Raw genomic sequence first — 72089 nt, forward strand, 5'->3', positions numbered from 1 at the left:
TTATGATCCGTCCGAAAATAAGGTGTTTGTTTCCATGAACGCTACTTTCCTAGAGGAGGATCATATCAGGGAGCACAATCCACGTAGTAAAGTCGTGTTAAGTGAGCTTTCCAAAGAAACTACTGAAACTTTAACAAGAGTTATAGAAGGACCTGCTTCATCAGAGTTGTTGATCATAGTTCATTTTGTAGGTCGGTTCCACCTTAAGAGTTAAGGGAACCTCGATGCAGTGGGAGGGTTACGAACTCGCATGATCGCTATCTGGGTTTCACGGAAATCCTTGCTATGGTGGCAGATGGCGACGTTGAGGATCTGGTGCTTATAAAAAAGCAATGGAAGATGTTAACTGGGATGAAATGGTCAAAGCCATGAATCTCGAGATGTAGTTGATGTACTTCAACTCGATATGGGATATTGTAGATCAGCCTGATGGGGTAAGACCTATGGGTGGTAAATGGATCTATAAGCGCAAACGGGGTGTTGATAGGAAGGTGCAAACCTTTAAGGCTCGACTTATGGCAAATGGTTATTTATACCCAGGTGGAGAGAGTCGACTATGAGAAGACTTTCTCACCGGTTGCCATGTTAAAGTCGTCCATATCCTTCTGTCCATCATAGCTTATTATAATTATGAGATTTGATAAATGGATGTTAAAACGGCTTTTCTGAATGGAAAACTTGAGGAGACAATTTACATGGTGTAACCCAAAGGATTCATTGCCCAAGGTTAAGAGCAAAAATTTTGCAAACTGAATCGGTCCATTTATGGGCTGAAGCAGGCATCTCGATCTTGGAAAATTTGGTTTGATGCTACGATCAAATCGTATGGCTTTGACTAAAACGTTGATGAACCTTGTGTTTACAAGAAGATAGTCAATAGTTCAGTAACTTTCTTAGTATTGCATGTAGATGATCTACTACTCATTGGAAATGATGTAGGTTTACTAACTGCAGTTAAGAACTGGCTTGCGATCCAATTCCAAATGAAAGGTTTGGAAGAGGCTCAGTTTGTTCTGGGTATATAGATCTTTCTGGATCGTAAAAACAAAATGCTAGCGCTGTCTCAAGCATCGTATATCGACAAAATCTTGCTCAAGTACACGATGCAGAACTTCAAAAGAGGCCTACTACCATTCAGCTATGGAGTCACTTTGTTTAAGGACATGTGTTCTAAGATGCCTCAAGAAGTTGCGAACATGAGACGGGTCCCATATGCATCTAACGTTGGCAGTTTAATGTATGTTATGCTCTCCACTAGGCCAGACATTTCCTATGCTGTGGGAATAGTCAGTTAGGATCAATCTAACCCAGGCCAGGGTCACTGGACCGTAGTTAAGAACATCCTCAAGTATCTTTGGAGAATGAGGGACTACATGCTCGGGTATGGGTCTAGGGATTTGATCCTTACTGGATACATGGATTCTGACTTTCAGACTGATAAGGTCGAAAGTCCACTTCAGGGTCAGTATTTACTCTTAACGAAGGAGCTGTAGTGTGGCAGAGCACTAAGCACGGGTGCATCACCGACTCCATGATGAAGGTCGAGTACGTAGCGACTTGTGAAGCTGCTAAAGAGGCCGTCTGGCTCAGAAAGTTCTTGATAGAGTTGAAAGTTTTTCCAGGTGTGTCTAGGCCCATCACTCTTTATTGTGACAATAGTGGTGTTGTGGAGAACTCCAAGGATCCCAAGAGTTAGAGGTGCGACAAACACATAGAGCGAAAGTATCATCTGATCCGTGAGATAGTGCATCGAGGAGACGTGATCGTCACGAAGATCGCCTCGAAGAAAAATGTTGTTGATCCATTTATGAAGGCTCTCACGGCTACAGTGATTGAGGGTCACCTTTAGAGCATGGGTCTACAGGACTGCCTGCGGCTGGACTAGGGCAAGTGGGAGATTTTGTTGCACTGGATTTTTATGCCCTAGTTTATTTTTTTGCACCTGTTTGTTTGTATTCCCCACTTCGCTTTAGGATAAGTGGGAGATTGTTGGGGTTTGTGCCTTAAAGACTCGTGTCCTGTAATTTTTAAACAACTTTGTAAGAACACTTGTGATGTATAATATATGATATTTACTTCACTTCTTAACTTTGCACATTTAGTTTTTTTTTTTTTTATTTTATTTTACCACAAACCAATAAACTTAATATCCCTGGTTGTCTTTATGTAACTTAAGCATATATGTAGTGACATACAAGTTGATCATGTCTTAAGTAACAACCAAAAAAGTCTATAGTATATGGATATAGTAGGGAAACCTTATCCTAGTAACATTATGGACGCGGCTCACTTTGTTGAATTGTTACAAATGTTGTGACTAGTCATAGATGGTCTGATCCTGATCATTCGTGTAGCGGACATGCGAGCGGGGACGTCCTATACAAAGAGTTTGTATAAGACCTGACCTCGAAGTGTTAATGTCTTGTCATATAACTCTGTTCATGACTGACACTTCAATTCACTAAGATGACCATAGGTAACATAACCTCAATCCTGAGTGAGTTGGGAACTCCTTCCATTGAGGGTTGTCCTTTGATTTTCATGGATGCGAGTGGCCAGAACGCTGACTCAAACCTACCACTTTGAGGATTCGTCTGATTTGGGAGCTAAGAGCTCAGCTTCATAAGATGGAGTTCACTCCTTCCCAAAATAGGGGTAAGTAGATAGATTGTTCTCTTAACGGTTGATCTCAGGGCTTGAACGATATGGCACCATGCACCTTCTCATGGCCTAAAAGGTGTTCACACATAGTAGGACTATGTTGTATTGTTCATTAGAGGGATCAGTGGTACTTAAGGAGGAAGATGTAATTAGAGGGGCAAAACGGTAAATTGATCTACTGTAATTACGATCATCTGTGAAGGGTCATCATACTGATGATTGATTATATCCAATGGACGTAGAAATATATCTATGGCAAGAAGAGTTCAACTATCGGTCTTTAGTGGAATGCCCGACAGTTAACGGATGGTGGATATCGTGACTAAAGAGTTTAGTCAGCTATTCACGTGTCGTTGGAGCTTCGAGCCTTAGGTCCATAAGGTCCTCTTGGTAGCTTGGATACAAGTTGAGAGCCAGTTTTTGGGTCGTTTGAAATGTTCAAATTGACAAGAAGGAGTTTAATTATATATGATATAATTGAACTAGTTAATTATATATGATATAATTAACTTTATGTATGAGATACATTAATTTAGAGGAAATTGGATATAAATATGATTTATATCTATTGGAGGAAAATACTATAATAAATATATAATATTAATTTATATGTTATGAATATGATGAGATCACATTCATTGGACGGTTAAAAAGAAAATGGGATGGCGTCTCTTATGTTTTAATAATGGATGAGTGAGTTGAAAGATCACTTTGAGATGCATAAATAGCTCACGGTATGTTAAGCATGAGATGCATGGACATTGTGTTAAAGAATGTGTCATCGCTTAGAAAATCAGTGCCTATACGATAGTGCCTGCACGATCGCTTACCTATACGATATTGCTAAGTGATCGTTTATCAATTACACCCTCGCGCGCTATTTACTGAACGATCATTTACCTTTTCTTAAGCGATCGTTTAGCTGTCGATATTTACTAAACGATCGTATAGACGATCACTTAGTTTTTCCTACATCACTTAGTTTTTCCTACACAATCGATTAGACGATCACTTACCCTTTTTCCTACATGATCGTTTAGACGATCGCCTTTTTCCTATACAATTGTATACTTCACCTGAACGATCAAGCATCTTGTCTATACGATAGACGAGCTCATCTCCCACTTGCTTAATTGTTGTATACGATCTCTCTTCCTTCTCCCCTCTACCAAATCCAAACAAAGCCGATACTTTGGATTCTCACTCCAAGAATACTGAGGGCTCTGAGTGGTGGTGTCATTTCCGTTTCCTTCTGTTTGTGTGGTGATTGTTTGAGGTAGACGATTGGGTTTTAGATTCGCTGTGAAGAAAAAGTCTTCAACTGGTATGATCTCTCGATCTCTTTAGCATTATGAATCCATATTTGTTTGAATGTATATGTGGTAATTATGTCATAATGAATTGGAAAGATCCACTTTCGCTCGTAGGTACTCTTGAATAAGAGTTCCTTCAATTGGCATTAGAGCACTTGGTTTCTGATATTCCAATTCATTGCTGCAAAAGAATTACATTTTCATTCATGGTGGGTGCAGCATGTCTACTATCTATTTTAATTGTTAATTTGTTTGTGGATGTGTGAATTAATGGTATTTTCTAGGATGTAACCTCAGTCTGTTGAATTCTTAAGTTATTTGTAAAGGCCCTTGCGTTTCTAGGCATAATTAATTGCTATCGAGTCTGTAAATTCAAAGTTAGTTTAAATCTTGAGTCGTTCATGATGAAGTTTGAAGTAAGGGATTGTTGTTCTTTGTGGCTGAAGATGGTCAAGTGTTGACCATGTCGTGTAGATGATGAGTTCGAAGATCGCTGATTATCGGATGCTCGGTTGTCGTTTAACGCGCGCACGCACTAGACGATCGTATAGCTCAGCAAGCCTCATCGTTTAGTTACTGACTATACGTTCATAGTGTAATTGCATGGTAAATCGTTTACCTTTCGCGTGCTAAGTGATCACCTAGGCGATCAGGCTTCGCGGCCTCATTGTTGTCTATGTGATCGTTTAGCTTTTATGCTATCTTCTAGTGTGCGTTACACGATCGTTTAACTAGAGGCGTTTACTAAACGACGAGATCTTCGCCCGATGGTTCAAGACCCAGTTCGCTTGTGAACCAATTTGCTCAGCATAATTATGTAAATAGATTGTTTTCTCATTTCGGTTTTGTTTTGGTTCATCCCAGACCATTAATTTCAAAGATAAAAGTTGTTTTTGTTTCATTCTCAATGAGCAAGATATCATCCACATAAATAACTAAAAATGCTACAGTTTTGTTGACTATCTTCCTATATACACAAGGTTCGTCAACATTCTGTTCAAAGCCATAAGATTTGATCGCAATATCAAATCTTAGATTCCAGGACCTTGAAGCTTGTTTTAACTCATAAATGGATCGTTTAAGCTTACAGACTTTCTATTCCTGTCCTTGTTCGATGAACCCTTACAGACATAAAAATACTTTCATCAAGATGGCCATTTAGAAAATTTGTCTTGACATCAATTTCCTATATTTCATAGTCATAATATGTGGAAATGGATAGAAGTATTGTAATGGATTTTATCATGGCAACAGGAGAAAAGGTTTCTTCATAATCAACCCTTTCTCTTTGGGTAAAATCTTTTACCACAAGTCTGGCTTTGTAGGTTTGCACCTTACCAGTTTGGTCTTGTTTTCTCTTGTAGAACCATTTGCAACCTATTGGTTTAACTCCACATGGTTGATCTACAAGTTCCCAAACAGAGTTCAAGTACATAGACTGATCTAAAAGTTCCCAAACAGAGTTTAAGTACATAGACTCCATTTCAACGTCCATGACTTTTATCCACTTTCCTTGTCAACATCTTCCATTGCCTTTTTAAAGTTTAATGGATCCTCTAATCCATCATCGTGTATGATGTTTTGAGTTTCTGTTAAACCCATATAACGTTCAGGTTATTGAATAACCCTCCCATTACGTCGAGGCATACTCAAATGTTGAGATGGACGTGACAGGACAACAACAGTTGTTGATGGATCAGCTTGATCAATAACTCTTGTTGATGTTTCTATAGCATCTTTGGTCATTTCTTGAAATATTAGTTTACTACGAGGTAGATGATTCTTTATATGATCTTCTTCCAAGAATGTAGCATTTTTCGATACAAATACTTTGTCTTCTTGGGGACCATAGGACAATCCTCCTTTCATTTCTTAGGATTTTGTACCAACACATGTGTTGGAAAACCCCAGATATAGAAATGATGTAAACTAATTTTTCATCCTTTCCATAATTCATACGGTGTTTCTAAAATATTTTTTGAAGGAACAACGTTTAGAATAAGTACCGCAGCCTATACTGCATACCCCCAAAAGGATTAAGGTAACTGAGCATAACTCATCATTGATCGGACCATGTCTAACAAGGTTTGATTTCTCCTTTCTACAACAACATTTTGTTGTGGTGTTCTAAGTGATGTGAGCTGGGATTGAATTCCATGATCTACTAGATAGTTCATGAATTGTAAATCCATATATTTACCACCTCGATCAGATCGAAGTGTTTTTATTCTTTTACTTAAAAAATTTTCCGTCTCAATCTTAAATTCTTTGAACTTTTCAAGAGTTTCAAACTTATGACTGATTAAGTAAATGTAGCCATATCTTGAGTAATCATCAATAAAACTGACGAAATACTGATAGCTTCCTCGTGCTTTTACACTTATTGAACCACATAGGTTGGAATATATGTAAGAGTGTATCAACATGCAACGGAAGAAACAAGGATCAATAAGCATTTAAATTCACTAATTTTGGCAGAAACTAAAGCATGCTCATCTAATAAAAGAGGGTTTGTAGTCATACATTTGTATAACACTCCAAGATCTTGATCAACAACAGTTGTCTTCTCCAAAACACACCGTGAACCACCTTAAGATCTTCCCCCACTATTCTCTTGGAGCTTTAGAACGAGTTGTGAGACTCAAGAACAGCTTGAAGCGATGGAAAAACAAGGAGAAACTCAAATGCACCACACTGTTTGAAGAACCTTTCTTCAACCCGAAATTTTCTCTAAAATTTCTTTATAATGCATGCCTCAAATTCACTCCAATCTTCTTTATTTATCGCAGGTAAACATGCAAAGAAGAACAATGCATGAGTTGCAGCTCATGCTTGGAGTAAATATGAGGAAGGGAAGTGGTGTTTATGTGAGCTAGTAGAAGATGGTAATGGAAAAAACGTTTTTTTTTTCCATTTTGAGCATGTTTGTAACTCTTCAATTTAAGCATGTAGAATATGGTAATGATATGCAAAAACTGAAAATTTTATTAATTTTATAAAATTAATTTCATAAGTTAATTTTTAAATAATTCTAATTAATTTAATATCAAATATTAAATTAATTTTTACACAAATCCATCTTCATATATTTAAATCATATTTAAATATAAATTATCCAATTCCATTTAATTCTAATTTGAACATTCAAAATTAACTTATCAAGCTACTCTAAAGCTTATCCATTTACGAGTTAGTAGGGGGACCTCATGGACTACAGATCATGGGCTTTAACGATCTGAGATTAATCGGCTAAACTCATTAGACCGAATTAACCCTCATTCGTTAACTAATGGGTCACTCCACTATAGCCCATAGTTGAACTCCCCTCACTTTAGATATATTATGTCCACTTTAAATAACCATAATCAGTAAGTCAATCCTTCACAGATTGTTCGTAATCATAGCTGGGTCATGATAACTGTTTTACCCCTGCGAATACATCTTGTTCTTTAAGTTCCCACTGATCTTCTAATGAACAATTTTGATTCATAATCCCTATGAATCAAGTCCTTTCTCTACCATGATAAGACGGGGCTCGATTGTTCAAGACTGGAATCAGTACTTAAGAGAACAACCTATTTGCTAACCCTAAATTGGGAAGGAGTGAATTTCATCTTGCAGGGCTATGTCCCCAGCTATTCATCCGGTATTATCCCTAAAATGGGAGGTTTATTGAGCAGTGTTGTTGGACTACCCTCACCGTTTGCAGATTAAAGGATAATCCTGAACAAACAGGAGTTCATAGCTAGCTCAGGATTAAGATTGAGTTAACCTAGTTACTTAATAGATGAAATAGTCAGTTTTAACAATAAACAGTCATTATAAAGAAAAGTGTCTATTTTCGTGGACCAGTCTATATGTAAACTCATTGCATAGGATGTCCCCTTACAGGACACACCGACTCTAATTTTCAAACTAATAAGGATTCTAGGAATTCCACGCCAGGATTAGTATTTACCCTAAACAAATGAGTTGTACTTTGACATAGCATCAAGCAATGATGTATTATAGATTCTACTATGGAAGCTGAGCATGTAGCTGTTTATGAAGTAGCAAAGGAAGCAGTTTGGCTAAAGAAGTTCCTAAGAGATTTGGAAGTGGTTCCAAATATGGACTTGTCCGTCACATTATTCTATGACAATAGTGAGGCAGTAGCCATTGCTGATCTATTTACGAAGGCTCTCTCTTGGCTAAAGTGTTTAAGGGTCATCTAGAAAGGCTAGGTCTACGAGACAAGTACATTGTATAATCTAGGGCAAGTAGAAGATGTGTAATGGGATATGAATGCCTTAGTTTATTGTATTTATTTACAATAATCCCGTCTTTTGGATTCTGATATCATGTACAACCCATTGACTAGAGTTTTAGTTCAAATGAGAGTTTATTGGGTTTTATGTCCTAAAATTCGTAGCTAGTAAACATTATTAATTGATCATCATCAATAAAGAGTTATAGATGTTAATTCAATAAATGTCAATTTTTGTGTTTTTGTCTATTTTTGTCTTAATAACTATAAACACCAATAAACTAACATCCAACGCTGCCTTATGAGTCTTGAACTGTATGTAGAGACATACAGGGATCAATGTTCAAGATAAAGCCTAAAGGGTCTATAGTAAAGGGATAAAGTTGGGTACCTTATCCTAGTAACACCATGGATACTACTCACTTTGTATTTGATACAAACGCAATTATACAACCCATTCGTGTAATTGAAGCGATTTGGGGTATCCTATGCAATGAGTTTGCATAAGACCAGACCGTGAAATAGTAACCACTAGATGTCACACTGTTAACTAGTTAGGTTCTTATTTTAATAGGATGACCTAGGTCACTTAGTCTTAATCATGAGTATATTATGAACTCTTGTTCATGAAGGACTGTCCCTTTGATTTGTATGGTGAGGGTGGTTAGTTCCCCGACCCAATATACCTACCATTTTGGGAAGAAGACCAAGTGGGAGCTAGGAACATAGTAATACAAGATGGAACTCACTCTTTCCTGCCTTAAGGGTAAGTAGATGAGTGTTCCCTTAAGTGGTATCTCCAGGACTTGAACAAAGAGCCTTACCCTCTCACTGGCCCGAGAGAGGTTTCTGTTTATTGGTTGGACCATAAATAGGTTATTCATTAGAGGAGCACTAGTACTTAAGAAGTCAGAGATAACTCAAGGGTAAAACGGTATTTTGACCCAATTGGAGTTACGAACACTCGTGAAGGACTAACTTGTTGTTATTGGTCTATATTCGTGGACATAGAAATATATCTATAGTGAGAAGAGTGCAATTGTGGGTCTTTAGTGGAGTGTACCCACAATTAATGAATATTGATTAACTTGATTAATTAGTTTAGCCAATTAATCTCATATTGTTGAAGCTTCTAATCTACAGGTCCATCAGATCCCCTTGTTAGCTCACTAGAGGATATTATTGGTTAATCCAATAGACATAGAAACATATCTGTAGTGCAAAGAGTGCAGTTGTCGATCTTTAGTGGAGTGTCTGACAGTTAACGGATGATGAATAATTTAATTAAATATTTTACTTAATTATTCACGTACCGGTTGAGCTTCAAGCTACAGGTCCAAGAGGTCCCCTCTGTAGTTCAACGGGGTATTTATGAGAATCAATTTTGGATAATTTGAATTGTTCAAATTAATTGAGGGAATTAATTATATGTGATATAATTAGTTTAATTTAATTATATATATGATATAATTACTATAATATATTTGATACATTATAATATAAAGTTTATTTGAGAGAAATTAAATATTTGAATATGAATCAAATATTAATTATGTGAATTGGATTCATATAATTAAATTTAATATAAATGGGATTTATATTAAATATCGTTGTTGAGATAATTAAACTATAGGTTATATTGTATTGGATACAATATTAAATATAGGTTGTATGTTATATTTGATATAACATATAGTTTAATATATATTATATGATAAAGTGGTTATCATATAAATATATATTAAATTTTTGTTCAAATTAATTTGATTTATTTTGAAAAATATCTTAAGGGAGGGAGTTGTAACTCCCTCTCCCCTTTCTCTCTACTACGTTAGTGGAAGCCAAAGATGTGGGGTTGAATGAGTTCATCTTCTTCATTCAAAAGTGGGAGTTACAGAAAAGTTCTGTGATATTTTCTCAAGCTTCCCCAATATCTCTTCCTCTCTCAATTATTTTTCTTCGTCACCAAATAAGTCAGAGCCCACACATTCTTGGATTCTCATCCCAACGAATACAGGAGAAACCATTTTGGTGGTGGCCATTTGGAAATTTATTTTTTTTTAAGTTCGTGATTTTGGAGAAGAGGAAACATAAAGAAATCAATCTTCAAGGGTAAGTCTCCTCTTCCCTCTTCTCTTCTTTTTTTTTTTTAGAATGTTATATTTTTTTATCTTAAATGTATAAATTTTTTGTTTGTTCTTTGTAATTTGAATGTTCTCTATAATTGGGTATTGGGTCCGATCCCGTTTCCAAGGACCTTCAATGGTTCCCTCAATTGGTATCAAAGTAGGATTTTTTTGCCAAAAAATTTCCAAAATCTTGGAATTATTTTTATAGATTTCTGGTAGGATTTTACATTATGTCGATCTATTCATGTGATGATTGTTTTTTATGGATGTTTAAAATTGTTGGATAATTTCGAGATTGACACTTTGTTTAATTGCTTTGAATTTACAATTTAGTTTGTAGAGGCCCATGTTTTGGGGCATTTAATTGCTATTGAGTCGATTTTTTAAAATCTTTAATTCGTTTGTGGGTTTTTCGGTCCCGATCTAGAGAATACGAAACCAAATTCGACCGAGAAACGATGGAGAACGCGGTTGTACAAAGGAAAATATATTGCAACGTTACGATGGAGAATAGCGTTGTGTTTTTTCCATAGCGCTGCAACGCTAGGCACAACATTGCAACACTCTCAGAAAGAAAGGACAAACTGGCTCTTGTCCGGTTTGGTTTGTGGCTCATTTGGTTCGCTTGCGGTTCGAGTCTGATTTGAAGGCTTGTTGGTTCAGTTCGAGCAGTTCAAGGCCTGATCCGCTTGTTTTGAACCGGTTGATTATTTATTTATGTAATAGATAGTTTTTTTTTATTAACTAAATTAATATAATACTATTATATTAATTTAATTAATTTTTTAAGTGTCCAATCCAAGTTCAATAATTTTTTATTTATGTATTTGATATATGAATTTTATTTAAATATATCTGTCATATTGTATGTCCTATAGTATAAAATCTCACCATAAGTTATGCATTTAATTTCATACATCATTTATATTATAATTGTTATAATATATGTTTAATTGCATGATTTAGTTTTATAGCATGTTCATACATCATATAATATGATGTTATAATATATGTATGCATGCATTAATAACATATACATGCATCATTTATATTATAAGAGTTACAATATATGGTATGAATGTATGTTTGAAGTATGTTATTAATAATTTCATTACTTTAGTATATAATTGTTGTGTTTGTTAATAATGAAATGAAATTGCATGAAGCCTGACATTACCTTAGGTAATTTATAATGGTTATAATTTACAAAAGTATGTCAATGGATATAATGTATGGTTTTAATGTAGTTCATTTACTTATAATTGTTATAACAAAATGAAATTAGACATTAAAATCAATTAATCAGAATTGCATGCAAACCTTAGATAATTCATGTTTTAAAATAGTTTTAAAATTTGAATCACATAGACCTAAGATCACATTTCTAATGAGGTTAAAATTTAGTTAAATCCTTTAATCGATTTAATAGGATTAAATTAGTTTTAATTAAAAAGATTAATATTGTAACAAATATATCTATAAGGGATCTTTTGTCTAAGGTTAGTTTTGTCTAGGCTGAAGTATTTAAGTTGACGAAAACGTAACACCCCTATTGGGAACTTACCTAGAAAGGTGAATTAGATAGATTTGTTACAAACATGCAATTATTGGTTAACGATTGTTAAAGTGTTTAATGAACCTTAATCAAAATTGTTTAACTATCCAAAGAAATTTTTTTTTCTTGGCAAATTAAATAATCACTTAATTAAAATTAGTAGTCGGATTTTCCTAAGTTAATTAACCCTAGGTAAGACGCTTAGTGGAAGGAAAATGGAGTATATGATACTTCATTTTATCCTTTGCACGTTTCTCCCTAAAAGTTCACACCGTGAGATTTATACTCAGCCTCGAGGCATTTTGAGTGTCCCCTTACGGATGGTGTTTGTATAGATCAATATCAAAGTGAATAGAGAAAGTGTTTATAGTAAGTGAGAGCAGAACATGTAACAACACATCCCTCGGTCTCTCTCATTAGTTTGAAGTAAAGTCTCGTACACGACCTCATGGCACCTTAAGTGTCCCCCTACAGATGGCATTTTTGCATGACACTTTATTCAAACTCCATAAATGGATATGAGTTACTTTAACTTTTTCCCCAATCAGTTTTTCCTACGGTTGGCTCATTGGAACGAAACTCTATAATCTAAAATGGGGTTACACATACAAGAAATATTAAGCAAGTTTAACAATTTCTGGACCGAACAATGGTGACTGATAGTTACAATAACAAGGAGTTGTTCTGTCTATTGGTTAAGATAGTTTCATTTCAGTGAAGGGGCACCTGATCACCCTATGGTGGCTTTTGTCCTGTCTCACCGAAGCATCATTGTAAAATAGATGTCACTTAGAGTACATCAGATTTGCTAAAATTGATTGGTTTTTCTAAATGGTTTAATGCAAATAGACTAATATAAATAATTTTTATGGTTTTAGCAAATTATTCATTTTGACTTTTGTGACTCTTAATTTACTCGTCCTCGAAAAACTAACGGGCGATAATTACACAACTTGGAAAAACACAATCATCATTGTTCTGATCATTGATGATGTTCGGTTGTCCTAATGAAGAATTATCCTCCCATTCCAATTCCATGCTGCTCGAAATGTTCGAGAATCATATGAGCGATGGATATAGGAAAATGAAAAGGTCCAAGCGTATATCTTGGCAAGCATTTCTAAAGTCTTGGCCAAGAAGCAGAAGCCCATGCTCACAACCCATGAGATCATGGAGTCCCTGAGGGGAATGTTCAGACAACCGTCTGCATAGCTCAGGTATGACGCTCTCAAATACATCTTCAATGGTTGTATGCAAGAAGGGGCATCTGTTAGAGAACATGTTCTCAACATAATGGTCCACTTCAACGTGGCGGAGATCAATGGGTCCGTCATCGATGAAGCCAGTCAGGTTAGCTTCATTCTGGAAACTTTACCTGAAAGTTTCCTGCAGTTTCATAGCAATGTTGTTATGAACAGGATTGACTACAACCTGACCACCTTGCTCAACAAGCTATCTTTCAATCCTTGATAAAAACCAAGGAACAGAAGGGTGAGGCAAATGTTGTTTCATCCTCTAAGAAGTTCTTCAGAGATTTGACCTCTGGGACAAAGTCTGTGTCTTCTTCTTCCGGCACCAAAAAGTGGAAGAAGAAAAAATGTGGAAAGAGGAAAGTTAACCCACCAGCTGCTGTCCAAAAGGGCAAGAAAGTCAAGGTTACAAAGGTGATATGTTTCTATTGCAACCAGGAGGGACATTGGAAGAGGAACTGTCTCAAATACTTGGCAGAAAAGAAGAAGGCCAAGCAAGATAAATATGATGTGCTTGTTTTAGAAACCTTTTTAATGGGGAATGATGATTTGGCGGGGATAACTAAATTCGGCACCACTAACCATGTTTGTTCTTCATTTTAGGGAATTAGTTTCTGGTGGCAACTGGAAGCTGCAGCAGTGGGAGGACTTCGAATTTGTTTACAGAAATCATATGTTATACTAGATAATGTATTTTTTGTTTCAAGTTTGAAAAGGAACCTTATTTCTGTAAAATGTTTGTTAAAATAAAACTATTCTATCTCTTTTAATGTAAATAAAGTATTTATTTATAAAAATGGAGTATATATTTGTTTTCCAAATCTCAAAGATAATCTTTATGTGCTAAGACCGTTAGCAACTAAATACCTCCTTAACAATGAAATGTTTAAAACTGCAGTAACTCAAAATAAAAGACTTAGAACTTTTCCTAAAGAAAATGCCCAACTTTGGCACCTAAGATTAAGACACATCAATCTCAATAGGATTGAGATTGGTAAAAAATGGACTTCTAAGTGAGTTAGAAGAAAATTCTTTATCTGTGTGTGAATCATGCCTTGAAGGCAAAATGACTAAAAGTTTTACTGGAAAAGGTCGCAGGGCCAAAGAACCGTTAGAGCTAGTACATTCAAACCTCTATAGTCCGATAAATGTAAAAGCAAGAGGAGGGTTTGAATATTTCATCACCTTTACTGATGATTATTCAAGGTATGGATATGTTTATTTAATGCAACATAAATCTGAATCCTTTGGAAAGTTCAAAGAGTTTAAGGTCGTAGTTGAAAATGCATTAAATAGAAGAATTAAGACATTTCGATCTGACCGAGGTAGAGAGTTTTTGGATCTTACATTCCAGAACTATTTTATAGAGCATGGAATAATATCCCAACTCTCAACACCTGGTACAACTCAGCAGAATGGTGAATCAGAAAGGAGAAATAAAACCCTGTTGGACATGGTTTGGTTTATGATGAGTTACGCTTTCTTATTTGATTCGTTTTGGGGTTTTGCAGTACAGACTACAGTGTATATTTTGAACTGTGTTCCATCCAAGAGTATTATGAGAACACCTTTGGAGTTATGGAATGGTCGTAAAGCTAGTTTACGTAATTTCAAAATTTGGGGTTGCTCAACACATGTGCTTGAGGTAAATCCTAAGAAACTAGAACCTCGTTCAAAATAGTGTCTATTTGTAGGTTACCCTAAAGGAACGAAAGGTGGTTACTTCTTCGACCCTAAGCAAAATAAAGTGTTTGTATCGACAAACGCTACTTTTCTAGAGGAATACCATATAAGAGAGCCCAAGTCCCACGGTAAAATAGTGTTGAATGAACTTTCCAAAGAAACTATTGAACCTTTAACAAGAGTTGTTGAAGAACCCAACACCTCAACAAAAGTTGTTGAAGTTAGATCATCTAGTAGGTCAAATCCACCTTAAGTGTTAAGGGAGCCTCGACGTAGTGGAAAGATTGTGAACCTGCCTGTCCGTTATATGGGTTAAACAGAAATCCTAGTTATGATAGCTGACGAAGATGTTAGGGATCCATTGGCTTACAAGAAGGCAATGAAAGATGTTGACAAAGATAAGTGGATCGAAGTTATGAATCTCGAAATGGAGTCTATATGCTTCAATTCAGAAAGTAATAAGTCACATATACTAGCTACAAATGTTTCATCAAAAAATGATATCCCAACACAACAAGTTGTCATTAATGAGTTTGGAACACACCAGAAGCATGGTAGGCCAGTGTTATCCAAAGTTAAAAGTCCTCAAAAACGAAAAATAATTAATAGTAAAAAAGAATTGGTTGAGGATGTAAACACCCATGAAGAAATCCTTGACATGACTAGTGAGGAAGATGAAATACCTAAAGATAATAATGAGATTTCAATAAACTATGTCATGAAAGGAAAAGGATGGAATCGAACTAGTTATTGACAACATTTTTGCATATAATGTTGCTCTTGATATTATATCTAAAAATGAGGATCCTAAACCAAAATCTGTTGAAGAATGTCGGCATGGAAAAAATTGGTTTCAGTGAAAAGATGCAATCGAGGTAGAATTAAACTCACATTCAAAACAGTAGGTTTTTGGACCAGTAGTCCGAACACCAGAAAGTGTCAAACTTGTGGGATATAGATGGGTATTTGTGAGAAAAAGAAATGAAAATAATGAGGTCACAAGATATAAAGCAAGACTAGTTGCACAAAGTTTTTCACAAAAACCTGGTATTGATTATGAGGAGATATATTATCCAGTGGTGGATGCAATTACACTAAGATATTTAATTATTCTGACTGTGTATGAAAGTCTGGATATGCATTTATGGATGTAGTCACAATATATTTATATGAGTCTCTTGATAATGATATTTATATGAGAATCTCAAAAGGATTTAAGGTACCTGAAACATATACATCAAATTCCTGGGAATTGTATTCAATAAAGTTATAGAGATCACTATATGGATTGAAACAATTAGGAAAAATGTGGTACAATCGCCTGGGTGGATATTTATTAAAGAAAGATATCAAAATAATCTAATATGTCTGTGTGTTTTTATAAAGAAATCACAATTAGGATTTGTTATTATAACTGTATATGTTGATGATTTGAATATGATTGGAACTCCTGAAGAACTTTCAAAGGCAATAGAATATCTTGAGAAAGATTTAAGATGAAAGATCTCGGAAAAAGAAAATTTTTCCTTGGTTTGCAAAATGAGCATTTAGCAGATGAAATTTTTTAAAAAGATTTTATATGGACAAAGCACATCCATTAAATATTCCAATGGAAGTCCGTTCATTGGATATATAGAAAGATATATTTCGACCTCGAGAAGATAATGAAGAACTTCTTGGTCTTGAAGTATCATATCTTAGTGCAATTGGTGCACTTATGTATTTTGCTAATGATACAAGACCAGATATTGTATTTTCAAAATTTATTAGCTAGATATAGGTCTTCTCCTATAAAAAGATATTAGAATGGAATTAAGCCATATACTCCGTTATCTCCGAGGAACTATCGATATGTGTTTATTTTATTCAAATAAATCAAATTTTGACCTGGTTAATTATGCAAATCCTGGATATTTATCTTATCCCCACAAAGCTAGATCTCAAACAGATTATCTGTTCACACGTGGATGGACTGCTATATCATGGCGATCGGTGAAACAGATAATAATGGTCACTTCCTTAAATCATGCTGAAATTCTTGCAATTCACAAGGCTAGTCGAAAATGTGTATGGCTAAGATCAATGACTCAACATATTCATGAAACATGTGGCTTGTCTTCTAATAAAAATCCTCCAACAATATTATACGAAGACAACATAGCTTGCATAGCCCAAATCAAAGGAGGATATATTAAAGGAGATATAACAAAACATATTTCACCGAAGCTTTTTTACACTCATGATCTTGAAGAAAATGGCGCTATCACTGCAAATTTGTTGAAGGATAACCTAGCAGACTTATTTACAAAGACATTACCAACCACAATTTTGAAAAATTGGTGCACAACATTGGAATGCGGTGACTCATAGATCTTAAGTGATGTTTTCATAAGGGGGAGTAAATATATTGTATTCTTTTAGGACTATAAATTATATGAAATATGTACTCATTTTTCTTCATTAGGGTTTTTTTCCCATTAGGTCTTTCCTAATAAGGTTTTAACAAGACATATTTCATATATATATATATATATATATGAGCATCTACGGGGGAGTATTATAAATATTACAAAAATAAATAGATTTTATTGCTTAGAAAAGTCACGTGTCAATCTTCATTTGTTCATGTGTTTTGTAGTTATTCATGCTTGGTGTCCACGTAAGAACATATTCTACTTACCACTTTACCTATAAATAGTGATATTTGATGAATCTTAAAATCATGCACATTTGTGAGAAATCTACTTCAAATTTCCACTAAATTTTCATAATTTTAGTTATTTTATTTTATTATTATATTATATTTTCTCTATATCAATTGTGCTTCGTTGTGCTCCTCGATTTCATAACAAATAATTCTTTTTTAATTCATTTTTCTTTTCATAATAATTGCAACTAAACAAATATATTCTTTTTTTATATATATCTTATACTTCTATGTTTTTTTAGCATAATTAGTTCTTAGAAACTAAATAGTCTTTTACCTTATGTATTTAAAAAAAAAATTGTTTATTATTTTGTAAGTATTTTATTTTCCTGTAAATATAAACAATCATATTATTTAATATGTATTCAATTTTTTTAAGAAAAAATAAACTTAATCAAATGAATTTGAAATAACACGTGCATTGCATTTGTTTAAAGACTAGTAAAATAAAAAAAAAATAAAAGAAAGGAATGAAAGTGCATGGAAGAAACACAAAACAAATGTAATTAAAAGACCCTTTCTTTAAAGCTACAAAAGTGTGGCTTAAATCTTTTTCCAAGAGAGAAAAAAGGAAATAAGAGTACGAGCATGTCTAGAATGACTTTTTAATTGTTTAAACGAGTGTTTTTAAAAGGAAAAAAATTGAAAACATTTAGAAAGTCATTTGAACAAGCTAACATCAATAATAATTAGGAACAGTTGCAAATATAAACATTAGATCCAAAGTATCAACAGATATAACATAATATAAAAAAATTACAAATATGACCAAATTTAAATTGTCTATCAGTGATAGATCATATTATTAGTAGGAGTCTATCAGAGTCTATCAACGATAGAAGTCTATCGCTATAGACTTGGGAGTCTATCGTTGATGGACTTGTCTATATTTGTAATTTTTTTTTAAAATGATATTATACATTTGATTATTATTCTTAAAAATGTTACCAATTGTAATTACCCTAACAATTAATTATCAATGAAGGGAATGAACTTGTTATTAATGAGAGTAGACACAATCAATTATACAGAACTATAAATAATTATACAATCAAATACAATGTTGGGCTCGGCAGAAATAACAGAAGACATTTACCAAGTTAAAAATGCAACCTTTTAGGAGCCCTAAAACCAATTGAATGATATCATTCATTACATACTATTTAGTCCATATAGTAAACAATATTTACAATAGAATGGCGTTTGTTTAGAGGTGAGATGATCAATTTGGCATGGCATATATTTTGGTCCATTCTCTTGCAATCTTACTGTAATTAAGCCAATTATCGAGGTACATTGTAGAAGCTTCGTTAATGGAGCCTTGAGGAATTGGGTTTGAAAGGATTGAGCATATTGAAAGTAGAAGTTTCTCAATAGTCAATGCTGAAGACCAATTTTCATTCAATATGTCCATAAAAATGGTTCCATCTGACCCTACATTTGGATGGAATATCTGTTGCAATCAAAGAAACATACATGGAAGTTCTTCTTAGTAGAGATAATGAGGAAGGAGAAAGGCAAATCTATTCTTTATACAAAGTACATAAGTGTCAAAATTAAGGTCGCGTTTGATAATCATTAGACACTATTTCCACCTTGTTACCTAATTTTCAATAAACCAAGCTAAATTTTGAAAATTAAAAAAAAATAACTTTTTAAAAATTTGTTTTTGTTTTTGAAATTTGACTAAAAATTCTATATATTCTCCTAAAATCTGGTAGGTTTAGCAAATTAAAATTTTAAACATCAAACTCTAAAATAAAATATGACAATACTCTAATTATAGTCATCAATGGTTTATAAGGTTTAAAGAAATATATACTATAGGTATACATTTAAATTTTAAATTTCTCAAGAAGTTCTTTGGAAAAATATATTTATAATATGTTAAAAGTGCATTGTTCTTTTTTTCTTTTTCTTTTTATTTGTTTTAAGTAACATAATCTACTAACATAGTACAAATAAGATAAAATCCTCAACTTACCTACCATGAAAAGATATACTTTTAATCCTAAAAAAAAATAAATAAATAAATAAATAAAACTGTGAACCCATACTTTGTTTAAAAAATAATCTTCAACTTTCAAAATTTTAGTAACCCTTCAACTTTATTAAAAAAAAGTTTTTAAAAAATATTCTTATCATTAATTTTTTTATGGAATTTTCATTAGTATGTTATTTCAAATTTTTAATAATATTTCTAAACTTTCAAAAATTTCATTAAAACTCTTAAACATTTTTAAAAAATACTTTTATCGTTAATATATGAATGGAAATCATTAGTATCTTATTTCAAAAATATTCTTGAATTTTTAAATATTACATTAAATCCCTCATCCTTTAAATAAAAAAATTATGAACAAAAGTACAAAAAAACAAATGTTAAAATCTCTCTTTTATGTTTGATCTATGGCCCCACACTTCCTATTTTCCCTCTTTTTTTTTCTCTTTCTTCTTCTTCCTATTTTCCATTCTCAAGTACGTAAAACTACCTCCTTCAATCAAGGTGTATTGGTTATAACGTAAAGAAAAGACATTAATGGTACGAGAACCACTAATAAATTTCAAGACTTAAACATTTTAAAAAATTGTACGTTGGTAGTTGAGTGTGAGAATACGTCATTTGGGTTTAATACACTAGAAGACAGACACGTTGAAAATTTATATCATAACTTTGAAGATAATTAGTAGAATGAAAAGAAAGAAAACATGAGCATTACCAAATTTTTTTTTTTGCATTGAAGATTTTGTTGATCCATTTTGTAGTTCAAATTAGTCTATTTGTTGTGATCAATTAAGAGCATTCCCTATGATCGAAAATGATATTCCTTTTTCGACTCTTTTTTGTATCTAGTGATTCATCGCTTTGCTTAGCTTTGATTAGAGTTAATTATATTAGGACTTTATAAAATTGTGTGAGATTTTATAATTTTAAGTTTTTGGTCTTATTTGGCTGATGAGATTGGTGTAAGAATTGGCCATGTGAAAAAAATATATATAACTTTATAACTTAAAAAAAAAAAAGACTATTTTGGTGTTGAAAATTTTCATACATAAGTTAGATAGTTTCTTTGATTTATTTAAAATGTTAATATGTAAAAATAGAGGGAAAAAATTAGGAGGAATGGAGAAAGTTTTGGTATTGAATAAGCGAGGTGCATGAGAAATGAAACATGTTAGATATCATAAATTGAAATAGAGCCAGAAGAGAAATGAAAGAAAGAGGTGATAAAGTATAAATCAATGGTTTCCATCCAAATATTACCATATAAGAGAACTTTTTATTTATTTCTTTAAAAAAAATATTAAGAATATTAATGCAACTTCTTCAAGAGTATTTTGGAGAGGTGAGAAAATGTAGATTAACGGTTCAAGATAGTATTTTTTAAACAATGTACTAGTAGCTTTCATTAAGAGTGCAACAAAAAACCAAAAGTTTAATAAATTAAATCAATCCAAGCCTTCACTAATTTGATTTGATTTTTTAGTATAATATTGGACATATTGGTTTGTAATTAGAGGAAACAAAAAATTATTGATTTGGCTTAGTTTTCGTTGAAAACCAATCAAAATCAAATTTAACCAATGATATATATAATATAAACCTTAAAATAGACAATGTATTATTTGAAATTTTTAGTATATTACTTTAAAGAGACTGGCCAACTTTTGAGTTGAAGAAAACATCATGTTAAAATCTTGATGGGATCTAAAATCGAAAATCAAATCAATATAAAACATGAATGATAAAAAAAAAAAAAATCGAACCATTTTTGTCATTATTGGACATCAATTTGATTTCCTATTTTTTAAACCAAGATCAACCATTTGGTACTCGATTGACTTCAAAATCCAGGAAATTTAACCCACTATCATCTCTAGTTTCATTCATATACTAATGGCAAAAACATTCTGATTAAAATATTATTTTGGTCCCTATATTTTGAAGTTTATACAGTTTTAATCCTACGCTTTCAAATGTCTAGTTTTAGTTCTTATATTTCGAGTAAATGTAAAATTTTTCGAGTAATAGTTTATAGTACATTTTTCATTACATTTTTATTTTGAAAAAAAAAATTAGAGGTTAAATTTAATAATTACAAAAAGTAACTAAAATTAGGAGTAAACAAACTAAAGTTAAATAAATTTTAAGGTATAGAGACAAAAATGATATTTTAACCTAAATTTTTCTAAAAGTAATAAGATATTAATAAAAATTTGAAAGTTTTTTGGCAATTTTAAAACCAAACATTTAACAATAGGTTAGTTTTTCCAAAATGCGATTCCGAAACAGGCCAAAAAAAAAAAGGATTTAATATAAAATGACGAAAATGGACATAACTAACCTTGGTTAGAAACTTGATGTAGGGAGGTCTTAAGGGGTAGTTGGAGGGAAATTGAATTGAAAGTTGAAAAATACCCCCTTCATAGCAAGAACAAGCAGGCCCAATCACAACCCCTTCCCACCGGAAAATATCGTCGCCCACCGGTCCGAAACTGCAGTGCGTCGCCGCCTCCTCGTTCATCGCTCTCAACTCATTCTCAATCCGATACATCGCACTAGATTTTTCTTCATTTCCGCTTCCACCGTCGCCGATCGAAATCGGCCAGATCGGCGACGGCGAAGGATTTGGCTGGGGAGAGAGTGTGTCGGAGATCGGTTGAGGAGGGGAGTAGAGGCGGCGGTAGGCGGAGGAAGAGGAGGGATTTGAAGAGAAGCAACGGCGGAGACGGGAAGGAAACATGGCGCGGCGGAAAGAAGAAAATTGGATGGAGATTGTGAAGAGAGGAGTTTAGAAAAATGGTAAGAAAAAAAAGTGTTATATAAGCGTTTACTTGACTTGACTTTTGAATTGGAAATTTTTGGCAAAATGGACCTACCATTTGTACGTGGTTGCTTCCTTCGTAGTCACCAAGTTTGAGATTTCTCTCCTTTTTCTTTTGGTACTTAACTTCGAATAAACTAAACAAGTCCCTCCAACTTAATAGAAGAACGTTTGGCCCATTACGTAGAGTTAATAAGTTTGTGATTAATATGTTAGAGTTAATAAATTTGTGTTTGTAGTATAGAGTTGCAAAATTGAGCTTCTTGATAACAATGAAAAGTTGATTAAAAAAGTAAGATGAAGTTACTTGGTAAATGTAAAAAATAGAGATAGAGGGGAAGATGGAGTTCTTTGGTAAATGTAAAGTTTTTTTTTTTAAAAAAAAAAAAAAAGAAAAAAAAAAAGAGGAAATGGGGTTACTCAATAAAAATGTAAGTTCAATGGCGATTAAAGTTGGGTCATTTACATATGGCCCCTAATTGGTAACAACGTACTCCCTAAATTATGGAGAATAAAAAAGTCATCCAATTTTGTCAACTCAAGCTATGACATGTCAAAGTTTTAACTTTGGAGGTTTTTGGGAATGGAGAATCGAACTCCTTTGAAATTTTGTTCAATTTATAAGCATGGTTGGAAAGAACTTAAAAAAACGGATAAATAAGTTATCATTTACCTAAAACAAGTTTGTATTGAAGGAGATATGTTATGTTGTTCGTGATTGTAAAGTATCAAGCGAAGAAAGAAAGAAATTTGCATGGATTCCACGTATTTGTTTTGTGACACTATGTTCATATAATATCCATGTATTATATTTGTATCCATATTTTATAGAGGAGAACTAACGGTCGTACTAAAAAAAGCAAAAGATTAAGAGTCATTTGATAATCATTAAAAAACAATAATTATTTAAAAACTAATCCTATTTTTTGTTTTCTACTTTCAAAGGCATTTTTTAAATTACAAAAGTTAATAAAGAAAAAAAATTATTATAAATATGTTAAATTAGGTATAATGCAGCATTATTAGTGTCCATTGATCATATGTCACTTACCCATTACTTCATATATTGCTCATGTGTCTCAAGATTACACACTGTTAGTGTCCATATAATTCATTTCTTACTTGCCAAATTGCCTATAAATAACAGCATTTTGTGGATTTTGAAAGACACATATTGGTGATCAATTCAAAAAGATTGGAGAAAATGGAGAATTTAGAGAAATTTCTTATTTTATATTTTGTTAATTTGTTTATTTATACATTATATTTAATTTATGTTAATATTATATTTTATTGGTATTTGTGTTCCAATTGTGCCCCTTAAGTTCACAATACGTTATCAGCACGTGCTTCTACTGTTTTTCCTGCTAAAGGTAGATTCTAAAGGTATGTCGATTTTTTCCTCTTCGTTATAATTAATAAATTTAATGTTATTTTGCTTATTTAATATCTATTCGATTTCTAATATAAATACAATATTTTATGATAGTGTTGTCATGACAAATCTCACAAAATTAGAATTTGTGATATTAACGACAGTAGTTATTTGTCATGGGTACTTGATGCTGAAATTCACCTAGATGCTATGAATCTTGGATAGACTATTAAATAAGGAAATATAACATCCAATTAAGACAAAGCAAAAACTATGATTTTCCTTCGTCATCATCTCCACGAGGGATTGAAAATGGAGTATCTTACAATAAAAGATCCACATATCATGTGGAAAAAATTGAAAGAAAGGTATGATTATAAAAATTAAAGAAAAAAAAGTTATTCTTTCTGAAGCTCGTTATGAGTGGATGCACTTGAGACTACAAGACAGTAAGTGATTACAACTTCGCATTATTTAAAATCAGTTCGATGTTGTTATTCAGAGAGAAAATTACTGATGTTGATATGTTAGATAAGACATTTTCTACATTTCACGTCTCGATATGCTCCTGCATCAACAATATTAAGATAAAGGTTTTAAATAATATTCTAAACTAATTTCATGTCTTCTCGTGGTCGAACAAAATAATGAGTTATTAATGAAAAATCATGAATCTCGACCAACCGGAACGACATCATTCCCTGAAGTGAATGTTGTGAATTTTAATAATAATCATCGTCGAGGTCATGGTCGTGGTCGAGGTCGTGACTGTGGTAGATGAAGAAATAATTATTATTTTCTTGATGATCGTTCTAATCATTCAAATTTCAGAAGAACCACACAAAATGATAATCGCAATGGAAAAAGCTCCACAAGATAAGAGTTCAAAAGGTGTTGAAAATAAGTACTTTCAATGCGGAATGACTGGGCATTGGTCACGTACCTGTCATACGTCAAAACACTTAGTTGATCTCTATCAAGCATCCCTGAAGGAAAAAGAGAAAAATGTGGAAGCAAATTTTGCATGCCAGGATAATGACATATTTGACCCATCTCATATGACAAATTTGGATGTGGCAGACTTCTTTGAATCTCCTGAAGAGAAACTCGACAGAATTGATGATGTTTCCTTTGACTTTGAAATTATCTAGACTTAATGTTGTTTTTTTTCCATCTGTATGTTTTTCCCCTCTTAGTAGATGTTAACCTTTGTATATTCCAAATGTTATTTTTTTTATTGCAATTATTTTCTTTTAATAAAGAAACTTGAATCATTTTTATATGTTGGGTGACTAAAAAATGAGTAAAAAAGATCTATGTCTGACAAACAGTACAACTACACATACAATACTTACAGGTAAAATTTCTAAACTAACATTGTTGGAAACAAAAGTCAATATAATATTAGGTTCTGTAAACCTAATTGAAGGATTTGGAAAAACAAATATTCTTTTACCTAGAGGAACAAAATTTACAATTGACAATGCATTGTTCTCTAGTCAATCAAAGAGAAATCTACTTAGTTTCAAAGATATACGTTGCAATGGTTATCATATTGAGACTGATAGAAAGAATAATATGGAGTATCTTTATATCATATCTAAGAATAATATGGAGTATCTTTATATCATATCTACTGTCTCATATGAAAAACATATATTGGAAAAGTTGTCTGCTTTATCTTCTGGATTATATTATACTCATAGACGAGTAATTGAAACATATGCAACAATGAACCTGAAGTTCATAAATCTAGACATATTTACAATTTGGCATGACAATTAAGTCATCCAAGGTCTATAATGATGAGAAGAATTATTGAGAATTCAAATGGACATACATTGAAGGACTAGAAGATTCTTTAATCTAATGAATTATCATGTGATGCTTGCTCTCAAGACAAATTTATCATTAGACCATCACCAGTGAAAGTGGAGATTAAATCACCTGCATTTTTAGAATGAACTCATGGTGATATATGTGGACCTATTAACCCACCAAGTGGACCATTTAGATATTTTATAGTATTAATAGACGCATCTAGCAGATGGTCACACGTGTGCTTATTATCAAGTCAAAATCTTGCATTTGAAAAATTACTTGCTCAAATAATTAAGTTAAGAGCACAATTCATGATTATACAATTAAGACCATTCGTCTTAATACTGTTGGTGAATTTGCATCCCAAGCTTTTGATAATTATTGTATGGCAATTGGGATAAGTATTGAACATCTTGTAGCTCATGTTCATACACAAAATGGTTTAGCAGAATCATTCATAAAACGTTTTTAGTTAATTGCTAGACCATTGCTTATGAGAGCTAAGCTTCCTACATATGTATGGGGACATACTATTTTGCATGCAGCATCACTTGTACGCATTAGGTGTATGCCCTAGCTTTATGTTAGTTGAATCAATGGTCGATTAATTTTATATTACTTGTGAAATAATCCATTAACCTAAGATCCAAGGCTATCTGATGTAACTTAAACATGTATGTGGAGACATACAAGTCGACCATGTTTAAGTGATAAAGTAAATAGTTTGTAGTATATGGATAAGGTTAGGTGTCTTATCCTATTAACATTGTTGATACGACTCGCTTTGTAGTTGTTGCAATTGTTGTAAAGTACTACAAATGATCTGATCATGATCATTCTTGTAGTGACATGTGAGCAGGGGTATCTTAAAAGAGTTTGTATAAAGACCAAACCATGAAATGTTAAGTCTCTTTTTATAACGTCATTGCTAGAAGAGACTTACATTTCACCAAGATGACCATAGGTGACTTGACCTTAATCCTAAGTGAGTTTTGAACTCCTGCCTATGAGGGCGATCTTTTGATTTGTATGGGTGAGAGTGGTCAGATTCATCAACTCAATAAGCCTACCATTTTGAGGATTCGTCTAATTGGGGAGTTAGGAACACAACTACACAAAGAAGGAATTCACTTCTTCCCTATAGTTAGAGTAAGAAGATAAATTGCTCCCTTAAGGGCTGATTCTAGGGCTTAAACAATGAGGCATCTCATCCTTTCCTGACCCGAGAGGGGTTCAGTTATTGTTGGACTATGACTAATTGTTCATTAAAGGGATCAGTGGTACTTAAAGAGTTAGATGTAACTATAGGGGTAAAATGGTAATTTGACCTAGTTGTACATACGAGCAATTTGTGAATGGTCAATGCACTGTTGATTGGCTATATCTAATGGACACAGAAATATATCTATAGTGCGAAGAATTCAGCTATCAGTCTTTAGCGAAGTGGCCGACAGTTAATGAATGTTGATTAATTTGATTAAAATGGTCTAATTAATTAATCTCCTATCATTGGAGCTTCAATCCTATGAAGCACAGATACAGATATGGCTACACAATACGGATACGATCGGATACAGCGATTCATCAATTTCTAAAAAACTAAGATACGGATACGTCTAAGGATGCGTCATTTTTTATATATTTTTTAATATATATATTTCTAAAAAGCGAGGATTGTGATACGTTGAAAATACATTTTCTTTTTCTTTAAAAAAATCTAGGATATAGATAAATTTAGCATACAAGTTAATAATAATAGCACAAAATAGAATACAAACACTGCAATGCAATACAAAAAAATCAACATCTAAGATGTTGAAGTACAATAGTTAATAAAATGCAATAGAAAAGTGATCATATTGCAAAGAAGAAGATTAGAGGGAGACGTATGAAGATAAAATGAATAACTTCTTCATTGAATTGTTGAAGATATCCAAATAGTTTATATTTTTGTGGATTTTGTGAGGACTCAAATGTGAAGATGGAGATTAGATGATTCTAGCCTAAGGTTTGGTCAGTTATTTATTTAATTTTTTTCCTTTTAGTCTTGGACTCGAGTAGTGAGCTTTTTAAATAGGTTGCCTAGTTTTTTATTGGGAAATATTAGATGAGTTGCTTGTCTTTTTTCTTTAAAAAAAATATATGTAGAAATAGATACATCAAATTGCGTGTCAGATACGTATCTGGAAAGATCTGGAAGTATCGGTATCTGATACATGTCTGATACTGATTCTTTGCCTCACATGAAGTATCTGTGGTTCATAGCTTCAATCTATAGATCCATAAGATCCTCTCGTTAGCTCAATGAGGACTGATGGGAATCAAATTAACTTTGGTTTAATTTGAATTGGTCAAATTAATTAAAGAAAATTAATTGTATAAGATACAATTAAATAATGTATATAGATACACTATAAAATATAATATATGTTGATACATTATATAATTTTATGAGAGAAATAAATATTTGAATGATTCAAATATTAATTATATGAATATGATTTATATGTTAAAATTTAATGTGAATATGATGCATATTAAATTTATATAGTCTTATGAGAGAAATAAATATTTGAATATGATTCAAATATTAATTGTGTAAATATAATTCATATAGAACTATATGTTAAAATTAATATGAATATGATTTATATTAAATTTATATAGTTTGATGAGAGAGGTTATTATTTGGATGTGATTCAAATATTAAATTATATGAATGTGATTTATATAAAAACTATAGTTATATTATATGTGATAAAGTATATACTATAGGTTATATGTTATATGTGATATAACATATAGTTTAATATTTATATATATATTAAGGTAGTTAATATATATATATATATATTAAAATTCAAATTTTTTAATTTGAATTTTGAATTTTTAAAAAAATGGAATTATAACTCCCTCAACCCTCAATCTCATGTTTTTTACGTAAAAAAATTGAAGAAAGAAGATGAACTGCTTCTTCTTCCTGCCTCTTCTTGTCTCTGGGTTCTACAGAAATTTTTCTTAGAAAAATTCTCTCCTCCTTCCCTCGTGCCAAATTTAAGTGCAAGCTCACACCTCTGCATGGTTTTAGTCCCCGAGAATAACGGGGAAGACTCCTTAGTGGTGTCTATTCTTATTCGTTGAGTACGTGGATGCCGAGTTTGTGAGATCGGGAGAAGAAGACTCGAATTGGAGAGGAGCACAAAGAATTGGTCTTCAAATGTGAGTTATTTTTTAATCCCTTCCTCTCTAATTGCACAATAAAAGTATGCTTAATAGGTTTTGTTTACCCTATGTTTCTGTCCTCTAATTATTGTTCTGTAAAACAAAATTGGGACACGATGTTTTCCATTGTGAGTATTCACCTATTCTTTCAGCTTCACCTCAATGTACTAAGATGGGTCCTCAAAGGAGGTTAGGAATATATGTTGGATATGATTCCTCATCAATTATTAAATATCTTGAACCCCTGATGGGTGATGTATTTACTACACGATTTGCTAATTGTCATTTAATGAGACAAATTTTCCAACATTAGGGGAAAGAATTAAGAAGTTGGAAAAAGAAATTACATGGAATGCATCATTATTATCTCATTTAAATCCCCATACAAATCAATGTGAACTTGAAGTTTAGAAGATAATTCATTTACAAAATATAGCAAATCAGTTACAAATGTTTTTATAGATGCAAAGAAAGTAACTAAATCACATATACCAGTTGCAAATGTTCCATTGAAAATTGATATCCCAACATATCAAGTTGTCGATAATGAGTCTGGAACACACCAGAAGTGTGGTAGACTAGTGGGTTCCAAAGATAAAAGTCCTAAAAACAAAAAAAAAATAATTAATAGTCAATAAGACTTGGTTGATGATGTATATACCCATGAAAAAATCATTGACATGACTAGTGAGGAAGGTGAAATACCTAAAGATAATAATGAGATTTCAATAAACAATGTCATAATGGAAAAAAGATGGAATCGAACAAATATAGTTGTTGACAACATTTTTGCATATAATGTTGGTCTTGATAATATCTGAAAATGAGGATCCTTAACCAAAATCTGTTGAAGAATGTCGACATAGAAAAGATTAGCTTCAATGGAAAGAAGCAATCGAGGCAGAATTAAACTCACTTTCAAGACGTCAAGTTTTGGGATCATTAGTTCGAACACCAGAAGATATGAAACCTCTAGGATACGAATGGGTATTTGTGAGGAAAAGAAATGAAAACAATGAGGTCACAAGAAATAAAGCAAGACTAGGTGCACAAAGTTTTTCACAACCTGGTATTGATTGTGAGGAAACATATTCTCTTGTGATAGATACAATTATACTAAGATATTTAATTGGTCTGACTTTGTATGAAAATCTGAATATGCATCTTATGGATATAGTCACAGCATATTTATATGGATCTCTTGATAATGATATTTAAATAAGAATCTCATAAGGATTTAAGGTTCTTGAAACATATAAATCAAATTCTCGGGAATTTTATTCAATAAAGTTACAGAGATCATTATATGGATTGAAACAATCAGGATGAATGTGGTACAATCACCTGAGTGGATATTTGTTGAAAGAATGATATCAAAACAATCAAATATATCCATGTTTTTTTATAAAGAAATCGCAGTCAGGATTTGCTATTATAACTATATATGTTGATGACCTAAATATATTTGGGACTCTTAAAGAGTTTTCAAAGATAATAGAATATCTTAAGAAAGAATTCGAGATGAAAAATCTCAGAAAAACGAAATTTTGTCTTTGAATACAAATTGAACATTTAGCAGATAGGATATTTATTCATCAGTCAACTTATACAGGAAAAGTCTTGAAAAGATTTTATATGGACGAATATCTTAGTGCAACTAGTTCACTTATGTATCTTGCTAATAGTACACACTATTACAAAATCTACATTACTTGACACTTCTAGTTTTTAATTACTTGACGTTTCTTTAGAAAAACCGTCAAGTAATGACCTGAGAAAAGAAAATTTCAAGTAAAAGGGTTAAAAAAGAAGAGATTGACGGAATGTTTTGGATATTTTTACGTGAACCATTACTTGACAAGTTTTTCATGTCAAGTAATATAAGGTCTTGTTTGACACGTTCCTCATGTCAAGTATAAGAAGCTCATACTACAAGTATAAAAAGCTCTTACTTGACATATTTTTCATTTTAAGTAAAATATAAAAAATAATACTTTTTTTTCCAATAAAATAACACATCTCTATATCTCTTTTCAAACCGTATACTAACAAAAATCTCTTTTCAAACCCTAGCCTTCGACATGCCTCTAGTTCTCTCATTCTTCTTCTTCGCTCCACCGCCTCGTCTCCACAAATCCTTCCTTCACTCCATCACGCTTCTGAACTTCCGCCACTAAACCCCCTCCACCTCCCATGTTATAGCCCTACCACCATTGGCGATAGTTACATTGTCTCTGCATTTTCCAGGGGATACATCTCGACCTGTGAGGATTTCAAAATTTTTGGGTTTGGGTTTTGCCCCAAGGTCGTCGATTTTGATTTTTTGTTTTGTTGTGCTTTCTGAAATCTATCCACTAAACTCGTTTTTCTTGCCGTGAGTGTCTAAATTCATCCTGCTTTCCTGGTGTGTGGGTACTGATGAATAATGAATGTATGCTTTTGATCTCAACATCTGTAATCTCAACATCTGTATACACTGGAGTTGATTTCTACAAAAAAAACTATGTGGGGTATCCATTGTTCGAAGGTAAGTTTGACATGACTATATATCATACTTGATCTCTGAATAATGGCAACTAGAATTTATCTGAAATGAACTTGCTGATTGCATCTATTGTGATAAAATTTGGATCTAACTTTGAGGAATAATGAGATATATTAACTAAGACTTAAGAATTGATGAGAAGGTTCTCATTGATGACAGTTATCCACAATCTAATAATGTAGTGGCGAAAGTATGGAAAATGCATTGCGTGCATGTTGTAAAGGGATAAAAATGGATAGGACATGGGATTGCGTTCCAAATATCAGCCCCAAGTACACCTCAGCAGAATGGTGTATCAGAAAGAAGAAACAGAACCTTGTTCGACATGGTTCGGTCTATGAAGAGTTATGCTCATCTTCCAGACTCGTTTTGGGTGCAGTGGAGACTGCATTCTATATCCTAAACAACGTTCCCTCGAAAAGTATTTCTGAAACACCTTTTGAGCTGTGGAGAGACCATAAAGCTAGTTTATGTCACTTCAGAATTTAGGGCTATCCGGCACATGTGCTAGTGACTAACCTAAAAAAGTTGGAACTGCGTTCGAAGGTTTGCCTCTTTGTAGGCTACCCCAAGGAAACGAGAGGTTGATACTCCTATGATCCGAGTGATAACAAAGTGTTTGTTTCCACAAATGCTATCTTCTTGGAAGAAGACCACATCCGGGATCATAAGCCACGAAGTCAGCTCGTTTTGCGTGAGATTTCTAGTGAGACTGAGACTACTGAAGGTTCAATAAGAGTTGTTGAACAAGCCGATAAATCAACAAGAGTTGTTGAGGTCGGTACATCTAGTCAACAACTTAAGGGTTGAGACTGTCCCGACATATTGGGAGGGTTAAGAACCCACCGGATCGCTACATAGGTTTAACTGAAGCCCAGAATGTCATTTCTAATGATGGGGTCGATGATCCGTTGTCTTTTAAGAAAGTAATGGAGGATGTTGACAAAGATGAATGGATTAAAGGCATGAACCAAGAAATGGAGTCTATGTACTTCAATAACGTTTGAAAGCTTATTGATCCACCTAATGGGGTAAGACCTATTGGGCGTAAGTGGATCTATAAGTGAAATAGAGGTGTAGATGGAAAGGTGCAAACCTTTAAGGTTAGACTCGTAGTAAAAGGTTATACCTAAGTCGAAGAAGTTGACTATGAGGAAACTTTCTCACCTGTTGTCATCAAGTCTATCAGGATACTCCTGTCCATAGCCACATTTTATGATTATGAGATATGAAAAATGGACGTCAAGACTGCCTTTCTTAACGGTAATCTTAAAGATACCATCTATATGACTCAACCAGAGGGGTTCATAGTTTCAGATCAGGAGCAAAAAGTTTGCAAGCTTAATAGGTCCATTTATGGGCTGAAACAAGCGTCTCGATCATGGAACATTATATTTGACACTACGGTCAAGTCATTTGGCTTTGATCAGAACGTTAAGAAGCCTTGTGTTTACAAGAAAATCATCAACAACTCAGTAGCTTTCCTAGTACTGTATATAGATGATATCCTGCTCATTGGGAATGATGTAGGGTATCTAACTGGCATTAAGAAATGGCTAGCTGGCCTGTTTCAAATGAAAGATTTTGGGTGAGGCACAGTATGTTCCAGGGATCCAGATCATTCGGGATCGTAAGAACAAGAGGTTAGCCCTATCTCATGCATCGTACATCGATCAAATGTTGATCAGGTGCACGATGCAGGATTCCAAAAGGGGTTTATTACCCTTAAGGCATGGAATCGTTTTGTCTAAGGATCATTGTCCTAAGACACCTCAAGAAGTTGAGGAAATGAGACAGATTCCCTATGCTTCAGCTGTAGGAAACTTAATGTATGCAATGTTGTGTACCAGACCCGACATTTTCTATGCAGTAGAGATTGTCAATCAGTATCAGTCCAATCTAGGATTTGATCACTGGACGACGGTCAAGACAATCCTTAAGTATCTTTGGAGAACGAAGGACTACATGCTCGTGTATGGAGATAAGGATCTGATCCTTATAGGATACACGGACTCTGACTTTCAGATCGATAGAGATTCTCACAAATTGACATCGGGGTCAGTGTTCACTCTAAATGGAGAGGTTGTAATGTGGCGAAGCATCAAGCAAGGATGTATCACGGACTTCACTATGGAAGCCGAATACGTAGCCGCTTGTGAAGCAGTTAAGGAGACTGTTTGACTGAGGAAATTCTTTTTCAGATTTGGAAGTTGTTCCAAATATGGATTTGTTTATCAACTGTATTGTGATAACAGCGGGGCTATGGCAAATCCGAAGGAGCCTCGGAGTCATTGTCGAGGTAAGCATATAGAGTAGAAATACCATTTGATCAGGGAGATTATGCATCCCGGTGATGTGATAATCATGAAGATTCCATCGGAGCACAACGTTGTTGATCCCTTTACAAAGGCTCTCACGGCTAAAGTGTTCGAGGGTCACCTAGAGAGTCTAAGTCTGTGGGATATGCGGCATCTTGTTAGGGAAAGTGGGAGATGATACTGATGTATGCCCTAGTTTATTGTATATTTTACATGTTTTCTCTTGTATAGTACATTAGTCTCTTGAGGCATTAGGACAACTGGGAGATTGTTGGGATTGGTGTCCTAATTCTCCCGGAGTCTCGTTGTTTGTAATTATACACATTGTTTTATGAATAAAATAATTGTTATTTTATTCTGGCATTTACTCATATCCAATAAACAAAACTCCATGATTATCTTATGTAAACTTAAGCATGTATATGAGATATACAAGTGGATCATGCCTAAAGTGATAACCTAAATAGGTCTGTAGTATAAGGATTAAGGTGGGATACCTGATCCTGGTGACACTACGGATACGGCCCGCTTTGTAGAGGTTTACAAGTGTTGTAAACTACTACAGATGGTAGATTCTGACTATTCATGTGGAGACATGCGAGCAAGGGTGTCTTATACAAAAAGTTTATATAAGACCAGACCACGAGATGATTCGTCTCTGTATATAACACCATTAATACTAGAGACTTACATCTCACCTAACCGACCATAGGTAACACGACCTCAATCTTTAGTATTTTGGGAACTCCTGCCTTTAAGGGCGGTTCTTTGATTATATGGGTGAGAGTGGCCAAATTGCCAACTCAACATGCCTACCTTTTTGGGGACTTGTTTGATTTAGGAGCTGGGAACTCAATACACAAGATGGAATTCACTCGTTCCTCAAAGCAGGGGTAAGTAGATAGATTGTTCCCTTAAGGACTGATTCTGGGGCTTGAACATAGTGGCTACAGCTTCTCTTTGGAAGAGAGACTCGGTCATAGTAGGACTATGACTTATGTTCATTAGAGGGATCAGTGATACTTAAGGAGTTAGATGTAACTACAGAGGCATAACGGTTAATGGTCGAGTTGTACTTACGAGCGATCTATGAAGGGTTATCGCATTGTTGATTGGTTAAAATAGGCACATAATATCTGTGGTGTATGAGATACATCTAGTGGAGGGTTAATGTAAATAAGATTTACATAAGTGCCATGGAATAGAAAAAGAGTTATGGTTTGTATGTTTCATGAGATGAAATATTAAAACAATAGGTTATAAATATATTATGGTAAGTTAGTTATCATTTATATTTATAATAATATTAATTATTGGATAATTATATCTTTTTCTCTAATAACCAATTGAGTGGGAGGTTATTGGTAGTTTCATGGTAACCGTAAGATAAAAGAAGAAATGTTTTCCTAATTTTAGTAAGATTTGTAATGTGAATTTGAGATTTCCAATCTCGGAAAGTACTCACGGAATAATTGTCAAGTAAATCAGATTTACTAAACGACGGCTTGGAGTTAGCTAAACAATTGTGGAGTGTTCTTACACGATAGACACTCAGCTAAACGATGAGCTAAACGATCGCATAGCTTTTGCTAGACGATCACATAGCTTTTACTAGACGATCACATAGCTTTTACTAAACGATTGGGCATCGACCTATACGATAGGTTGTTTCAACTCCCACTTGCTCAACCGTTTACACGATTGTCTTCCTCTGATTTTTGCCTCTAACCAAGTCCACACATAGCCCACCCTCTGGATTCTCACACCGAGAATACCAAGGTAACCTTCTTGGTAATGTCATATTCAACTCAACACAGTCGAGGTTTTGTGGAGGCCGTTCGTGGTGTTTGGGGTGTTCGTGACCTTGGCGATCGTTTAGTTCGAGTTCGTTGTGATCGTGCAATGTAGCGGTCGTATTGGACAAACGTTCGTGTGTTGTTGTGTTGCTGTGTTCGAACGTTCGTGATCAAGGAACTTGAAGATGAGTCTTCAAAGGTTTGTTGATTCTTCCCTTGATCATGTATTGAAGCATGTTGTAAGTTCTGTTTTATGCATAACCGTAAGTTTTCCGTTTCTGATTGTAATTGTAATGTTCATATACGATTGAAATTTGGAAAGATCCTTCCGCTGCTCATGAGAACCCTCGTGTCTGACTTCCTTCAGTTACGTTCCTGCACTTCAACTCGACACAAATTTCACACGTTTGGTCTTTTTGAAGATGTGGTATGGGTGGTGAGATTCTGAAGATACAGGTTGAACATATAGGTATTACTTTGTCATTTTGGGACAAGGTGTAGTTAGGAATCATTCAGATGAGATTGATAGTTATAATTTTAGAATTATTCATATAAGTTTGATTGTAATTTTGAAATTGTGTTCATATAGGGTTTGGTTCTTGTAATTTTGGAATTGTTCATATGAGGGTTGCATATTCTTTTTGGAATTAGTTCCAATTAGGGCTAATCATTCTTTATGACATTGTTCACGAGGTTATAAGTATTGACAATGTTGTCATGGTGTTTTTCAAGGCAAAGTGGAGACCAAGACAAGCAAGAAATCTATATGAGCTTTTGGGAGGATTTTATAAGTCTATCCTCTCTTTAATCATTTTGTAATTCATTTATTTTGAAATTTTATTCTTGTGTGCAACTTAGCATGTATACTTTACTTGTTCAACTTAGCAAGAAATCCATGTAAATGTTTTGTTCATAGCCATTATAGGTTATATACTTCAAAGAAACATCTAGTGGGGGATATAGTTTTAGTCTTGTGAATTTTTTTTTTTTTTTTTTTTTTGGGGGGGGGGAATAGAAATATATACTATTGTGGATTGTGGCTTAAATTTTCGAATCGTTCAAATATACATGAAAGGTAATAGAGAATGGAATTGTTAAGTTACATTGGATATATTGGGGCTGATATATAGACTGAAATATGTGCAACTGTTTATTTTAGTTGATGAAATTGTCTCGGTTGGGCCAAAACAAACCCTTTTCTCCAACCACAAAAGGACGGAGAAGTGCTTCTACTATTCTATCCAATCAAGCACTGGCTTTAATTACCGAATTCCACCTAACATACGTAATAGACTGGTTGAGGCTCTTGTTTGAGATTGTATCAAGAAATATTTGTCTTGACGTTTTTTTCAAAATCAGTAATCACATTATACTTGACAGTCTAATACTTGACGTTTTATAAGCGTCAAGTATACCGATATAGTTCTTCTCCGACAAAAAACATTGGAACGGAATTAAACATATACTCTGTTATCTTCGAGGAATGATCGATATGGGTTTGTTTTATTCAAATAAATCAAATTTTGATCTAGTTGATTATGCAGATTCTTGATATTTATCTGATCCACTAGATTCAAATAGGTTATCTGGTCTTGATATTTATCTGACCCATAGATCTCAAATAGGTTATATGTCTTGATTTATCCGATCTACTAGATCTCAAATAGGTTATCTGTCTTGATATTTATTGATCCACTAGATCTCAATAGATTATGTTCGCACATTCGGGCCAAATTGCTTGGACAAAGTTGATGAAAATTGGAGATGGACTAATTTAGAGAACGTTCTTATTTTATATTTTGTTAATTTATTTTATTTTGTTTATTTATATATTATGTTTAATTTATTTTATTATTATAATATATTATATTTATTTTAATTATATTTTATTGGTATCTATATTTCTATTGTGCTCCTCAAAAATTCACAACAAAAATCAGTTTTTCAAAAACATATTTTTGTTATTCAAATATTGCGTTTTTAAGCTCGGTTATGCAAAATCTCCTCAACCTTTTTCTTTAAAAAAAGTTCTCTAAATTTTCTCTTAATCGTCTTTATTACTCTACATATCTTTAATTCTTTAACTTTACTCACTCTCTAAAATCTATTTTCATAAAACTTCTCTCTCCAAAATTTATCAAAGCTTCCATTTCCATTTTCTCAACAAAGTTGATACAGAGAGAGAGAGAGCTTTGCAACAATAACTTACAGACAGATTAAACTAAAAGGCTGGCATAGTAGTGAAAACTGATGGCCACCTTAACTTGTAAACAAATCAGGGAATGAATTCAGTTGAAATGTTCAACAAAAGGCAACAAAATTTCTTCCCAAAACAGAACTGATGGAAAGATCCAAAACTTTTCCCTGATAAGAATCTCAACAGCTGTCAGAAAACTTTACAAGTATTAGCTAAAGTAATGGAAGGTTAGAAGGAATGGAAGCTAGAGACAAAGGAGAAAAAGGAAAAAAAATTGAAGAAAAGGCACTGCAAAAACTGAGCGGTATAGTATCTTAATCTTCTCTAATGGATGTTGTTGGTTCTGGTTCTGTCTTTGCCTCCACCTCCATCATTACTGAATCCCCAGCATAAACTTCTTTATCGTCACGGACCATGCTACTCTCTTTTCTAACAGCATCCTCTTCGGCTGTTTTCGTCTCGCACTGTTCCTCCTCAGCCAAAATGTTAACGTCCACATTACCAATTCCTTGTGGAGATGCATCTTCTTCTGAGTCTTCCGAGTCTTCCTCTTCTTCTTCCTCCTCCTCCTCCTTCTCTTCCGTTTTATACTCTCCAGAGTCGCCTTCCACATAGCTTGTATCATTATCTGGTGTTTGAGACTCGCCGCCCTCGGTTTCTTCGTTTTTGTCAGCATAGACCATATTGAGGTCTGGTTCGGGAAGTCGCTGCTGCAAGGGCACTGCATCACTGATGATTTGGCCTGTTCTCAGCTTCTCTCTGTAATCCTCCATCTCGACTCTGTATCTTTCTTTATCTTTCATAGCTTTCTCCTGATAAACCTGCAAGTAAAGAAAAATTATCGGCACCGGCTACTACCGACGATGCGACCAAAATTCTCAAGGCATAAAAGATGAGAAGGAATGCAATCCTTACTGTTCTTTCAGATTCTTTTAGTTTATTCCAAAGATCACCGATCATTCTGCTTATCTCCCTGTCCTTTCCTGGGTATAACGGTTTGAGTCGGGCATGCTGCTCAGCAAAGAAGAAGTTGTAGCCACTTCTGTTTGGCTTTGGATGAGCGGGATCCCTCCGCTTTATCTCAGACTTCTTCCGACGACGACGGCGATGAGCATTTGGTGTGGTGGAGGTAGCAACATCTTTGGCAAAAGCACCGACAGACTGTAAAACTTGTTGCTCAGAAGGTTGCTCAGAAGGAGCCTGATAAAGCACACCTTTTAGCTTCTCCGTTCCTACGGTAACAGTAACAAGATATCCACTATCAAATTTTCCGTCAATGACTCCGATCACTGGAAACCCTCCCGCTGGTGATGTCGAACTTGGAGCAACTGTAGGGTGAAGAGAATTATCTAATTAGCACTGAACGAGAGAAAATGAGTGTCATCGACTATAAAATACAAAGCAAGCACAGAAAGAAATTGCAGTTTTTATGTGGCATATGACATGAACTTGTAAAGAAGGCATTGAAGCAATCAAATATATTGTCCCCTAACTTATATTCCGAGTATATTTCTGAAGGACCATAGAATACACCTGCTGGAAGTTCAGTCGCAGTACTCCTTGGTTGCTGGGATGCTGCCTGATTTTCTGATGGCGGCAACATAGAGGTCATTGCTTGCGTAGGAATTGTCGCTGCACTTGGGCAAGTAGAGGAATCTGAAAGATTGTTATGTCAGAAAATCAATAGCAGAATATGGCATTCTCTTCAGGAAAAAATAAAGATACTATTAACACTTGCCAGAAATTTGTGGTGTCCATCCCACAGCTTTAAAGAAGTAAATCTGTTCAAAATGGTGAAGCAATGAAAGATAGTACTTCCTCAGCACAAAAGATGCATTGGTGGCCGTCGAAGGAAAATTGAAAACTGAAGTTACTTCTTTCCATCTTCTCTCTCTTATAACCTGTAAAATCAAGATTGTTGCATGACCATGCTGTGGGTTAATATGAATTTGTAACAATTAATATGTTTTAAAATGTTAATCAGAATGATTCAGCTTTTAAGTTTTATCCATGTGAAGTTAGGAACATTATAGAAGCAAAAACCATAGCAAACAAATTTAATAGCATGCCACAACACCATTGTAAATGAGTCCAAAATCATAACAAAAGGGGCTATATGTGACATTTAGAGCCCGTTTGAATTGACTTTCCAAGTGTTTAAACATTTTTCATTTGCACTTATAAACACTTATTTAAAAATTTGGAAAGTCAAACCAAACATAATCAATCCTGTTTGGGGGAAAAAGGGTACAATATATTCTTCCGGCATTACAGATGTAGACTAAATCCTTGATAGGCAGCAAGGAAACCGCAATCGCTGCCGTGACAGCTTTTGGCAAGGCCCTGATTTGCACTTCACCAATCCTCTAAAAGCATATTCAACCAAAAAGCCTATAACTCGTCGGGTGAGAATATTTATCATGCTTTTAGATACCAGACGCTTTGTTCAATAAAGAAATCAATTTCAATACAAACTGATAAACACACTCAGATCGACATCATTCAGTAAGGATTATAGCATCAAAATGTATACTGAAGGAATAGAAAAACCTCAGCCTTCTAATCATCTGCAAGTACAGCAATGTTAAAAAATCATGAAAGTAAATGAAAAGGTTGGAAATAAGCTCAAATAACCGCCTTATATTTGCCATCTAGAGATATAAAGAACAAGTCCCAACTCCAATTGCAGTCATCAAGTTTCAGATATGAAAACATTGATCACAAGATTCATAGCAAGTCAATTTTACCTTCTCGATGCCACCACGAGAAGTAACCTCCACAAAAAGCCGATGCAGGTCTAGTTCTTTCCCACCAATAATGGGGATCCTGCGTTTTTTGGGAGGTAAAAGTGAAAAAGAAAATATATATCTAATTGCAAAACCAAGAAAATGGAGAACAGATAGTTGCTCCTAAGAGAAAACATAATGAGTACATAAAAAAATTTCAAAAATGCAAAATCAATTTTTACTTCCATGTCAAGATCAGGAATACAAGGTAGCATCAGGCTTTACTACTATTTATTTACAAAGACTTGTTATCTCTATTTAAACAAAATTTGAGCAACTTCCATTAAATGAATGACAATGTCCACTCCACAGGTAAAGGAGGAGATGTTTAAGAAATATACATGAACTTGGTTCCCATGACAGAGTGGAGCTTTTCCAAGGATGTCATAAAGATCTTCGGATTGGCTACGATATCATCATATGTTGTTTGCGGTGGTGGGTATGGAACACAGTTAGAAGACACTTCAATTGCTGGCAGTTGCTTCCCGCCAGCAAAAGAAGTCGATGCCATGGTCAACTCCTTCCTAATACCCCAGCTTGCCTCTGTTCTTTCCTCTTCTATCATCAACCAATGAACTGTTCAGCACATCCGTCGCTGTTATATAAAATTTGAAGAAAACAAAAACAGAAATAAGAAGTTGAACCAGCTGCATTGCGAACAAAGAGTAGTCATAAATGGGCAAAAACAACAGAAGTTCACAGCGACGAATGCCCCCACACCTTTCAGAATCATTATCCAAATAGAAAACTCAGCAGGATTAAGAGACACCACAAATACCAGAGCAGAAAGCCAGGGAAAAGGGAAGTCCCATGCTGTATTAAGAGGTAAGAAAGCCCATGGGAGAAAAGGGCTATGCAATAAAAAAAATTGAGGAAACTACTAACAAAGACCAGTTGAATCAAATAGGCAGGTAAGAAAGGCAGTAGAACAATTCTGCAAATTTAATGAAGAAAATTCTCTAAGCAAGGTTTAGCCAAATGAAGGTTGGTATACGTTGTGGCAGAGGTTAGAAACACATAATGGTTCTATAGGACATACATTTAAAGAAAGAACAAAAATAAAATGAGAGCTTTCTAAATCATAATGATGTCGGGTGAAGGAGGTTGAAATGGAGTGTTAACTCAATACTCTTGTTTCTTTCAATGGGTAAGATAGCAGTGATTGAGTTTCTTGCTTTCTAAGAGGACTCAAGCCATGTGACAGTGATGAAATGAATGAGGCTTTAGTACCTACCTACACCGAGGATGAGGTTCCATTGACCTGTAACTGGATGCATATCCCCAAATCCCCCCAGCCCTGATGGGTTGCAGGATTTGTTTTTCAAGAGTGATGGGATTTTGGGGGGAAATCTGTGAATAATTGCTGTCTAAAGTTTATCAACAAGAGATCCCCAAAAGCTTTATACCAGACAGTAATTGTGCTCATTCTTAGGGGCAGAAACCCCAAGTGTACCAAAGAATATTGCCCCTATCTATCTTAAAATGGAATGTCTGAGGCTAACAACACGTACAGATGCAAAAATCACATATCCCAGATGGATGGAGAATTACCAATGTATACACTTCGAATACAAATACTTCTATTCAGTTTAGCCCTAAAAAGATTAGAGTAGGAGCATTTATCAAGAATGTCTCAGGGAATGTCATTATACCTTTGCTAAAGTGGTACCTTACATCCAAGAAGTTGATGTAGCCAAGGTTATCAGCAATCCAAAAGGGTCCACGAGCGACAATTAAAGCTGGAATCTAGTCTCAAGCCGTTGAGTTCGATTCATCTAGAAAACTTGCTCCATTAAATGTTGAAGGAGTATGCAATGTGAATCAGGCATCCAGTGAATCAAAAGAGGATTTAACTTGATGGTGCATTTGTTGAGAGATGGAAGCTACAAAATGGTGATATTTGATGTTTTGGCTTGGAGAATGCCCTGAGAAAATGGCTGATATATACTTAAAAGATTATTCTTCAACCATTAAACAATACAATACCAAGTTTCTTTAGAATTAGAACGTGGTGAGTTTGTTGAAATTTACCACTATTAAGCTGGGGCTTATGGAAAAAACAAAATGAAGCTCAGAGAGAACACGTAATAGGGAGAAACAATAATAGATAAAGGCAGAGAGAGACCTTTATACATAGATTTGTCTTGGAAAACCAGAAAGCCCTCTCCCTTGATTCGTCTCCTCCAGTCAGCAAGAAAATCTTTCCACAATTCCTTTTATGTAGCATACAAGCATTGTAACTATGTTATATAAAATCTCAAAAGAAACAAAACAGCAATAGAAGACTGGATCAAATGCACTGCATGCAAGGTTCATAAATGGCACAAAACAACAGAAACTTCATAGAGATAAATACCCCACCCCCTTCAAAAACAACATGCAATTTGGAAGTTCAGAACTGAGATAACAAGAAACACCACAACTACCTGAACAGATGAAATAACTCCCAGTAATAAGGTAGAGATTCAAAGACCCAAAAAAGAAAATGGTACAGCAAAGCTGTCACAGCCATGAATTCCTCTAAGAGAACCAAGGGGCTGAACCCAAAGAACTACCCAGAAGCCAGACCCTTTTTCCTACAGAGGCTAGCAAAAGAGGTGATGAGATGAGCCTCCCATTTTAGGCCATTGCAATAAATCTCTCTCGCTGGGAAAGTTTTCAGGCCTAGTACAAAGCTATGGACCTTTCCCTGACATTCCAAAGATATCTAATGGGTATTAAACAATTGTCTCCTCTAAATTGACAAAGCCAAAAAGTTCATTTCCTTCTTCTTCTCCCTATCTATTTCCCCATTATCTGACACAAAATCAGATTTCAAAAGTTGCAAATTTTTCAAAGAACCCCATTAAACAAAAATATTCAAAATCCCAAAATCAAGAAATGGGAAATCCAAAAGAGATGGCTATTATGAATGAGTAAATGGACTTTTGGGTTCGAAGGTGGGGTTATGCCCCAATGCACCCTCCATTCATTAAAATAAAGAAACCCCACATTGAAAATCACAAATCAAGAAGAAAGAAAGTAGAAATTAATGGAATTACCAGACAGAATAGTGATGAGAATACTAGTGTCCATTATTTTTCATTACTAAATCCGTCTTCCAAAATGTGTATTATTGATTTAAGAATATGGAAATGCAAAATGCAAACAACCCAGGTGATGAAATGACAGAATAAACAGTTTTAAAGGGGGGAAAATTATAAAAAAGTATGAATGAAGTACATACATTAAAGATAGAGTGAAAGATGAATGAAGAAAGCAATAAGAGTGGGGGGGAAATTCATAAATAAAAAAAAAAACCCAAAAAAAGAAAATTAGACAAGAGAAAGGTTTAGAAGGAACTAACCCCAATTAAGAGGACATTGATGCGAGAGAAAACCAAGAAGTAAGCGAGAATATTGGATGAAGGAGAAGGGTAAATTAGGAATCGCAAAATACGAAAGTTATGGAGGAAAATGAGGAATACGTTATGGCGGGGGGTTCGTTCTTCATTCTCAAACTGTTATTAATTGTTCATAAGCATAAATTTTCGGATATTTCTTTTTTACTTATATTATTTTGGTATTTACTTTATTTATTAATGTACATACTAGAATTAATTTTATTCATTCAAATTTTTATGATCTTATGGGATCTTTTTTTTTTTTTCCCTTTTACATAATTTTTCTGAACCGTTTTCTTCTTTTGTAAATTAATGTTCAATCTAGTTTTTTAATGAATTTCTATGGTGATAATAAATATAAAATCAAGAGGACCACATTTTATTGAGTTTTTTTTTTTTCTTTTGAGAATATTATTGCATTACATGTGTGAATAATATTTGAGCCAAGAAAAGAAATATAAATATTTTGGTATTTTTTTATATTGAATAGATTTGATGGTAGCAATACGAGCATAGCTTAGTAGTTATTTTTTAAGATAAAAGGTTTATATTCATTTTTACCATTAATTTTGTGTGTATATACATATATATACACACACAACACATTATTCTTTTTTAAGTTTAATCAATGATATAGTGATAGTTTGAAAAATAATATATTGTACTTATTGAGTTGTGTTTATTTGGACAATATTCGAATATTAATTTAACTATATTTTATGTTTGGATGGCAAAATAGCTATACATAGTTTATATACTCGTGATTTTGGTTTTTTTTTTTTTTTTGTTTCCTTTTTGTGCAAAGGCCTACAAAATAATTATAAAATGACTAGGTTTAAGTCTCCCTCTTCTTTTTCTCTTCTTTTTTTTCCCCTCTTTTCTTGTGGTGAAATTGAGTATGATGGCTAGTTTCTTAAAAGAATTTGTAAATACATATGTTTCAAGGTAAGTTATTTCAAATATATTAGAGGATTGGGTTTGAGTGTTGTTTTGAATATTTTTTAAAAAAAAAAAAAAAACACTTTTGATCCCATGAATTTTCATAAGGTAACAATTTAGCCCATCAACTTTGATTTGTAATGATTTAGTATCTATATTTTTAATTTTGTAAAAATTCCGTTTCCTGAATTTTACTATGTAACCATTTAACCTTTGTACTTTTAAATTCATAACAATTTAGTCTCCTATGCTAACAAATTTATAAAAATTAGATGTCAATTTTTATTATTTTATGATGTAGATTTTGTATTTTATAAAAAATATTGAGTTTCTAATTGGTTTATTAGTTTATTTATACAATAAATCTTATTAAATCTGTAACTCTAATTTCTACCATGGAGACTAAATTGTTACAAATTTGAAAGTACAGTAACTAAATTCTACATAGTAAAGTTCATAGACAAAATTGTACCAAATTGAAAGTTTAAGGACTAATTCTTTATAAACCAAAGTTCAGAAACTAAATTGTTACTTTTATAAAAATTAGGGACAAAAATGATTTTTAACTTTCTTTTTTCTTTTTTCCCTAATTGTATTTGTGGAATTAGATAGATTCACTCATGTTTGAACACTCCAACGATCATTCAAACTTCACGCCTTTCTTGGTCAGGTTCGTCAATGGAAAGGCTATCTTAGAGAAACCCTCCATAAACCTCCGATAATAACCTGCCAAACCCAGAAAACTGTGTATTTCTGAAATAGTCGTGGGTTGTTCCCAATTAACTATTGTTTCCGTCTTCTGGGTATCTACACTAATGCCCTCTGCTGAAACAACATGACCAAGAAATACTACCCGATCTAACCAAAAATCGCATTTACTAAATTTAGCATACAACTGTCTATCTCGCAACGTCTGCAATACTATCCTCAGGTGGGTAATATGATCCTCCCTACTACCAGAATACACCAATATATCATCAATGAATACTATCACAGACTGGTCCAAGTAGGGATGAAATATCCTCTTCATGAGATCCATGAATACCGCAGGAGCATTTGTCAATCCAAATGGCATTACCAGGAATTCATAATGTCCATGTCTCGTTCTAAATGCGGTTTTAGGAATATCGGCTTCTCTCACTTTCAGTTGATGATAATCCGATCTCAGGTCTATCTTTGAAAACACTATGGCTCCTCTTAGTTGATCAAACAAATCATCAATGCGTGGTAACGGGTATTTATTCTTAATTGTTACTTTATTCAGCTGCCTATAGTTGGTACACAGTCTAAATGTACCATCTTTCTTCCTCACAAACAATACCGGAGCTCCCCAAGGCGATACACTAAGTCGAATGTATCCCTTGTTAATTAACTCTTGCAATTGAACCTTTAATTCTTTCAACTCAGTCGGTGCCATTCTATACAGTGCCTGCAATATAGGAGTTGTTCCTAGAATTAAGTCAATAGTAAACTTCACCTCCCTATCGGGTGGTAATCCCGATAGTTCTTCAGAAAATACATCCCGAAATTCATTTACTACTGGGACATCTTCTGGGTTCAGCTTTTTCCCTTGAGTAACTATCACATGAGCTAGGTAGGCTTTACATCCCTTGCTCAACAGCTTCCGAGCTTTCACTACCGATATCAAATTCTCTTCGACTAATCGCTTGCTTCTTGTCAGCATTGCATCCTGGTTATTTGATCTTCTGAGCACTACCTCCTTCTTGTAACAGTCTATTGAAGCATGATACTTGCTTAGAAAATTCATCCCCAGAATGGCATCAAACTCCAACAATTCTAAGGGAAGTAAATCAACAAAGAAGTTATGACCATTGATCAGTACCTCACAACGATTATAGCATCTATCTACTACTATCACATCTCCCAAAGGGGTAGAGATAAATAACTCTTCAGGCATAGGTTCCACCAAACTATTTATACTAAGTGCATACATGTTAGATACAAATGAATGTGTGGCACCAGGATCAAATAATGTAAGCAGGCTGTCCACATAACATAATATTATCGATCACAACATCTGGAGACTCCGCTGCCTTCTGGTGTGTCACGACATACACTCGCCCCTGCTGCTGGGGTCGACCTACGACATTCTTCTGCTTGGCACCACTCGACCCTTCGCCCCGATTTCTAGCACTCTTTGGTTGGTTAACTGTCTGGGAGGTCGGTTGTTGTGCTGTTGGGACGTCCCTATTCACTTGGGGACAGTCCCTCTAGAAATGTCCTGTTTGTCCGCATTGGAAACATGCACCTCTGCCACTATAGCATACCTCAAAATGTCTCTTGCCACAATTAGGGCATGTCGGTCTCTTATCTGTGCTGGCTACCGACTTACCAGCTCATGGCATCTCTGATCAGCTAACTGCACTGGCCGAGGGTCTCGTTTTCCTTTTCTTGGATCCCTGCCAACTGGTTCCCTTGAAATGGCTTCCACTAGTCTAGGTGGCTACTGGGGATCAGAATCCCCTGTCTCTAGGCCCTACTACGGCTTCACTACCTTTTGGCAACTGCTCAACATCTGTCAAACTCCGCTCGACTCGTATTGCTATTTCTACTAACTGGTTAAAATCTAACCAATTAGTCATAGACATCACTGGAGTTCTAAGTTCCTTCCTCAAACCTTGTTCAAATTTCCTGCATCTATCTCTTTCCTCAGCAATAATTGGTAGGGCATACTGTAATAACTCTGTAAACTCCTACTCATATTCTGCCACCGACATCATTCCCTGTGTTAATCTGAGGAACTCATCTCTTTTTGCATCCCGGAACGAGCTGGGGTAATGTTTTTCTTCAAAGGTCTTTCTGAACTCAGGCCATAACATCACATTTGTACTGGCTCATCTGGCGAACATCACTTCCACTATTTCTCTGCTTCTTTCTGTAGCAGAAAGGTGGCTAATCCCACTTTCCTATCATCTGGACAATTCATAACATTGAAACATTTTTCAATTACATCCAGCCACAACTCAGCTTCGGTTGGATCTGTTGTACCTTCAAATGTCACAACCCCTAGGGCTTTAAACCTCTCAATACCATATTTCTTTTCTAGGTCAGCTCGTGCAAAGCCCACACTGGTTGCTAATCTCTGCACTATCCTGTCAAAAACTACATTTTCTAGCTGAGAATCTGCCCTTGCTTGGGGAGTACTAGACTCTCCCTCACATACCTCTAAGCCCCTATTGGTAGGGTTAGTATTCCTACCATTTGTCTGCTTTCTTAGTCTGCCACGTTGCCTCGGCATTTCACCTAATACAATGTACACATGTTAGGAACTCACACTTAGAGACTTAGACTTATGCCTGAACTTCCCCTCTCATTCCCAAAATCTTATGCTCTAATATCAACTTGTCACACCCCCTCCCAGATTACCTTTTTATTCTGAAAAATAATATGACCGTGGTAGCTACTAGCCCCTACTGCCAACAACCACCACCAAGCCTTTTGATCTAAATACCAACCTATTATAAACACTAGTAAATACACGCATGCAGCAAACCTCCCTTAGGGTTCTACAAAAATTACATAAACATATGCATACACCCAAGACATTACTTTTGCTGAAAACAAAAAAAAATATTCCCAGATGGCCCAAGCATTCTTAAAGAAGCCCTAGTCCCCCTCTAAAACATGTGTACATAAACAGGTTATCAACCTAAATCCTCTTAATAAACCGAGTCTTTTGGTGGCAAGCAGCAGCAGGATCAACCTTGAGGATACTAACCGCTACCTGAGAAAAGAGAATACAAAAACTTGGTGAGCTAACAGCCCAGTGAGTGACTATAGAATCGTAAAGCAACAAGCATAGCAATACTATAAACATGTAAATATACAAACGAGTGAATTCAACAATTGTCTCTAAATGTAGCTTTAAGCCATTCTCAGACATCATTAAACATTATTATTCCCTACTTGAGAACGAGTCTAAACGCTCTAGCTCCCAAATGTTTACAACCGGCCAAGAGACCCATACTTCGGTCCCCCATTCATAATTGCCTACGTGCACATGGCCATACTAAATATCATCATATTTTAGGTACTTCTGCTCAGATACCTTCTCAAATTTGTCCTTAAGTATCAAGCTTCTATGATACCTTCTCATATGTGCTTCGGTATCAAATTGACCGGATACCTTCTCAAATGTCCTTCGGTATCAAATTGGCCAGGTACCTTCTCAAATGTCCTTCGGTATCAAATTGGCCAGGTACCTTCTCAAATGTCCTTCGGTACCTAATTGGTTAGATACCTTCTCAACGTCCTTCGATATCAAATGTGTATTTTGTAACAACAAATTAAGTTCCATAGCCTAGTATTACACAAAAGCTATTCCATTGCCACTCATTTATACAAGAACTCATTCTCCCATAACCTTTCTTTAGGAAGCATATATCAAAGTCAGAACATAGCTTTTGTAGTGGTTACACGACATACCTTGGCCTGTGCTATACACATACAAGCCGGAAACATGCATTAAGTTATTCTTCAACCATTTGTTGCTTGAGGAAGTATAAATACATCATTAATGTCACTATGCTTTACTTGATCATATATGCGTGAGTATTAGAAACTCTAAGTTTATTTAGTCACTTATAGTTCGTCAGGCTCCTATTGGTTTATACGCTTCTCCTAGTTCTTCTTGGCCTGAAAAGATATAATTCCTGATTAAACTACTTAGAATTCCTAGCAAAATACCTCAAATAATTCATTTATTAAAGAAACTTCCATCAATACAGACAGCTTTACTGGCGAGATCTCCTTGAGCGAGGCCAGCGAGATCCCCCCGAGCAATGCCTGCGAGATCCCCTATAGCGATGCTAGCAAGATCCTCTAGAGCGATACCAAGCTTTTTCTATGAAATTTTTAGTGATACTCACCTCAATTCCTAGCGAGATTTCCCCTGAGAGCAAGATCCTCCTTACAAAATCTCACTATAATTCTCCACGATGAACTGCTTGCTTGTTCTTCACAAGCAGCTGTCTGCTTATGCACCAATTCCCTGGTATAACTTCAAAAAATTTATAACTCAAAATCCAGAGCTCTTTTCAAGAAGTTTCCTTCTACAAACTTATTTAGATTTGAGTTAACTTCCTTACCTTAAAATTTCAGCCCATAATTCCCTATAGCTTGAAACTTCCAAACTTCACCTCAAGCCCGGATTAATCCGTGGTTCTGCCTCTTCTGCAAATTCTCCTCTTTTGTTCCTCTCCTCTTGTAATCATTCTTCAATAGGACAACCTTGAAAACTAGATTCTCCTAGCTTTCAAATGGCATCGAATTTGCTAGATTTCCTCTTGTCAATTGCCGAAACCATACTTTTGAAGTTTCACGTCCCTTTCAATCTTTCTGCCGCTTCCTGAATTCAAGGAGTAGATTGCCACGTAACCCCTTTCTTAGTGCCTCCAGCCAGACAATGATTGAGTTTCTTCGTTAAATATATTTTTCTTCCATTCCTTCATATTCCCTATAAACAACAACATATATTCCTACTTAATAAATATGTAATATAACATCCCTTTGGCTAAACATGCTTATCTAAGGAACCTAAGTTCGAGGTTTACAGTTCTCCTTTCCTACTCTTCCACTTTCCGTGTGTGTTCTGATCGGTAATGGTGCATTTCCTATTGGGTTGATTTAAACCACAAACTTTTTGGTAACATACATATAAGTTGAACTAGGCTTACTTCGACAAAAAATTCAAAATCTTAATAGATATAAAATTCAAATTTATGTCTAATAAATTTGTTAAGTCGGGGGAAATGTCGAATATGCATAGAATTTATTTGGCACAAAATCAAAATTTCATAGATTAATTTTATAATGAAGATTTACAATTTATTAGATACTTTTAATAGTTATGAATCGCCACAAATAACCTCATGTAATTTTATAATTAGAAAGATACGTATAATGCATGTCAAACTCACAAATTTTAATAAAAACTAAGTTGGGTACAAAATGAAATTCAAAGTTCAAGTTAATATTACAACACATTTACAAATTTAAGGTAAAACTACAACTTTTATCTAAGTTAAAAATGCTTTAAATTTCAACTATTATCTAAGTTAAGGTGTAGTTGGATGGAAATGAAATTTTTGAGGGTATAAATGATATTTTCTCCAATATGTTGTTCTAGTAAAACACGATAATATCTTTTCATAGTAAATGGAGCATTTATGGGAAAAAAATAAAAAGGAAGTGTACTCATTTAAGTATATAAATCCCCCAGTTACAAATATAATAATCATATCTAAAATATTGACAGATATAGTATAATGTCAAATAATTTGTAATATAATAAAATTTATCAGCCGAAATCTATCAGACTATATCACTGAATTTAATGATATAGTCTATTACGCATAGATTTTATTATATTTGCAATTTTTTTAAAATGTTATTATACACTTAATTATTATCCTTAAGAGTGATACTCATAGCAATTATCCTAATAAAATAATATAATAATCAATATTAGCCTTTAGGAAATCAATATTTTTAGGGCCGACAAGAGAAATAGCAAATTTTAAAGTTTCATTTAGAAAAATAGCAAAAAAAATTCAAAATTATAAAAATAGCAAAACAAATTTATGTAATAGAAACTTATGGATGTCTACCCAATGGTGGGGTCATTAGAAACTTATGGATGTCTACAACGATGGACCTCCCCCAAGGTAGTGAAGTTGTTGTTGACAAGTGAGTATTTAAAAGAATTGCAAGTTCAAGATGACGTGACTATTGAAAATATAATTGCATTTCACCAAACCAGTTGTAGAGAGTTTCACCGTATTTATTCCACGTGACAAATTTGCTCATAGGATCTTGAAAGTTAACTTTAAACACTACCAATCCCGGAACATCATTGTTGCGAGCGAAAAAGATCAACGACTTGGCAAGAGTAGTTGTCAAAAGCAATCCAAGATGATGGAATTCAAGAAAAGGTTGTTGAACCAACAACCACAGACATGAGATTAAGAAGGAGAAAAAGAGATTTTGGGCAGCTAAGTGAAGAAAATGGAGAATATGAGATTTATGATTTTTTTTATTATTTTATTTTAATAATCACAATAATAATAATAATAAACTGAACAATATATAAATATATAGCACATGTTTCAAACATTTAAAGTTTAATTCCTATTTATATATTTCTTTTTAAGTACAACCAGCCATTTTTAGGTGTTTCTATGTGAAAAATTGGAAACATCGAAAATATGAAAAACAAAAATCAAATTAATTTGATAACAATAAGAATAAAATAATAAAAAAAATATTAGATACAATTGAATTTGAAACAAACATTTAAACAAATATAAAATTAGTTAGATAAAATCATATTTGATAATAAAATATAAATTGGAGAGAAAAATCAATAAGTTTTTGTTTATTGTAATTAATTCGATAAGTAGTTAGATAAAATATAATTTGATAATAAAATATAAATTCAAATATAATTTAGGGAGAAAAATCAAGAAGGGAGGTTGTTCCATTTAAGCTTCAACAATTATATTTATAACTCCATCAACCATAAAACCTACAAAAGATGCTTGTCTCGTTGTAGAGACATAGCAAAAACAACAATAATGCAAAAGTGAATACTTATTTGTTTATCTAAAAGATAAATTAATAGTACAATAATATAATAAGATGATAATGAATAAAAGGTGATTAAAAAAATACAAAAAAAATGATAAAACTTAAATAAAATATACAATTTGTTAGATGATAATATGGATAAGATATTAAGTAAAATTCTAGTTAGGATAAAAAAAATAATCTGAATTTAAAATAATAAAAAACGAATAAAATAATACAAAATCTAAAGATATATTGTAAATTAAAATCAAAATTGTGATAAACAAATTAAACATTGATTAGTTTGGAATATTTTTTAAAAGTGTTTAAATCAAATCAAATATATATGAAACCATCCATTCAAAATTTAAAATGAGTGAAAAATCCGGCACATTTATCTTTTGAATTTGTTAGGTTGAAGTCTCGTAATCGAATATTTCATTTACCTGTATATCTATCGAAAATTAATATATGGTCTCATAACAACCAATTCTATTTATACTGTATTTCAATTGAGAATTTATACACGGTATTACAATTATATAGTACTTGAAAAAATTGTTCATCAACCATACCATGGGCAATTTGAGAATTAAAAGAATATATGTCATGTGTTATTATTATTATTTTTCAAAAATCACAAGGCACTCCTAATTTTGCTATTTACTTCGAGATTTTTTTTTAAATAATGTTTTTTAAAAATATAATGATAAAAAAATAGGGTTGGAGGGAAACATTTTCTAAGAATTTTGACCAATAATCTGGGTGTTGAATGGGATGGAAACGGCCTTCATAACAACGCTTGAAATTGGACAATTTATAGCATTCATCAATAAGTGATAGGTATGTCATACGCATGTAATTACAAACTGCAATTACATGAGAGCATGGAATCTTGAATGATTGCCACTTATTGCAAGAACATGTTTCTTCTTTCAAGCTCAAAACTTGGGTGTGTTGTCCTTTATAGAGAGAAATCATACTTATTTCAGTTTGTACTTCGAAAGTTTGACTTTCTCTGTCAATGGATGACACCACCGATGCTCGTTTTTCCCATATCTTCAGTTTTTTTAGGGCATATTCTGTATATATGTCCCCACAATCGAATGCTTCACTGATTTCTTGTCTCCGATGTTCAAAATACAATATTGTGCGATAGAATGTTAGCCTAATCAAAGAAGTAATTGGTAACATTCTAGCACCTTTGAAAATAGTTGCATTGCTTGTCATCCACCCATAGCGGTACCCACCGTCGTGTGACTGTGTCCATTTTTCCAAGTCAATGTCTGGAAAAAAAAATTAAGACATTCAAGGTGCAATTGTTTCCAAATTTTTTAGTTGCTTTGATTTGTATTTCGTATTGAAATTACTGGCAACATGGCAAAAACAATATCGATGGTACGCTCTGGGTTCACTCCAACTAATTTCTTCATTATTAATTGCAGCAAGAATGCCCTTATGTCTATCAGAAATCAAGCAAATACCCTCTCTTTGGGTAACATATTCACGCAATGCCCACAAAAACCATGACCAACCGGACGAATTCTCACCTTCGATGATAGCAAAAGCAAGGAAAAATATATGTCTGTTTGCATCAATAGATAAGGCTTTCAATAATTTTCCATACTTTTCGAGATGAGTTCCAGATTAATGGCCTACAATGGTTGAACCCTTCTCTTGCAGGACCAAAAGACCAAAAAAACTCGTCCAAAATAGTCGTACCTGGCACATCAAGGAAAAACTAATCTATTCGTGTTCCTGAATTGTAATGAACAAGAGCACTCAACCAATACGGAAGCTCCAAATATGATTTCTCCCAATCACTAAACACAGCAATCAATGCTTTTCCCTTGGCTTGCCACACCCATCTATAATTGACATTATAGTCATATTGTTTTTTAATGGCTTCTTGGAGTAGGGCCACAGGTAGATCAGTTTTAACCAAATTTTGAATTTCAATACTCATGAAATTTGAATCAAGCCGTGAATGATCATGTGTCAATTCTGAAAACAAATATGAATGTTCTCCTTGAAGTTTGGTAATTTCGAACATCCCATGAGTTTTACGCCGACATGCCCGTAACCTCCAAGCACAACCGTCACTCCATGATTTGCATTTAACATACCAAAGATCCTTATTTGATTCCACTACGACAATTTCGTAGTGTTCTGTCACACAATATTTTTTTTACAGCAAGTTGTAAATCTTCTTTGGTATTAAACAACATTCTTTTTGTATTAAACTACAGTTATCTATACCTATAGTTCACACGTTGACATTTCCCAGTCTATTTGGGTGAACATTTCCGACGGTACTAACTCAAGATCATGTTCTCTACTACTGTCGTTTCCAAATAATTCATCAACTCCAACTTCAATGTCACCTGTTATAATTGACAAAAAATATGTTAATATGTCAACCCAACAAAATCTAATTTCTAAGTTTAACCTATAAGATCTAAATATTATACATTTAAATCAACCAAAATCTAAGATTTATAAACTATATATTTAAATCAGCCCAACAAATACATATAAGATCAACCCAACAAATACATATATTTCTAAGTTTAACATACATATATTTCTAAGTTTAAATCAGCCCAAACAAATTTTAAAAAAAAATATAAGATCTAAGATTTAAGATTTATAAATATATACATATAAGATCAGCCCAACAAATTCATATATTTCTAAGTTTAACATACATATATTTATAAGTTTAAATCAGCCCAAATAAATAAAAAATATAAGATCTAAGTTCGGATGATTATATATGAAAAAAAAAACTAGAGAAAGAATTTTACCACAGAAGAGTTCGGACGATTTTGGACGGACGAACAAATAGAGGACTCGGTAAGGAAAATTGAGCAAAATAGGAATTTTGGAAGATTTCGGTGAGGAAAATCGAGCAAAAGAAGCAAGATTTCGGAGTTTTCGGAAGGCAGATAGCAAAATCGAACAAAATCGTTTCGGAAGGTCTCGGTGAGGAAGAAGAAGGGGCGGGCAGTGATTTAATAGAAAGGAAGTCATGTGCCGGATACACGACTTGAGGTAATCGTATACCAGGTACACGATTACCTCAGTCAACCACTGCCACGACAGACTGCGCGTGCCAGATGGACAGGGACCCGTGTACCCGAACACGATTTAGATTTAATCGTGTACCCGGTATACGATTTAAAAACTTATTTTTTGGAATACTTTCCCTCCAACCCTATTTTTGTCATTATATATTAAAAAACATTATTTTTTTTAAAAAAAAAATCTTACTTCGACCTCATATTTTTATATAGACATTGGTAAAGATGGGCTTGAACGTTGCAAGAGATCTACTAGGCTCAAGGTTTGGGCCTTGTCGGCTTTACACTCATCAAAGCCCAGTGGGCTTTTCTAAATATCGGACGTTGATTCATTTGCAAAAATATTCATTTTAAGTTGAATTTGAAGTTGAACAGATATATTATTAATATTACTTTATCGAAGCCAGCTCAATAGATCAAATATTTATTATTGTTTTAGAGGTTGATGATCGAGTTATTTACCATTGCTAGTGTTGAATTCAAAAAGAAAAAGAAAAAAGTTTTAAGGCAGTTACATTTTTTTAATATAATTGGAGCAGAGAGATTTAGGAATAAATTTTGACGATATATGGGAGGAGAGAATCTAATATTTGACCTCGAGGTCAATAATACAATCAAGTTGACATTTTTAATTTTATATTTTCAATTAATCAAAATGCTTTGCAAAATTTTTATTGATAACTATAAGTTTTGTAAATATCTGATTTTGAGGAGTTGTCTTAACTCACTCCAAAAATGTTTAGAGTACTGAATGGGCTTTTATAATCAATGAATTATAATAGTTAGTATTTGGGATGTAGGTAATTTTAGTATGAGTAGTAATAGTTTGTATTTTGGGTGAAGACTATATTAGTCAGAGTATGAAGTAATAAACACAGTAGAAAGAGAGAACGAGTAGGAAATTAGTAAACACGACTATAAAAAAAGACTTAACGCCGTTTGGGATTGTTTTTGAAATGGTAAAAAAACTATTTTAGGAGATTCTTAACGGCGTAGGCTGTTTGGTAAAACAACTAATTTATTAAACTACCCAGAATCACTTTTTAAATTGTTCTAACGTAAAAAAGTTATTTGATGAAGTTTTTAGATTTTAGTTTTCCTAAAAATGTTGGTATCTTCTCTTACTCATCTCAAATTTTCATTTCATTGATATATTTTCTCACATTTATTCCAAATTTTGGTTGGTTCAAATTCTTATAACAATTATTTAAAAAAAAAAGTTCATAAAACTTTTTAATTAAACAAAATTGATTGCGGTCCAAATTATATGCATTTGGAAATAATTATATAACTAAATTGTACTAATTTAATATTAATTTACCAAATATTTTAACTAGTTTTTTTAAAAAATTTAAATTTAAAATTTACCATTCATTCTATATCCAACTGATTTTTCTAGGAGCACAACTATTCGTAATTATTTAACATCGTAGCTTTTCATTTTCATTTTCGAATTTCTATTATAAATTTACCTCATGACGTATTTCGTCCTAGAAGATCGAATACGTTATTAAAAAAATAGAACAATATTCTAAAGCTTGCTTTTTGGCGTTTAAATCTTCTTTTGTTATTTTTTTTCGTTTTTCAACTTTTAATATCTTAATTTTAATCCTCTAATTTTAGTCCTTTATCATATAAATATTATGTTTATTTATAATGTGATGTAACAACCCATTATCTAAAAGTTATATCGACTTTATCATATATCACCTCTGTACAACAGTGAAAAAGAAAATAAAAAATTAAATAAAAATTATCACATGATGGTCTCGATATTTTCTTAAATTTTGTTAACTCATAATGTCACCTAATATAGAATTGAACCATTAAAAAGAAATGTACAACTTGATAGGATAAACAATAACTATCGATTTTTTTAAGTTTTTCTCAACCGTACTTTCATATTATGTTTTTAAGTTTGTTAGAAGAAATTTCGATTCATTTATTTATCCTTTAATTAATTGAACGTTTTATTAATTTAAAAAGAAAAATAAAAATCAATAATTTGGAAAACAAATAATTTAAACTCATTGTTTCACATTTCATACATAATTCCAACAATCCTTTTTTTAATTATTTTTTATGCCTTCTCGAGAAACATCATGTTGTTTTCTTGTTTCCTTTTGTGTTTAAAATTGCAACCCTAGAAAACCCTAGAAAGTTGAATATAACCACAAAAGAAAAAAGAAAATTTAATAAAACTATTTAAATGTAGGCATAAACTTTTTGAAGATATGAAAAAGGGAAGATCACACCTGTACTTTTATTTATTTAATTTCATTCAATCCAACTTTCATTTTCACACAGACTTTTTGTCCAACAAAAAAAAACAAAAAACACTATTCCTAATCATATCTCCAAAATAATAAATAACCAAAGAAAAAAAAATCTCTTTTATTTTGTACTTTGTTTGGTTTGGTGAGTCAATACTAAATGTTGAATTAGTAATTGTAAAGAAAATATTGAATAAGTAATATTCAATCAAAGCATAAATATCACCATCTCAATTTTTTTTAATATAATAATTGCGGAAATAGGAAATCAAACCTCGAACCCATAAAGAAAAAAGTCATACTAGTTAGGGTTAGCTCACTTTCGTATCAAAATCTCAATTAAGACTTTCAATTAACTGGTCATCCAAAATTTTAAATATGATATCACATAAATATCAAAATCTCAATTAATTTTATGGAATATCGATAAATATTTCACCTTATTTTAATACATTTACATGGGTTATTATTAATATTACTTCTATATAGCTGTGATACTTTGCTGATGATCTTGTTATTATTATTATTATTATTATTAATATTATTACAATTCAACTGATTTTTAGCCTTCAACAATATTGTAAAGAAGATAAAAATAGAATTTTTGTACAACTCTAACTTTTATTTTTGCATAGTTATAAATGTTAAAGACTTTAAAGGGCTTTTTGTTTATTGAAAAAAAAAATTTGTCAAAAAGAAACCAAAAGAAGAAAATTGCAAGAGAAAAATCTCAACAGTTTTGTAATAAAAATTTCAAACACATTTGGTGGGAAAAAGGTAAATTCATATTAAGAAAGATCCAAAAGAAAAATGGGTAAACAAAATATTAAAAATGTTTATAATTGGAAACATTTGTTGAACAGTTAAACCTAATTTATTTTTATGGCCAATTAATTTGTCAATGGCTAATGAAAACAAAAGTCAGCCTACTTTTATATAAATTTAATTAATGGAGAAAAAAGGTAAAGGGCAATACCTATCATTTTCAAAATAAATTCAAGTGGTTTTGGTGGTTGAATTTTAATTAGCCAAACATGAATTAGATGGTTCAGTATATATTGCCCCAACCTCCATCTTCTTTCTTTTTAGATATGTAATTTTATTTTATTTTATTTTTACCTATAAGAGTGAGAATAATCGAATCTCGAAACTCGACATCAATATTATAAAATAATATAAGATTTATAAGGGCTATATATATATATATATATATATTAGCTATTTCTTTAATTTAATATACCTCAAATTTTCAATTCCATTCTTAATGTTAAATATATATTTTTAATAATATCACTTATGTTTTGAAAATTTTTAATAAGAAATTTGTTTTTTTTTTAAAAAAAATGTCTTTAAAAATTAAATATTTGATTAATGATAAGCATTAAAAAATATTATATCTTATCAAATAATATGTTTTAAAATAGGAAAAAATATTTTTTTTCACTCAGTTCGGAATATATTTTCAATTTAGTTCTAGGTTTCAACATGTAATTTTTTTATTCTTAAATCTAATTTAAGTGTAGTTTCTATTTGATTCTTTGATTTCAAAGTTTTAACTTTTAAGTTTTTAATTTAGTTTTTTTATTGGTCCTTAAATTTTAAGATTTTGCACTTTTATCCATTGTATTTTATCACTACTTCTTACTTTTAATTAGTTCTCAAGTATCTTAACTTTCATTTAGTTCGTTTAAAATAATTATGATGTAGATTTTTTTTAATTAACTTTAACAGTGTTACAAGATTAATGAAAACTATTTTTTATTATAATTGATTTAATTCATTTAAATTAGTTGATAAAAAAAATTAATACAAAGGACTAGAGTTAAGGGTGTTCATGGGTTGGGTTGGATTGGGTTGAAAGACTTTTTAGACCTAACCCAATTGTTCGGGTCGTAAATTTTTTCAACCCAAATAATCCTTATTAAAAAATGAACCAACCCAACCATGAAATATTTGGGTTGGGTTGATTCGGATTAATCGGGTCATTTATTTAAAATTTTGTTAGTTGTTGAAGAATAAATTATTCAAAAAAATATTGGAATTAAATAAAACTAAAATCAATATATGTATAAACAATTGTGTTATAAGTAATAAAAAAAATATTTTTTAAAGTTAATAATGAATTTTGGTTGGTTGATGGGTTCGGGTTGGTTTGGGTTATATTAGGTGAACCCATCAACCAACTCAACCCATAAAATTTTCATCTATTTGAATCCAACTCAATCTAAATGAATTGATAATCCAACCTAAATCGCACGAGTTGGATTGGGTTGATCAATTTTTTCGAATTATCAGATTTTTCAAACACTCCTAACTAGAGTTGTAAGACTTAAAAATAATAAAAGGGCAGAATCTTAAAACCTAAGAGTAAATAGTAACTTAAGTTAAAAATTCAAATATAAAAGTGTAATATTTTAAATTTAATGGCCCATGAAAATTAAATCTTGCTTATCAAAATGCATGACCAAAAAAAGTATTTATTTTCTTTAAAACATTCACTTAATATCTTTGTCATCTTTGTTAAATTTAATAAATTAATTGTCATGATTTAAACTAACTTTTTAACATAGTTTAAATCTCTTCCTAACTTTAAGAGACAGTAATTATATAGTTTAAATTAAGACCATTCCTTATTCTTAAGTTAAATGCCATTCATTTTCTTTCTATATTGAAAGTGGAATAGTTCATTTAGGACATTTTTTTTCTTCTTAATCTAATAAAATTTCTTCCAACTAAAGTATCTTTTTATTATATATATAATAAGGGGAAAAAGACAAAATCAATAAAGGTCAGTTGAAATTATCTATTCTCCCACTAAAAATGAAGACAAATATATCTTGTATAATTAAAGAATATATTTTTTCTTAAAAAATTATGAATATATATTAATGTATTAAATTGTATAATGTAAATTATATATATCTATATGAAGGGTAGGTAACCGAATTCCAGCTCTCAACTAACTTATACAATAAATGCTTCAAGAATAAAAGTACAAGACCTCATTTAAAAACAAAAATAGTAATCTAAATCTATTTTCAAAATACCTATTTATACTTCTAAATTTTAGGAATTGTATCAATTCAAACCATGGACTAATAAACGGTACATTTTAAACCCTAAGATTTTGTAAATGATGAGTTTACTCTCTCCATTACGTTATGGTTGGAAAAATTTCGTATGAAATTTATAATTACATCAAATAAACTTCCAAACTTTTGTAAATGAATCAATTTAGATTCTTAGTCATAATTTCTTTTGAGAATGATTCATGCATTTGCTTTAACTGTTTATTTTGTAAAACCAAAACATTTGAAGAAGTCTATACACACTTGAGATTTAATGCATGAATGATTTTCAAATGTAATGGTAATGAAGGGTTTAAATTGATTTGCTATGAAAATTTAATAGTTAACTTATCTCAAATTATAAGTTTTAAGCGATATTGGGCAAACAAAATGAGGAGGGGATGTAAATTGATACACTTACAAAAATTTAGAATTTTATTTAATACAATTATTAATTTGGAGTTTTAATTGAATATTACCTCATTAGAAGTATTAATTTAAATCTTCCCAAAAAAATTATAGTATACATTTTTTTTTACAAGATACTCCACTTAGTTACTTATTTATGTACTTTTTTTTTCCTTTTGGTATTATTCTTGACGTACAAAAATCTATGAAATATAAAAAAACAAGAAACAAAATATCATCGATGTAATATAATATAAATAATAGATATGTTAATATGATTAAAAATCGTAAAAATATTTATTTATTAATTTAAATTTATTTTTTATATTTTATTTTCATAACTTTACGAGAAAATATTTTCGTAAAACTATGATTTTGATATATTTGTGGAAATCGAGATTTTAAATTCACTATTTGAGATTTTAAATCCACTATTTTACTTTTTTTAATATTAGAAAAATAATATTGTTGACGTTTTCATGTTTTCCACATTGAAAAAAGAGTCAAATTCTCGAAATTATATTTAAATCGGTTTTTAATTAATATCTGGCTACACAATTTCAAGTACATTTTTTGAAAAATAGCAACAAAAAAACGACTGAGTTGAATGTAGTGATTCACATTTATGTGTATGATATATATGTATGGTCATGATAACAATTTAAATAAAATATAATTATATAACACGTTGTTTTGATAATAGTATAGAAGATGACCAATCATTTAATGCAAGCATAGTTTAAGTTTAAATGCTATTCGAAGAATAATGTATATATTAAAATAATGTATTAGGATATATTTGAGAGTGATTTTTAAAATAGATAAAATCACTTTTATCATATACAAAATCATTTCAAAATATGTATTTAAGATCTATTTGAAATGACTTAGAAAAAAATGTTTTACAAAAATTCATTTTGATTTAAATACCTTTGATTAAAACTCCTTAAAATAAAAATTCCCCTTTTTTTTTTGTTTCAAAATTATTTTTATATTTGGTTTGTTATATACTAAAATATTTTTATTAATGTCAAATTATTATAAAGGAATTTTCTGATAGTAGTAGTTGACCACAACAACGGTCGTCGTAGATGTGGCCAGTGATGGTTGGTGACAATCACTAGAGATTAGTTGGAGGAGATGGTGGTTGGAAGTTCAACGATGACTGTTACAAGAGGTTGGGATTGGATTAACTTGTAACTCTTATATTCAAAATTCATCTTCTAAAAGTTTGTTTTAAGTTTTTATATTAAACCAACTTATTTTATAAACTCGTTTTTTTTTCAAATTTATTTTGTATGTTTGCCAAAAACTTAAAATTTCTTTATTTATTTTTTAAATTAATCACTTGAAAATGTATTCCAAACACATCTTTGATCAATCAAAACTAATTTAATGATTTGTTTTATACTTTTAAACACGATTTTCATAAATTAAAATTGATTTGAGATATTAAAAACGAATTTCAAATGATTTAAATATGATAAAAATGATTTTAATAATTTCAAAATCACTCTCAAATCTCGAGCCTACCACTAGATTCACATATGTACGAAGGTTTGTATATTTGATTAACAAATTTTATATCGAAAATAATATATATATTAATTTTGATTCTTTCATGAATAATTTCGAAGGCCTCATTTATGGCTATTCGAACAATATAATAAATTACTTAAATTTTCTTGAATATAAAGTAATTTTTTGAAGGCTTATTTATCTTTCGATTAATTTTTTCATGAGTTTGGTGAGCTAAAAAAAAGTTTAAACTCATTTATAGCTTTATTCATGGTGGGTAATTAAACTATATTATAACGTTCATCTTTTTCTCGTTTTTGCACGTAGGGTTTTTTCTATAATTTTTTTTAGTATCAACAATTTAATAATGTACGTCAATATAATAATAAGAAGAAAGAAAGAAATACAAAAGTCAAAAAGTTATCATCAGAAGTATTAAATATGGAAGAATTTATTTTTAAAATTATAAAATAATTTGCATTTACTATAGTTCCATTGCACACCTACAACCATCTTAATATAGATTGTCACTTAAAAATGAGTAACTCAATGGTTACTAAGATAATATCTTAAAAAATTACCTAAAATCTAGGTACTTTGATAGCTCAACTTAAGTTGGAGTAGGAATCTTTTGCTCGATTGAAATGTAACCTAATTTTGAACGGTTTTGAAAACCAATCTAATCGACTAATCGAGGTCGTTCCTAGTCCAAGCAATAATTGAGATTTTCGTCTTACTTATAACTCGTATAAGCCTAGCTAAGTGATTAGATTAGTTATATTGCATCATCCAATTTAAGATCGGGCACGATGTCACATGAGATCACACTTCATATTGTTCAACTATTGTACAATCATGACATCAACCATGTTAGTTTGTTAAAGATAAAATGTGTATAACTTAGCAGTAATGGACATGCACTCCTTTCTTGAGATTTGGAGATTTTAATCTTTATGTCTCATCTGCTAATATTTACTTAGATAGTCTATATTAAGATGGATATAACCTAAAATGTACTCAAATATTTTTTTTCTTATTAATTTAACTCTTAAATGATAAATACTTTAACTCGAAGCTTTTAAATTTATGATCAGATCAATATACAATCTCAATTAAAAAAGAGAAAAAAAAATTATAATCTTACTTTTCGTGAAGAACGGTGTTAATCACATGGAATGTTATTCCAATTCTTTTTAAAATATAGATCAAAATACCATTTTGGTATTTGTAGTACAGATTTTATTTGTTTTTCATCTTTATACTTTTAATTATCTTTAATCTTTAAATTAGTGTTGTTATTTTCTTAGGAAAAAATTGTCTTTATGGTCCTTCATTTATAAATGGTTAAATATATTTACGTATTATATTTTATTACATAAAAATCAATATTATTATTTAATCAATTTCTATAAAATGAAGTTTAAAGAACTAAATTTAAATTAATAAAAAGTATAGAGACTAAAATTATATATATACACGAGTATAGTTCATCTAGCATAAATGTGTAATATGAGATTTGATCCCCCACCTTATGTTGGTGACTATTGAAAGTACAATTATCAAAATAAAATTTAAAGCAAATTGCAAAAACGACCTCTAAAGTATAGTGACAGTTATAATTATATTATTAAACTTTCAATTGTAAAAATTGGATCCCTAAACTTTTAAAGTTATTAAAATTCAATCTTACAATAATTATAGAAATTGAACCCACAGATGATATAAATTGAACATTGAAACTTATATAATTATGTAAGTTTGATGGTTTAATTTTAACATTTGTATAAATTTGAGAGATCACCTTTTAAATAAAAAATTTAAGGATATAATTTGTAACTACCACAATACTTTAAATTTACTATAAAATTTAACATAAAATAAAAAACAACAAAATGATACTTTTAACCTTATATATATATATATATAATTGTACATCGTTTGAAATTTCTCCCGCAAATTATTCGAATTGAAAATGAAAAATCCTTGCGCGTATATTTGATTTGACGTAGAATATATTTTATAAGTTGATAATTAATAGGTTAATTGTTTGACATACATAACGTTTATTTAAAAAAATTAAAAATAAAAAAAGTTAGAGATTATTGTGAACTTGAGGAGTAGAACGAGACCACGGATAACGATAAAATATAATATTAAAATAAATATAATATAATATAATAATAAACACAAATAAATAAAATAATTTAACAAAATATAAAATAATAAATTTCTCTAAATTCTCTACTTTCTCCAATTTTCATATAATTTACCCAATGTTTGTATCTTTTGAAAACCACCAAATGTCACTATTTATAGGCAATTTGGTAAGTAGGGGTAGATTACATGGACACTAATAGTGTGGAATATAGAAACACATGGACAACACATGAGGTAATGGATAATGACACATTGCCTAACTTTTTCTCATTATTATCATAGTTTCACACCTTATGTTTTTTTAAAGTAAGTTTAATTTTGCCTCGATTGCTTCTTTCCACTGAAGCCAATATTTTCTATGTCAACATTCTTCAATAGATTTTGGTTCATAATCTTCATTTTCAGATATAATATCAAGAGCAACATCATACGCAAAAATGCAGTTAATAACTACATGAGTTCAGTTCCATCTTTTTCCTGTCATGACTCATGACATAGTTTATTGAAATCTCATTATTATCTTTATGTATTCCACATTCCTCATTAATCATGTCATGACTTTCTTCATAGGTATTTACATCATCAACCAAGTCTTCTTGATTATTAATTATTTTTCGTTTTCGATGTTTTTATCTTTGGAATCTACTGGACTACCACGCTTCTGGCGTATTCCAAACTCAGTGACAACTTGCTGTGTTGGAATATCAATTTTTTATGGAACATTTGCAGCTGGTATGTGGCTTAATTAATTTATTTGCATCTATAAATGCATATGGTAATTGATTTGCTATATTTTGCAAATGAATTATCTTCTAAACTTCATGTTCACTTTGATCTGTATGAAGACTCTAAATGAGACAATGACAATGCATTCCATGTAAATTTCTTTTTCCATCTTTTTAATTTCTTCCCCTAATATTGGAGAATTTGTCTAATCAAAATAACAATAAGCAAATCGTGTAGTAAATACATCACCTGTCAGGGATTCAAGATATTTGTTAATTGATAGGGAATCATATCCAATATATATATTCTTAACCTCCTTTGAGGACCCATCTTAATACATTGTAGTTGAGCAATTGGAACATATACTGCACATCTAAAAATTCTTAGATGGGAAATATTTGACTTATGGTCATAAGCTAATTGTATTGGTGAGTACTTATGATAAGCTACTGGCCTAATACGTACAAGTGATGTTGCATGCAAGATAACATGCTCCCCGTACGGATGTAGGAAGCTTAGCTCTCATAAGCAATGGTTTATCAATTAACTTTTATGAATGATTTTGCTAAATCATTTTGTGTATGAACATGAGCTACAAGATGTTCAATAGTTATCCCGATTGACATACAATAATTATCAAAAGCTTGGGATGTAAATTCGCCAACATTATCAAGAATAATGTTTTAATTGTATAATTAGGAAATTGTACTTTTAACTTAATTATTTGAGTAAGTAATCTTGCAAATGCAAAATTTTGACTTGATAATAAGCACATGTGCGACCATCTGCTAGATGCGTCTATTAATACTATAAAATATCTAAATGGATCACTTGGTGGGTTAATAGGTCCACATATTTCACTATGAATTCATTCTAAAAATGTAGGTCATTCAATCCCCACTTTGACGGGTGATGGTCTAATGATTAATTTGCCTTGAGAGCAAGCATCACATGATGATTCATTAGATTGAAGAATCTCTTGGCACTTCAATGGGTGTCCACTTGAATTTTCAATAATTCTTCTCATCATTATAGACACTGGATGACCTAATCTATCATGCCAAATTGTAAATATGTATGGGTTCATAAACTTCAGGTTTATTGTTGCATATGTTTCAATTACTCATATATGAGTATAATACAATTCAAAAGATAAAACAGACAACTCTTCCAGTATATACTTTTCATATGAGACAGTAGATATGATATAAAGATACTTCATATTATTCTTTCTATCAGTCTCAATATGATAACCATTGCAATGTATATGTTTAAAACTAAGTAGATTTCTCTTTGAATGACTTAGAGAATATTGCATTGTCAATTGTAAAATTTGTTCATCTAGGCAAAATAATATTTACTTTTCCAAACTCTTCAATTAAGTTTGCATAACTTGTTGTATTGACTTTTGCTTCCAACATTGTCAGTTTGGAAAAATATTTTTTATTTGTAAGTATTGTATGTGTAGTTGCACTGTTTGTTAGACATAGATCATATTTATTCATTTTTTAGTCACCTAACATATGAAAATTATCCAGGTTGCTTTAAGACCTACCTTTAACAAGAAAAACGATAGGAGCTCGTGTCAATAACATGTCGTGAATTTGAGGAGCACAACGAGAACACAAATATGGAAAAAAAATATAATATGATAATAATATATAATAAAATAACAAAATAACAAATATAAATAAAATAATAAAGAATGTATTTCTCCACTCTCTCCAATCTTTTTGGATTAATAATCAATATGTGTCTTTTAAAACTTATCAAATATTACTATTTATAGGTAATCTGACAAGTATGAGGTAGATTACATGAACACTAATAATGTGTAATCTCGAGACACATAGAGACAATGTATAGAGTAATGAATAAGTGAAACGTGGCCAATAGATACTAATAATTGATATCACATTATATCTAATTTCACACATATTTATTATAGAGATAATGTTGGAGGGACTACGACAGTTAGAATGGAGGCTTTGGTGACAGTCATCCCTCACGCTAAGATCGATTCTGATTGGACCGTGATTGCCGCATAGACAGATAATTATGGGACAGCCGGGTTACCAGCCCAGGTTAAGTCAGCCGTTTTGGACCGGACCGTGTTCCATGTGGTCCATGCTTTGTTTGACTTTCTTTCGCCATTTTTTTAAGTTCCCAAAATTAAAAGGTTGTCATCATTATTTGAATGATTTCAAAAGGAATATTTGTAAAAGATTTCAAAACCATTTAAGTTTCTATAATAATTCGGCGTTTTTTTTTTTTCTTTTCATTCTTCTTAGTTTCAAAACCGTTTTTGAAGTGAGACGATATCATCTATCGAGCAATATTTAGAGTCGGAGTTATGCTTTTTCTGTTAATTATATAAATTACTCATGGACTTTAAGGTATTTTTATTCTTTTCTTTTGACTTTAAAAGGTTACATTTTTATTCTTAAATTTTAAATTTTGTGCAAAGCCCTTAACATTTATTTTTTTAATTAGAGGATAAAATTGACATAGTAATTAAGATGTATAAATTAGATGATCTACGTGATATTATTTACAACTATTTGAAAGATTAAGTTCATTGGCTAAATTTATTTCTTCTCACAATATATGTTAAAATCAATTTCATGATCAATTTTTACACATCAACTGTCACATCAATTTACATGAATAACATGTTGTCACATTGAGTTTCATAGTACTCAACTCAATCACTCGATACGATAAGTTGAAGTGCTAGTTTGTTTATATTCAATCAACACGACACTCTCTTAGGCTATTTTCTAATTGAGACTAATTATGCCATAAATCTATAAGTCTAAGTAATTACTCTAAATAGATTGTATAAGAGAATTTTTGTTTAGAAATACAAGAAAGAGTATTAGATTTAATTTTTCCATGATAGGATAGGACATGTAATAGACATTTCTTAGTACGAAGCTTCCATTTTATTTAAAAATGAAGATATAGAAATTAAATTCAGAAATTTCTTCTTTTTAGGACAACGCGGAGTATAGAATTTCTTAGACCTTGATTCCCTTCAATCCTTTTTCTTTCCCTCTTTGAATATTATTATTTTATAGTCAATAATTTTTTTAGTCTAAATTGTGCAATATGATACTTATAATTTTCTTTTAAATAAGATACATGTAATACTTATATTTAAATCAACGTCGTAATAGAACTTAAAATGCTTTTTTTTTTTTTTTTTTCTCAAAATGGAATTACGTGTATTGATATTATATTAGATGTTTATTCTAGTAAAATTTATACATTAATTAATGACAAAGAAATCATCATTATTGTTGGATGATATAATTCTTATATATAAAAAAAAGTTACTCTAAATAATTGTGAGGAAAAATTATACTTTTAGTATGTGAAATTTGATTTAGGTTGTATTTAGATACTCGAATTTTCAAACTCAACAATTTTACTCTTAAAATTTATTTTTTCATAACACATTTGGTCCCTTCATTGGATTTGATGTTAATTGTTAACGAAAAGATATTAATTTATGTCTTTATCAACTACACCATGTTTAGATAAATAAGTTTTGTCAGTTCGAAAAGAGAAATTTAATACTTCTTTTATTCATACTAGAAATTTAACTTCATAAACATTTTTTAGTGTTAGGGACTCTACATTATTTTTAAAAATGATTTAACATAGTAAACAATAAATGAAAGTAGTAGGAGAAATATACAATATTAATTGTAAATTTGTCCACCAACTTGACAATTTTAGAGTTATGACAAAAAGAAAAGTTTAAATAGATGTCATTTAGGTCTACATCCTTGCATATTCTAAATCTCAAGGGAACTTCCCTTGGAATTGGGGTTGATTTCGAACTTTGCCCGTAGAAATAATTACAAAAAACATTATTGAAATTTCTAAAATTTGAAAATGTATACGTTTTTTTGTTTAAGGGGGAAAAGAGGGTTTTTAAATGCCTTATTGGAAATTTGCAAAATATTTCTTACTACATCGGAACTTACAATCAGGAAAAAAAAAGGGCAAAAAACAGGGGGGAAAAAGGACACGTGGCAAAAACAGAATTAAAAGACGAAAATAATGTTTGTATATGGAACCCCAAAAACTGTGTAAACTAATAGATCATGCAAAACTTTTACTAAAAAAAATATGCAAAATTGAAAAAAAAAACCAAATAAAAAGTTGAAAATCCAATAATTAAAGTTTTATTTTGTAATCATTTGATTTTTTTTATTTTTATTTTTTAAAAATTAAGTCAATTTCATATACATTTCTTACAATCAATTGCATCTAATGGTTGAATTCTTAGCCAAATTTCAAAAATATATATTTTTTTAAAAGCTACTTTTTTTTAACTCTAAAAAATTGGCTTGATTTTTTAAACTATTGGTGAAAAGTAGATAAAAAATGAAGAAATTTGGGGTGAAAATGATGCCCATAGACTTAAGTTTTAAAAACAAAAAACAAAAGACAAAATGGTTACCAAACGTGAAACGAGACATAAAAGAATCAAATTTAATCAAACAAAAAACCAATAAAATATCTTTCAAACACATAATAATAATAATAAATAATCACTCAAATCATGAAACTTAATTAGAAACATTAACAAAATTTCAACCTAAACTAAGCTGATTTAGCATATATCCTTAGTAGAAAGGTCTTATATCTGAATTAGAGATGTCCAGTGTATGGAGATGGAAAAGGATATCCAGTTCCCTTCTCCTCCTTCAATCTACCTCTCTCCAAAATTTACCATTTCATTTTTGCAAAATTCAAGATGAAATTCTCCGCAAGTAATTTGTAGGGATCAAGTTCCCATAGAAAAAAATGCTTCATCATACTTTTTAATTTATTATTATTGTTATTTAGTAATTTTCATTTATTTTTAACCAAATAAATTCTTTAGTTTTTTCAAATGTTTATTTAAATAGAACAGAGTAGAAAATCTAGGGGAGACGAGAAATTTCTCCCCGCTCTCCTCCTCATTCTTTTATAATCATGAATTTACAGCGAATATGTCTCCCTTTATATCTTTATTCTCAATACTTCATATCCAAAATGTGAGTTCAGCTGAAAAGAAAATCATACAAAATTCTCATTCTCTTAAAAAAAAAAACCGTCGAAGCTAGAACATTTGCTTTCATTCTTTTAATGTACCTAAAGAATAAATAGACTTATGTTTTTGCTCATAAAGTTGATTGAAATTGACCATTAAGGAATGGGCTTTTTCTCCCAAGAAGCATGCCACACGTGTGAACCATCTGGAATAATGTAAAGTAAAGGTTACAGAAATTAGATTTTTTCAAAAAAAATTATTTATTTATTATTATTATTATTATTATTATTATTTTTGGTGAAGAAAAAGAAGAACATAAATATAATCTTGACAAACAAGGTGGGTTCTAATTTGGCTACTCGATGATATTCAATTCAACCATGCAACCTAACTTCTTTGAATTATTATTATTATATATTATATATATATTTTTTAATTTAATTTTAAAAAGAAAAAGAAAAAGAAAAAGAAAAAGAAAAAGAAAAAGAAAAAGAAGAGAAAACCAAAGCACTCGATCAAAATTAATACAAATATGCCAAAGTTCAAACCTTTCCCCCACAACTTCCCTTCATGTCCACACTGCCTCTTCTCCTTCTTCTTCTTCCTCCTCTAATCCAAATATGCAGCTGAACCGCCTCTGTTTTCTTCTACCAGCGGACTTCGATGAAGTCCAGCCACTTGATCGTGAAGATCACCTTCAAAAGCCCAACGACAACAAACAACAAAACGAACATAGTCGAGATTGTTGGTCTCAATTTCAAGCCTTTCTTAGAGATTCCCTCTTCAAACTCCACAACCTCAAATGGGTTAATTCTTGTTGCTACGGCGGACCCAGAAAGCCGCCGCCGTCTGATTTTCACGACACCGACGGGGTACAGCTTTCTGAGAAAGTCTGCGGCGACAACCCCAGAATCTTCAGTTTTGCAGAGCTCTATATTGGGACAAAAGGATTCAGTGAAGAGGAAATTCTCGGCAGTGGTGGATTTGGGAGGGTTTACAGAGCATATTTGCCTAGTGATGGAACTGTGGTGGCTGTGAAATGTTTGGCTGAAAAAGGGGAGAAGTTTGAGAAGACTTTTGTGGCGGAGCTGGTGGCGGTAGCCCATCTCCGACACCGGAATCTTGTCCGACTCCGTGGTTGGTGTGTTCATGAAGACCAATTGTTTCTTGTTTATGATTATATGCCCAACCGAAGCTTAGACAGAGCACTTTTCCGGCGGACAGAGAACGGCGGGACGAACCTGAGTTGGAAACAGAGAGTGAAGATTGTGAGTGGTCTAGCTGCTGCTCTGTTCTATCTTCATGAGCAATTAGAGACTCAAATCATTCATAGAGATGTTAAAACTAGCAACGTGATGCTTGATTCCAATTACAATGCTAGGCTTGGTGATTTTGGGTTGGCAAGGTGGTTGGAGCATGAACTTGAGTACCAAAACAGGGTACCTTCGATGGGTCACCACCAGTTCCG

General features: G+C 32.2%; 3 protein-coding genes across 3 annotated transcripts in view; 1 reads left to right on the forward strand and 2 right to left on the reverse strand.

Annotated features, from left to right (window-relative positions):
* Positions 1 to 18644: 18644 nt before the first annotated feature.
* Positions 18645 to 22350, reverse strand: LOC120092903 (ubiquitin-conjugating enzyme E2 D1-like). The gene is made up of 2 exons (XM_039051147.1): positions 21891 to 22350; positions 18645 to 18997 (listed from the first exon to the last, which is right to left on the reverse strand). Exons 1-2 carry the CDS (start codon positions 22287 to 22289, stop codon positions 18767 to 18769), a joined length of 630 nt encoding a protein of 209 aa, XP_038907075.1. The 5' UTR covers positions 22290 to 22350; the 3' UTR covers positions 18645 to 18766.
* Positions 22351 to 37663: 15313 nt separating this feature from the next.
* Positions 37664 to 43448, reverse strand: LOC120068345 (high mobility group B protein 15-like). Its single transcript, XM_039020083.1, is given in 9 exon segments — positions 37664 to 38465; positions 38560 to 38972; positions 39178 to 39300; positions 39383 to 39545; positions 40392 to 40470; positions 40772 to 41006; positions 42556 to 42633; positions 42636 to 42670; positions 42857 to 43448. Coding segments are annotated over 9 exon segments (1719 nt in total). The 5' UTR covers positions 42943 to 43448; the 3' UTR covers positions 37664 to 37958.
* Positions 43449 to 71112: 27664 nt separating this feature from the next.
* The window catches only part of LOC120068215 (receptor like protein kinase S.2), a 2923-nt gene continuing 1946 nt past the window's right edge, over positions 71113 to 72089 (forward strand). The window contains exon 1 of the mRNA XM_039019923.1: positions 71113 to 72089. This exon is cut by the window's right edge and continues 1946 nt beyond it. Within this exon, the coding sequence (XP_038875851.1) occupies positions 71242 to 72089 (848 nt within the window). The 5' untranslated portion in view covers positions 71113 to 71241.

Source organism: Benincasa hispida, chromosome 12 (assembly GCF_009727055.1).
Source record: "Benincasa hispida cultivar B227 chromosome 12, ASM972705v1, whole genome shotgun sequence".
NCBI lineage: Eukaryota > Viridiplantae > Streptophyta > Magnoliopsida > Cucurbitales > Cucurbitaceae > Benincasa > Benincasa hispida.

Coding starts and splice junctions, on each gene's coding strand:
- LOC120092903 (XM_039051147.1), bottom strand. CDS start 22,289: ATGTTTCCTTCCCGTCTCCGCCGTTGCTTCTCTTCAAATCCCTCCTCT. Junction 18,998..21,890: donor ACATCAAGTTTCTAACCAAG/GTTAGTTATGTC, acceptor TGATTGCAACAG/ATATTCCATCCAAATGTAGG.